This window comes from Lactuca virosa, chromosome 1, assembly GCF_052849685.1.
Source record: "Lactuca virosa cultivar CGN04683 chromosome 1, Lactuca_virosa_CGN04683_v6, whole genome shotgun sequence".
Lineage (NCBI taxonomy): Eukaryota > Viridiplantae > Streptophyta > Magnoliopsida > Asterales > Asteraceae > Lactuca > Lactuca virosa.
The window spans coordinates 100,590,247-100,662,335 of record NC_136426.1 but is presented as its reverse complement, the minus strand read 5'-3'; the positions used below and the strand labels follow the sequence as shown (position 1 = coordinate 100,662,335).

Here is a 72,089-nt window from a genome sequence, read left to right as displayed (position 1 = left end):
AACAACCTGCTAGAACACGCTCTAACCGAACTCAAGGAAAGCATACCCCTGGTCCTCATCTTGTACAGTCTCCATGGAAATAACTCTCTTTCCACATATGAAATTTCTCGAGGCGACTAAGCCACAAGAATCCTCTCATGCATTTCTACCTTTGTCGCGGATACTGCAACCATCCGGTTTCCCCCACTGGGTCGCCCTCGGATATCTGCAAAAATGGCTCGGTCTCTCCTCCCCTCAACATAGAAAACTAGAAGAACAAAATCCCCGTCATAGAAAATGACATCATAAGCCATCAGCCGATCACTCAATCTCAAGATTGCAATCCTCAAGTCGCTCATCCCAACCGCTCCATCATTGAGTCCTACAACTCAGACTAATACTACCTCAAGTAGGACCCCCGAAATCTCGAAATCAACTACTCATCTAGGTTTGCACCACTCAACCCCAACTGACATGGCCAATAAGGCCTAAAAAATCACCAGACCCGTCTTCTTCCCGGACAACCATAACCGAAGAGCTGATAAATACCAAAATGCTGCAACGGATTCATGGTACCAAACCATGTTCCTACCCTCAACCAACTCCTTAGAATTTCAGGGACTTTCCTTGATTCGAGTACAGATCCTATGCTTCCAATAACACGGACCCAATACTAAATTCCACACCTATATGTACTTTCATCATAATCATCCCAAATCCTCTAAGTCACTTCCTCATAATTATACCCTCCAAAATCTGCTAAACAGCGCATCACTTGCACTAAAAGCTTCCTAGGCTCTCCTAGGATTACCACCTCACCCCGCCATGAGCTGCTAAAGGACTTATATTAATGCCAGTTAACTACTTCATGAATACAATTACATGCAACAAATCTTAGATAATCCTTCGACTAAAAGACCCAACCCTACAACGGTTAGATTCAAACAACAGCTGCGTAATAAAGCCAAGTCAACCTTTCTAAGATTATTTAACCCTCACTGTATGTAACTTAACATATTCAAGAGATAGCTAACGTACATCAATATGAGTCATACAAAGCTCAAAGCAAGTAGCATTCGAGCATCTATAACTAAAAGCATCACATAAACATGAAGTCCTACCTCAGAAACTCCTGAAGATCTTTAATCACTAGCATACATCACTACCAGTTCACACAATAGGCATAAGGCATCTTTCCTAATCAGCCATCCTTTCATTCAACACATAGTAGATCCTTAGCCCTAATCTAGCATGCAATTTTTATATACTGATATCAAACATAAATCATAAAACACGTATGGATATTTTGGGAAATGCTTACTTGATCTCGGCAGATTACACGCATCGCACCCCTTTTATTTTAAAAACTTTCTGAGAAAATCATTTTCTTTTAGAAAATTTTACCAACTCCTCAGTTTGAGTTAAAGCACACCCGGGAGTATGCCTGAATCCCTCAAACCAAGGCTCTAATACCAACTTGTAACACCCCAAATTTCAACCCAAAATTTTCAATTAAAACTTTAAGTGTTTATTCAAATCACAAATACAAGATCTTAAAACATTTATCAGAGTATCATTAAAATTTGTCATGTGCATAAGTCCCCCATTGATGCGATGCAATCGAGCCGTGCCCCTCCTTTAATATAAGAAAACCTGAAACATGTAAACCACAAATCGTAAGCACAAAGCTTACTGAGTTCCCAAAAATACCACACACAACACAACACAAATAAACAGCTACAGGTTATCAACAACTCTGGAGACTACTCGAAGTCTCATGGGCAAACAGCATGCCCAGTGGGTTATCATCAACCTCAAAGACTAGCAGAAGTCTCAGTGGGCAAACAACACGGCCGGTAGGTTGTCAGAAACCCTGGAGACTACCCGAAGTCTCAGTACACTGTAACATATATCATAGTAACAACAAGCAAGACCCAGCTAGTCAGTACACACATATACACACGAGCACAGTGATAAGAGTCACCTCAATCGGAAGATAGCAAATCTTGCACCCAAGTCTGCTGCACAACGACTCCTATCACTGAACACAATCAATACCATCCCAACTTACATTCTTAAGGTCAAGCCCATAAATCATGCGGCCCAATAATGGCCCAAGCCCAAACTAGGCCTACTAATGGCCAAATCGCAAACAGAGTCCTAAGGCCTAATCTATATTCTGTCTTCCTAAAGGGTAAAAGACCATTTTACCCTTCCTATAACTGGTCCAACATCTCATAGCCCAAATCCCAAAATGACCCAGAATCAGCATCTTAGGAGTACGCCATGTATACTAAACTCGTACGCTCTATGTACTGCTCACCGATGCACAATGTACAAGAACATCCAAACACTAGTTTGACCCTTAAGAGGTGTCTTAAGTCATAAAGTTCCTAACTTTATGACTTTGCATGGCTTAATGAGGTCCAAACCATAATCTTGGCTCAAACCCACCAAATCTAAGCTTCCTAACCTTCATAAAAGGTCACCAATACTTGCATGAAGGGATAACACCCAAAAAGATCTAAACTTTATGACTTAATAAACTTAACATGGACCAAATATGAGGCTCAAAGGTTTTAGAGTAACTTCTACTCACAAGAACCAAAACCGTGGGACCAAAACATGATAAAATACCACCCAAAACTAGATCTATACAAGAAGCCACCAAGATTGAGACTTTATACCTCCAGAAGATGTAGAAAGGAAAACCAAGCCTGGATCTACAAGCTCCAAGAAATCCAGCTCTCTTTCAAGAAGCTCATTCTTTTTCAATAAGCACCAAAACACATGAAACCTCACCAAGAACTCAAGAATCACTAAAATGGGGGGCTAGGGTTTCATTTTTAGGGTTTAATGGGATAGAGGCTGAAGGTAAAAGGGTTTGGAGTTGAGGTAAGTCAATTAAATAAGGTACAAGACCCTAAATTAGGGTTTGCACTTAATTGAAGTTCGTCATACGTACTCCTGGTATGCCCATCGTACTCCAAAGAGCACCCACGATCCTCCTGCCTAGTACACCCAACGTACTCCTATGTACGCCCATCGTAGTAGGCTTAGCCGTAAAACCACCAAACTTCTGAAGACCATAACTTCTTCGTTTTAAGTCTGATTTCAACGATCCTTATATCCCCAGAAAGGTAATGAGAAGCTCTACACTTCTATGAACTCACTCTTGCCTTAAAACTTTTCGAACATAAATCCAAACTTTGCAAAAGGCCCAAACTATTACGGTTATACTCTTTGGCTCCAAAACACAAACGGATCTCTCGGATCAACTAATCTACATTAACCAAACCCAAAGGGGTCTAAATCTCTCCTTCCCCAAGGCCCATAGCCTTATGATAACTGATCTTCGGGTCACGACCCAAAATTTGAAAACGATTCGAAATAGGGTGTTACATAATGTTTGTTCTATTAGGTTGTGAATATGACCATAAAACTATCACTAAATTTGTTGTTAGTCCGACAATGGGCTGATGACAGTGCAACAGTGGTACGATGTCAAGTGGCAACTAGTTTTAAACTAGGGAATAGAAAAGTTTGTTTAATACAATATAAATGTTGGATTTGTCCAAAATAACCTTAATGAAAACATTTGAAAAATTGGTTCTTAGGTTCTTAACCTTTCCGAGTTCTCATTTGAACCACTCCATATATATATATATATATATATATATATATATATATATATATATATATATATATATATATATATATATATATATATATATATATATATATATATATATATATACAGTGCGTGTGTGTATGTGACAGTTCTCTCTTGTCTACAGCTTTATCTCAATCTCACGCCGCTTGGCGACCTCCTGTATCTCCAAAAAAAATCCTATCCCTGGGTGGAAACAAACTGCTTGATATCTGTCTTGATCATGCTCAAGTAACGCTTCATCTGAGTCTACTCCGAAGCAAACTCAGGGCAGAACATGGCCCTCTCTGTAAATATCCTGGTGATCTCCATCACCGACTCCGTCCCCTGCCTCAGGTCCAAAAACTCCTGGACCAACCTCTCGCGTTCAACCCATGGCACATATATAGTATATAACATCTCCAAGAACTGCTCCAATATATAACAGCTCTCTGCTCACCATAATACAATCCCATAACAAGTCTCCACCAATCCTTCGCTCCAGACCTCAAGAGGTTCAGAGCACACCTGGCCTTCTGGTCAGCTGGGTAAGAGCAGGTGAAAAAGCATCCCTCAACATCATAAATCCACCTCATGGCTATGATCAAGTCCTAAACTCCATCAAAAGTAGGGGGCTTTATATTTTCGAAGTCTCGATACTGAAAAACCCGCCCAATACCAATCGCTGCAGCCGCAACGGCTGCGGTGGCTACAGCAACAACAGCCTCAGACAAAGCAGCATAACGCTCATCAAATCACTCTATCATGGTGGTCTTAATAGAACCAAACATATATGGAAACTGAGCTCAGAAGTGAGCAACAACTTCCTCTTGCAGAATCTCCCTAATCCTGTCATCAGACGCAGCTGGCCCACCCTGACTGCCAGCTCCCGATCTTGATCCGGACCTAGCCTCAAATCATCTCGTCGTCACCATACTGAAAATAAACCAGGGAGATATCAGATAGCACGCATATCGTAACAGGGGAACTAACTCCTAACAAATCCATAAGGGTTGTGACTTCCTTGTTACTCGTATGGGTCCTATGCTTTCAATAGTACAAACCCATTCTACCTTCCACACATACCCATATTTGTCTCAAGGATCATCATAACAACCCTAACAATACATACTAGCATACACGCATATGAGATCCTCACATCCTAGAGGGAGACTACACATCTCGAGACTGGCCGACAGGCCCTAAACAACTCATCCTACCACTAACTGCCACACGACACTCCATTGGTGCCAGTTAACTATCGCATGAATACAATCACATGTCGCACAGCTTAAACAATCTTAGACTAAAAGACTTAATCCTACAATGATTGGACTTAGACAAGAGTTGCGTAGTAGGACCAAATCCCTTATCCTAAGATCATTTAAACCATGTAGCATATGACTTAGCTTATTCACTCAATAGCTAGTTCATATGCGAAAGAGTCATACAACAATACATCAAGGATTCTATAAGAGATAAGGCATGATAAATCAGACAATTCTATCATACAGTTCTTGAAGATCCTTATCCTATTACTAGTAAGTTGTTCTAACATATCAAAGCATAATCTCAAATAACTGCATGGTAATTTGAGTTGTACTTACTGGCTCTGGTTGACCGTACACATCGCATCCTCCTTGATTATTTTGAAAAGTATTTGAAAATTGTTTGAAAAATCTTCTTCCTTAGTTTGTTACTGGATTCACATGAGTGTTCCTCCAATTCACTCAAACCAAGGCTCTGATACCACTTGTAACATCCATAAAATTCATGAAAAATGTAAACTTTTAAAACCATCCCACAAATCATCATTGTTTACAATTTAGTTTTCAAAACATGTTTAATATAAGAGTTTTCCCAAAATCATAAATCAAAACACGAGGAGGTGCACGATCACGCCTTTGCCTTCCCGTGATCATCTGAGATACCTGAAACATAACCCAAAACTGTAAGCCCAAAGCTTAATGAGTTCCCCTAAAATACCAACACAACACATAATCATAACAAGAACAGTAAAAACATGCATACAGAGCCTTCAGTCTGACTGGAACTCCCCGCCGGCCTACAGTCTACTTGGTACGCTCACAGAACCTATAACATGACTAGTAGGCGAAACAGGGCCTTCAGCCTATCTGGAACGTTCTTCGAGCCTTCGGCATGACTGGTACGCCCCACGGCCCTTCAGTCTATCCGGGACACCTGGGTCTATTGGCCTTCAGCACAAAGCAGGAGCGCCTTAACACAACCACACACAAACCGTGTCGGCACGTATATCTAACAGACAAGCAAACAAATAACCAACCAATAATCAAACAGACAGATCTTATAGATCACTAAGCATAGCATCATCCTATCTACCAGGATACTGATCTCACATATCACTACAACACATAATCATATGATAAACTAGGAAACAATCCAAAGGGTCGGCCTTGTTGCCTTTGACCCAAAAGTACAATGAGGAAAACTCACCTCGCAGATCGACATAACTAATGAGGTCCGACTCTGAATCTCAGCTCTCTAACCGATACCTATTTCCACCAAATGACCAATTCCATAAAATTCCCAAAATACCCTCAAGGTCGAACTTGGTTAAAGTCAAAGGTCAAGGTCAATAGTCCATATTAACCCAACATGTCGTGTTCCCCTTGGCCACGCCGTGTTCAGCTAACATCCAAACAGTAGAGAAAACCTCAGCCAACATGTCGTGTTGACTTGCAAACATGTCGTGGTCACCTAAGTTCCAACAAACCTAATACATTCAGCTGCCTCTTCGACTCCAAGAGCTCCAAAGCTCAGATCTAGACCAAAATGTGATTAAGAAGGATAAAGTTTCGAACTTTATCCATTAGGACTACCAAAATGGTCCAAAACCCAAACCATAAAGCTTGATAATTCAAGGGCTTAACCAATACGCACTTAACCCTTAAGTTCTGAAGTCCATTCTTTCAAGAAGTGATTCTAACACCTAAACCATCCCAAAGGTTGGTACTTTTTAGACAGGCATGTCCAATGCATGTCTTGAACCCATATTAGGTCAAAATGAGGATTTATGACCTAATCTCTATGCATTGCATCAAAAACTGATTATAGACCAGATCCAAGACACTACTAGGTCTCCTTGACCTGGAGATTCATAAAGATGTAAACTTTATGAGATCTAACCATTTCAAAATTCAAGAACAAGAAGAAAAAGGGACAAAACTCAAGATCTTACAACTTTGAATGATAAAAATCGGGTCTTGGATACTTATAAAGGTCCAGAAGAGTGCCAAACTGAAGAATAGGGTTTGCTTGCTGGATCTTTGCTTCCTTCTTCCACCTTCTTCCTTCTTTAGCTTCAAAAACACCAAACTAGCTTAAAAATGAGAGGGGAAGATGATTAGGGTTTCTTTCATGGATTGAGGGGATGTTAGGGGCTGAGGGTGAACAAACCCTCAACTCCACATTCCTTTAAACATGGAGAAAAACCCGGAAGATTAGGGTTTCATTCCAGCCATCAACACGCCATGTCACCCAAAATGAAACTCGTGCCTCCTCATATCTGGACACGCCGTGTCCAATCCTCAAAAGGTGATTTATACCCAAGGGTTGTTACAACTTGACCAATTTGACATGAAATAGAATTATAGGGATGAACTTAGAAGTACCTGAACAATGGGATGTTACAACTGGCCTTCCTATTTAATCCTTACTCAAACAATATCTTATCTGCACCACCCGATTAGTCGTTCAAGGCCCCGCCCGCCAAACACTAGTCTACTTCACACTCAGAATCCTGCCCTATATTAGATTGTTCCCAACCTCAAGGAACCCTGATGCTCCCTCTAGATATGCAAATCCAAAACTCTAACATGTGAACAAATTCTAAAGTGGTTCACACTTGGAACAATCCCCGACAGCCTCAAGTGACCATCCCTCACTTGGATTCATCTACATTCCAATAACTTCATAATCACTGGATTACCTAGCCATCCCACAATCTTCCTACCTCATCACCACCGTACTGAGCTTACTAGACTAAGATCCCATGATCAAACGATATCGGGTTCTCGCACCCCAAACCAAATGAAGCACTTTACTACTCTCAACAAAGATTGACATATCCAAGGTACCTTCCCTTGATACAATTCTACATCCTTCTACAATTTCAACTGATGACAAGGAACCCAAAAGACCCACAACTGAATCAGATAGATAATTACTTCAATGTTCTACCTACTACCGAACAAACCCGAGTCTATTATAGACCATAATTCCATAATACAACAATTTAGGGCAACGTACCCAGAAGCCATGATATACCATATACAGAACATGATGATTGGTTGTCACGATCATTGACCTCTAACTATACACCTCAAAACCTTCAAGGCATCCCCACCCATTGATGATGAACGAAAGCAACCAGCGATCGAGAATGCACTGACAACAATCCGATAATCCAAAGTTTTCCACTTAACTAAACCCATGCAAAACTACATATACCCAACCCTGAAGTTGATTGACAGATCACCCACTTCTTATCTTAGACTATAAGTAGCACTTTATACATCAAGCTAACAAATCCTTCAACAACCAATGCTCAAACCGAGCGACCTAACCACCTATTGAATCGTTCATCGGCCTTCCCGAAAGGGACCACTAGGTACAACTAGCTCCTTGACCAATAGCTTCCTGTCGCAAAGAAAACCCATGTATTTCCGATCACATATATCTGATGGCAACTTGTTCTGCACCCTAGACTTGAACCAAAGTCTCGCATACCCGAACTGTCGATCCCTGCAACCCATTCCTCTAGAACCATGAACCCAAACAGACCGATGATCTTTCAAGTAGCATTCCCAGTTCTCCCCTACTTGGGTTCAAACTATCACCAACTGACGTTGCAGACAAACCACGCTTCAAACCGAATTAGCCATATACATACCATCCCTGAATCTTGGAATGTATAAAACAACACAAGATAACCTCCTAGATAAAGACCCAACAACTAAAAACCATTCAGAATCTCATATGGATACCTCAGAAACTCCCTAGTCATAACTGCCTCTATCACCAAGAATCCCATGCAAATGCACACGCAAAACTCTGATAGCCCATTCCTAGCACCGATTCTTAATCTAAGAACAATTGGACTACCATATACTTCGCCTCTAAATCTCTGACCTTCACTCCATCGTGAGACATAATCATAAAAACATGAGGCATCATCCTCATAGTCGAGATATAACATAGACAACGAAAATTTTCGTTCCCGGTTTACCTCTCCTAATTACCTGGAACAACCTGCTAGAACACGCTCTAACCGAACTCAAGGAAAGCATACCCCTGGTCCTCATCTTGTACAGTCTCCATGGAAATAACTCTCTTTCCACATATGAAATTTCTCGAGGCGACTAAGCCACAAGAATCCTCTCATGCATTTCTACCTTTGTCGCGGATACTGCAACCATCCGGTTTCCCCCACTGGGTCGCCCTCGGATATCTGCAAAAATGGCTCGGTCTCTCCTCCCCTCAACATAGAAAACTAGAAGAACAAAATCCCCGTCATAGAAAATGACATCATAAGCCATCAGCCGATCACTCAATCTCAAGATTGCAATCCTCAAGTCGCTCATCCCAACCGCTCCATCATTGAGTCCTACAACTCAGACTAATACTACCTCAAGTAGGACCCCCGAAATCTCGAAATCAACTACTCATCTAGGTTTGCACCACTCAACCCCAACTGACATGGCCAATAAGGCCTAAAAAATCACCAGACCCGTCTTCTTCCCGGACAACCATAACCGAAGAGCTGATAAATACCAAAATGCTGCAACGGATTCATGGTACCAAACCATGTTCCTACCCTCAACCAACTCCTTAGAATTTCAGGGACTTTCCTTGATTCGAGTACAGATCCTATGCTTCCAATAACACGGACCCAATACTAAATTCCACACCTATATGTACTTTCATCATAATCATCCCAAATCCTCTAAGTCACTTCCTCATAATTATACCCTCCAAAATCTGCTAAACAGCGCATCACTTGCACTAAAAGCTTCCTAGGCTCTCCTAGGATTACCACCTCACCCCGCCATGAGCTGCTAAAGGACTTATATTAATGCCAGTTAACTACTTCATGAATACAATTACATGCAACAAATCTTAGATAATCCTTCGACTAAAAGACCCAACCCTACAACGGTTAGATTCAAACAACAGCTGCGTAATAAAGCCAAGTCAACCTTTCTAAGATTATTTAACCCTCACTGTATGTAACTTAACATATTCAAGAGATAGCTAACGTACATCAATATGAGTCATACAAAGCTCAAAGCAAGTAGCATTCGAGCATCTATAACTAAAAGCATCACATAAACATGAAGTCCTACCTCAGAAACTCCTGAAGATCTTTAATCACTAGCATACATCACTACCAGTTCACACAATAGGCAAAAGGCATCTTTCCTAATCAGCCATCCTTTCATTCAACACATAGTAGATCCTTAGCCCTAATCTAGCATGCAATTTTTATATACTGATATCAAACATAAATCATAAAACACGTATGGATATTTTGGGAAATGCTTACTTGATCTCGACAGATTACACGCATCGCACCGCTTTTATTTTAAAAACTTTCAGAGAAAATCATTTTCTTTTAGAAAATTTTACCAACTCCTCAGTTTGAGTTAAAGCACACCCGGGAGTATGCCTGAATCCCTCAAACCAAGGCTCTAATACCAACTTGTAACACCCCAAATTTCAACCCAAAATTTTCAATTAAAACTTTAAGTGTTTATTCAAATCACAAATACAAGATCTTAAAACATTTATCAGAGTATCATTAAAATTTGTCATGTGCATAAGTCCCCCATTGATGCGATGCAATCGAGCCGTGCCCCTCCTTTAATATAAGAAAACCTGAAACATGTAAACCACAAATCGTAAGCACAAAGCTTAGTGAGTTCCCAAAAATACCACACACAACACAACACAAATAAATAGCTACAGGTTATCAACAACTCTGGAGACTACTCGAAGTCTCATGGGCAAACAGCATGCCCAGTGGGTTATCATCAACCTCAAAGACTAGCAGAAGTCTCAGTGGGCAAACAACACGGCCGGTGGGTTGTCAGAAACCCTGGAGACTACCTGAAGTCTCAGTACACTGTAACATATATCATAGTAACAACAAGCAAGACCCATCTAGTCAGTACACACATATACACACGAGCACAGTGATAAGAGTCACCTCAATCGGAAGATAGCAAATCTTGCACCCAAGTCTGCTGCACAACGACTCCTATCAATGAACACAATCAATACCATCCCAACTTACATTCTTAAGGTCAAGCCCATAAATCATGCGGCCCAATAATGGCCCAAGCCCAAACTAGGCCTACTAATGGCCAAATCGCAAACAGAGTCCTAAGGCCTAATCTATATTCTGTCTTCCTAAAGGGTAAAAGACCATTTTACCCTTCTTATAACTGGTCCAACATCTCATAGCCCAAATCCCAAAATGACCCAGAATCAGCATCTTGGGAGTACGCCATGTATACTAAACTCGTACGCTCTATGTACTGCTCACCGATGCACAATGTACAAGAACATCCAAACACTAGTTTGACCCTTAAGAGGTGTCTTAAGTCATAAAGTTCCTAACTTTATGACTTTGCATGGCTTAATGAGGTCCAAACCATAATCTTGGCTCAAACCCATCAAATCTAAGCTTCCTAACCTTCATAAAAGGTCACCAATAATTGCATGAAGGGATAACACCCCAAAAGATCTAAACTTTATGACTTAATAAACTTAACATGGACCAAATATGAGGCTCAAAGGTTTTAGAGTAACTTCTACTCACAAGAACCAAAACCGTGTGACCAAAACATGATAAAATACCACCCAAAACTAGATCTATACAAGAAGCCACCAAGATTGAGACTTTATACCTCCAGAAGATGTAGAAAGGAAAACCAAGCCTGGATCTACAAGCTCCAAGAAATCCAGCTCTCTTTCAAGAAGCTCATTCTTCTTCAATAAGCACCAAAACACATGAAACCTCACCAAGAACTCAAGAATCACTAAAATGGGGGGCTAGGGTTTCATATTTAGGGTTTAATGGGATAGAGGCTGAAGGTAAAAGGGTTTGGAGTTGAGGTAAGTCAATTAAATAAGGTACAAGACCCTAAATTAGGGTTTGCACTTAATTGAAGTTCGTCATACGTACTCCTGGTATGCCCATCGTACTCCAAAGAGCACCCACGATCCTCCTGCCTAGTACACCCAACGTACTCCTATGTACGCCCATCGTAGTAGGCTTAGCCGTAAAACCACCAAACTTCTGAAGACCATAACTTCTTCGTTTTAAGTCCGATTTCAACGATCCTTATATCCCCAGAAAGGTACTGAGAAGCTCTACACTTCTATGAACTCACTCTTGCCTTAAAACTTTTCGAACATAACTCCAAACTTTGCAAAAGGCCCAAACTATTACGGTTATACTCTTTGGCTCCAAAACACAAACGGATCTCTCGGATCAACTAATCTACATTAACCAAACCCAAAGGGGTCTAAATCTCTCCTTCCCCAAGGCCCATAGCCTTATGATAACTGATCTTCGGGTCACGACCCAGAATTTGAAAACGATTCGAAATAGGGTGTTACATAATGTTTGTTCTATTAGGTTGTGAATATGACCATAAAACTATCACTAAATTTGTTGTTAGTCCGACAATGGACTGATGACAGTGCAACAGTGGTACGATGTCAAGTGGCAACTAGTTTTAAACTAGGGAATAGAAAAGTTTGTTTAATACAATATAAATGTTGGATTTGTCCAAAATAACCTTAATGAAAACATTTGAAAAATTGGTTCTTAGGTTCTTAACCTTTCCGAGTTCTCATTTGAACCACTCCATATATATATATATATATATATATATATATATATATATATATATATATATATATATATACAGTGCGTGTGTGTATGTGACAGTTCTCTCTTGTCTACAGCTTTATCTCAATCTCACGCCGCTTGGCGACCTCCTGTATCTCCAAAAAAAATCCTATCCCTGGGTGGAAACAAACAGCTTGATATCCGTCTTGATCATGCTCAAGTAACGCTTCATCTGAGTCTACTCCGAAGCAAACTCAGGGCAGAACATGGCCCTCTCTGTAAATATCCTGGTGATCTCCATCACCGACTCCGTCCCCTGCCTCAGGTCCAAAAACTCCTGGACCAACCTCTTGCGTTCCACCCATGGCACATATATAGTATATAACATCTCCAAGAACTGCTCCAATATATAACAGCTCTCTGCTCACCATAATACAATTCCATAACAAGTCTCCACCAATCCTTCGCTCCAGACCTCAAGAGGTTCAGAGCACACCTGGCCTTCTGGTCAGCTGGGTAAGAGCAGGTGAAAAAGCATCCCTCAACATCATAAATCCACCTCATGGCTATGATCAAGTCCTAAACTCCATCAAAAGTAGGGGGCTTTATATTTTCGAAGTCTCGATACTGAAAAACCCGCCCAATACCAATCGCTGCAGCCGCAACGGCTGCGGTGGCTACAGCAACAACAGCCTCAGACAAAGCAGCATAACGCTCATCAAATCACTCTATTATGGTGGTCTTAATAGAACCAAACATATATGGAAACTGAGCTCAGAAGTGAGCAACAACTTCCTCTTGCAGAATCTCCCTAATCCTGTCATCAGACGCAGCTGGCCCACCCTGACTGCCAGCTCCCGATCTTGATCCGGACCTAGCCTCAAATCATCTCGTCGTCACCATACTGAAAATAAACCAGGGAGATATCAGATAGCACGCATATCGTAACAGGGGAACTAACTCCTAACAAATCCATAAGGGTTGTGACTTCCTTGTTACTCGTATGGGTCCTATGCTTTCAATAGTACAAACCCATTCTACCTTCCACACATACCCATATTTGTCTCAAGGATCATCATAACAACCCTAACAATACATACTAGCATACACGCATACGAGATCCTCACATCCTAGAGGGAGACTACATATCTCGAGACTGGCCGACAGGCCCTAAACAACTCATCCTACCACTAACTGCCACACGACACTCCATTGGTGCCAGTTAACTATCGCATGAATACAATCACATGTCGCACAGCTTAAACAATCTTAGACTAAAAGACTTAATCCTACAATGATTGGACTTAGACAAGAGTTGCGTAGTAGGACCAAATCCCTTATCCTAAGATCATTTAAACCATGTAGCATATGACTTAGCTTATTCACTCAATAGCTAGTTCATATGCGAAAGAGTCATACAACAATACATCAAGGATTCTATAAGAGATAAGGCATGATACATCAGACAATTCTATCATACAGTTCTTGAAGATCCGTATCCTATTACTAGTAAGTTGTTCTAACATATCAAAGCATAATCTCAAATAACTGCATGGTAATTTGAGTTGTACTTACTGGCTCTGGTTGACCGTACACATCGCATCCTCCTTGATTATTTTGAAAAGTATTTGAAAATTGTTTGAAAAATCTTCTTCCTTAGTTTGTTACTGGATTCACATGAGTGTTCCTCCAATTCACTCAAACCAAGGCTCTGATACCACTTGTAACATCCATAAAATTCATGAAAAATGTAAACTTTTAAAACCATCCCACAAATCATCATTGTTTACAATTTAGTTTTCAAAACATGTTTAATATAAGAGTTTTCCCAAAATCATAAATCAAAACACGAGGGGGTGCACGATCACGCCTTTGCCTTCCCGTGATCATCTGAGATACCTGAAACATAACCCAAAACTGTAAGCCCAAAGCTTAATGAGTTCCCCTAAAATACCAACACAACACATAATCATAACAAGAACAGTAAAAACATGCATACAGAGCCTTCAGTCTGACTGGAACTCCCCGCCGGCCTACAGTCTACTTGGTACGCTCACAGAACCTATAACATGACTAGTAGGCGAAACAGGGCCTTCAGCCTATCTGGAACGTTCTTCGAGCCTTCGGCATGACTGGTACGCCCCACGGCCCTTCAGTCTATCCGGGACACCTGGGTCTATTGGCCTTCAGCACAAAGCAGGAGCGCCTTAACACAACCACACACAAACCGTGTCGGCACGTATATCTAACAGACAAGCAAACAAATAACCAACCAATAATCAAACAGACAGATCTTATAGATCACTAAGCATAGCATCATCCTATCTACCAGGATACTGATCTCACAGATCACTACAACACATAATCATATGATAAACTAGGAAACAATCCAAAGGGTCGGCCTTGTTGCCTTTGACCCAAAAGTACAATGAGGAAAACTCACCTCGCAGATCGACATAACTAATGAGGTCCGACTCTGAATCTCAGCTCTCTAACCGATACCTATTTCCACCAAATGACCAATTCCATAAAATTCCCAAAATACCCTCAAGGTCCAACTTGGTTAAAGTCAAAGGTCAAGGTCAATAGTCCATATTAACCCAACATGTCGTGTTCCCCTTGGCCACGCCGTGTTCAGCTAACATCCAAACAGTAGAGAAAACCTCAGCCAACATGTCGTGTTGACTTGCAAACATGTCGTGGTCACCTAAGTTCCAACAAACCTAATACATTCAGCTGCCTCTTCGACTCCAAGAGCTCCAAAGCTCAGATCTAGACCAAAATGTGATTAAGAAGGATAAAGTTTCGAACTTTATCCATTAGGACTACCAAAATGGTCCAAAACCCAAACCATAAAGCTTGATAATTCAAGGGCTTAACCAATACGCACTTAACCCTTAAGTTCTGAAGTCCATTCTTTCAAGAAGTGATTCTAACACCTAAACCATCCCAAAGGTTGGTACTTTTTAGACAGGCATGTCCAATGCATGTCTTGAACCCATATTAGGTCAAAATGAGGATTTATGACCTAACCTCTATGCATTGCATCAAAAACTGATTATAGACCAGATCCAAGACACTACTAGGTCTCCTTGACCTGGAGATTCATAAAGATGTAAACTTTATGAGATCTAACCATTTCAAAATTCAAGAACAAGAAGAAAAAGGGACAAAACTCAAGATCTTACAACTTTGAATGATAAAAATCGGGTCTTGGATACTTATAAAGGTCCAGAAGAGTGCCAAACTGAAGAATAGGGTTTGCTTGCTGGATCTTTGCTTCCTTCTTCCACCTTCTTCCTTTTTTAGCTTCAAAAACACCAAACTAGCTTAAAAATGAGAGGGGAAGATGATTAGGGTTTCTTTCATGGATTGAGGGGATGTTAGGGGCTGAGGGTGAACAAACCCTCAACTCCACATTCCTTTAAACATGGAGAAAAACCCGGAAGATTAGGGTTTCATTCCAGCCATCAACACGCCGTGTCACCCAAAATGAAACTCGTGCCTCCTCATATCTGGACACGCCGTGTCCAATCCTCAAAAGGTGATTTATACCCAAGGGTTGTTACAACTTGACCAATTTGACATGAAATAGAATTATAGGGATGAACTTAGAAGTACCTGAACAATGGGATGTTACAACTGGCCTTCCTATTTAATCCTTACTCAAACAATATCTTATCTGCACCACCCGATTAGTCGTTCAAGGCCCCGCCCGCCAAACACTAGTCTACTTCACACTCAGAATCCTGCCCTATATTAGATTGTTCCCAACCTCAAGGAACCCTGATGCTCCCTCTAGATATGCAAATCCAAAACTCTAACATGTGAACAAATTCTAAAGTGGTTCACACTTGGAACAATCCCCGACAGCCTCAAGTGACCATCCCTCACTTGGATTCATCTACATTCCAATAACTTCATAATCACTGGATTACCTAGCCATCCCACAATCTTCCTACCTCATCACCACCGTACTGAGCTTACTAGACTAAGATCCCATGATCAAACGATATCGGGTTCTCGCACCCCAAACCAAATGAAGCACTTTACTACTCTCAACAAAGATTGACATATCCAAGGTACCTTCCCTTGATACAATTCTACATCCTTCTACAATTTCAACTGATGACAAGGAACCCAAAAGACCCACAACTGAATCAGATAGATAATTACTTCAATGTTCTACCTACTACCGAACAAACCCGAGTCTATTATAGACCATAATTCCATAATACAACAATTTAGGGCAACGTACCCAGAAGCCATGATATACCATATACAGAACATGATGATTGGTTGTCACGATCATTGACCTCTAACTATACACCTCAAAACCTTCAAGGCATCCCCACCCATTGATGATGAACGAAAGCAACCAGCGATCGAGAATGCACTGACAACAATCCGATAATCCAAAGTTTTCCATTTAACTAAACCCATGCAAAACTACATATACCCAACCCTGAAGTTGATTGACAGATCACCCACTTCTTATCTTAGACTATAAGTAGCACTTTATACATCAAGCTAACAAATCCTTCAACAACCAATGCTCAAACCGAGCGACCTAACCACCTATTGAATCGTTCATCGGCCTTCCCGAAAGGGACCACTAGGTACAACTAGCTCCTTGACCAATAGCTTCCTGTCGCAAAGAAAACCCATGTATTTCCGATCACATATATCTGATGGCAACTTGTTCTGCACCCTAGACTTGAACCAAAGTCTCGCATACCCGAACTGTCGATCCCTGCAACCCATTCCTCTAGAACCATGAACCCAAACAGACCGATGATCTTTCAAGTAGCATTCCCAGTTCTCCCCTACTTGGGTTCAAACTGTCACCAACTGACGTTGCAGACAAACCACGCTTCAAACCGAATTAGCCATATACATACCATCCCTGAATCTTGGAATGTATAAAACAACACAAGATAACCTCCTAGATAAAGACCCAACAACTAAAAACCATTCAGAATCTCATATGGATACCTCAGAAACTCCCTAGTCATAACTGCCTCTATCACCAAGAATCCCATGCAAATGCACACGCAAAACTCTGATAGCCCATTCCTAGCACCGATTCTTAATCTAAGAACAATTGGACTACCATATACTTCGCCTCTAAATCTCTGACCTTCACTCCATCGTGAGACATAATCATAAAAACATGAGGCATCATCCTCATAGTCGAGATATAACATAGACAACGAAAATTTTCGTTCCCGGTTTACCTCTCCTAATTACCTGGAACAACCTGCTAGAACACGCTCTAACCGAACTCAAGGAAAGCATACCCCTGGTCCTCATCTTGTACAGTCTCCACGGAAATAACTCTCTTTCCACATATGAAATTTCTCGAGGCGACTAAGCCACAAGAATCCTCTCATGCATTTCTACCTTTGTCGCGGATACTGCAACCATCCGGTTTCCCCCACTGGGTCGCCCTCGGATATCTGCAAAAATGGCTCGGTCTCTCCTCCCCTCAACATAGAAAACTAGAAGAACAAAATCCCCGTCATAGAAAATGACATCATAAGCCATCAGCCGATCACTCAATCTCAAGACTGCAATCCTCAAGTCGCTCATCCCAACCGCTCCATCATTGAGTCCTACAACTCAGACTAATGCTACCTCAAGTAGGACCCCCGAAATCTTGAAATCAACTACTCATCTAGGTTTGCACCACTCAACCCCAACTGACATGGCCAATAAGGCCTAAAAAATCACCAGACCCGTCTTCTTCCCGGACAACCATAACCGAAGAGCTGATAAATACCAAAATGCTGCAACGGATTCATGGTACCAAACCATGTTCCTACCCTCAACCAACTCCTTAGAATTTCAGGGACTTTCCTTGATTCGAGTACAGATCCTATGCTTCCAATAACACGGACCCAATACTAAATTCCACACCTATATGTACTTTCATCATAATCATCCCAAATCCTCTAAGTCACTTCCTCATAATTATACCCTCCAAAATCTGCTAAACAGCGCATCACTTGCACTAAAAGCTTCCTAGGCTCTCCTAGGATTACCACCTCACCCTGCCATGAGCTGCTAAAGGACTTATATTAATGCCAGTTAACTACTTCATGAATACAATTACATGCAACAAATCTTAGATAATCCTTCGACTAAAAGACCCAACCCTACAACGGTTAGATTCAAACAACAGCTGCGTAATAAAGCCAAGTCAACCTTTCTAAGATTATTTAACCCTCACTGTATGTAACTTAACATATTCAAGAGATAGCTAACGTACATCAATATGAGTCATACAAAGCTCAAAGCAAGTAGCATTCGAGCATCTATAACTAAAAGCATCACATAAACATGAAGTCCTACCTCAGAAACTCCTGAAGATCTTTAATCACTAGCATACATCACTACCAGTTCACACAATAGGCATAAGGCATCTTTCCTAATCAGCCATCCTTTCATTCAACACATAGTAGATCCTTAGCCCTAATCTAGCATGCAATTTTTATATACTGATATCAAACATAAATAAAAAACACGTATGGATATTTTGGGAAATGCTTACTTGATCTCGACAGATTACACGCATCGCACCGCTTTTATTTTAAAAACTTTCAGAGAAAATCATTTTCTTTTAGAAAATTTTACCAACTCCTCAGTTTGAGTTAAAGCACACCCGGGAGTATGCCTGAATCCCTCAAACCAAGGCTCTAATACCAACTTGTAACACCCCAAATTTCAACCCAAAATTTTCAATTAAAACTTTAAGTGTTTATTCAAATCACAAATACAAGATCTTAAAACATTTATCAGAGTATCATTAAAATTTGTCATGTGCATAAGTCCCCCATTGATGCGATGCAATCGAGCCGTGCCCCTCCTTTAATATAAGAAAACCTGAAACATGTAAACCACAAATCGTAAGCACAAAGCTTAGTGAGTTCCCAAAAATACCACACACAACACAACACAAATAAACAGCTACAGGTTATCAACAACTCTGGAGACTACTCGAAGTCTCATGGGCAAACAGCATGCCCAGTGGGTTATCATCAACCTCAAAGACTAGCAGAAGTCTCAGTGGGCAAACAACACGGCCGGTGGGTTGTCAGAAACCCTGGAGACTACCCGAAGTCTCAGTACACTGTAACATATATCATAGTAACAACAAGCAAGACCCAGCTAGTCAGTACACACATATACACACGAGCACAGTGATAAGAGTCACCTCAATCGGAAGATAGCAAATCTTGCACCCAAGTCTGCTGCACAACGACTCCTATCAATGAACACAATCAATACCATCCCAACTTACATTCTTAAGGTCAAGCCCATAAATCATGCGGCCCAATAATGGCCCAAGCCCAAACTAGGCCTACTAATGGCCAAATCGCAAACAGAGTCCTAAGGCCTAATCTATATTCTGTCTTCCTAAAGGGTAAAAGACCATTTTACCCTTCCTATAACTGGTCCAACATCTCATAGCCCAAATCCCAAAATGACCCAGAATCAGCATCTTGGGAGTACGCCATGTATACTAAACTCGTACGCTCTATGTACTGCTCACCGATGCACAATGTACAAGAACATCCAAACACTAGTTTGACCCTTAAGAGGTGTCTTAAGTTATAAAGTTCCTAACTTTATGACTTTGCATGGCTTAATGAGGTCCAAACCATAATCTTGGCTCAAACCCATCAAATCTAAGCTTCCTAACCTTCATAAAAGGTCACCAATAATTGCATGAAGGGATAACACCCCAAAAGATCTAAACTTTATGACTTAATAAACTTAACATGGACCAAATATGAGGCTCAAAGGTTTTAGAGTAACTTCTACTCACAAGAACCAAAACCGTGGGACCAAAACATGATAAAATACCACCCAAAACTAGATCTATACAAGAAGCCACCAAGATTGAGACTTTATACCTCCAGAAGATGTAGAAAGGAAAACCAAGCCTGGATCTACAAGCTCCAAGAAATCCAGCTCTCTTTCAAGAAGCTCATTCTTCTTCAATAAGCACCAAAACACATGAAACCTCACCAAGAACTTAAGAATCACTAAAATGGGGGGCTAGGGTTTCATATTTAGGGTTTAATGGGATAGAGGCTGAAGGTAAAAGGGTTTGGAGTTGAGGTAAGTCAATTAAATAAGGTACAAGACCCTAAATTAGGGTTTGCACTTAATTGAAGTTCGTCATACGTACTCCTGGTATGCCCATCGTACTCCAAAGAGCACCCACGATCCTCCTGCCTAGTACACCCAACGTACTCCTATGTACGCCCATCGTAGTAGGCTTAGCCGTAAAACCACCAAACTTCTGAAGACCATAACTTCTTCGTTTTAAGTCCGATTTCAACGATCCTTATATCCCCAGAAAGGTAATGAGAAGCTCTACACTTCTATGAACTCACTCTTGCCTTAAAACTTTTCGAACATAAATCCAAACTTTGCAAAAGGCCCAAACTATTACGGTTATACTCTTTGGCTCCAAAACACAAACGGATCTCTCGGATCAACTAATCTACATTAACCAAACCCAAAGGGGTCTAAATCTCTCCTTCCCCAAGGCCCATAGCCTTATGATAACTGATCTTCGGGTCACGACCCAGAATTTGAAAACGATTCGAAATAGGGTGTTACATAATGTTTGTTCTATTAGGTTGTGAATATGACCATAAAACTATCACTAAATTTGTTGTTAGTCCGACAATGGACTGATGACAGTGCAACAGTGGTACGATGTCAAGTGGCAACTAGTTTTAAACTAGGGAATAGAAAAGTTTGTTTAATACAATATAAATGTTGGATTTGTCCAAAATAACCTTAATGAAAACATTTGAAAAATTGGTTCTTAGGTTCTTAACCTTTCCGAGTTCTCATTTGAACCACTCCATATATATATATATATATATATATATATATATATATATATATATATATATATATATATATATATATATATATATATATATATACGACTGAGGTTGAATCTCAAGATGTCTATTTTTTTCGAAATTTCAACGGAACCTATATATATATATATATATATATATATATATATATATATATATATATATATATATATATATATATATATATATATATATATATATAGAGAGAGAGAGAGAGAGAGAGAGCCATAATTATTAGTTCTCCAAGGAACCAATTTTTTTTCAAGTTTTAGATCTTATTGTTTATCGAAAAAAAAAATCTAAATTAATAACTTCACATTGTGAATGCTAAAAATTAAATTATATATTTTTCGAGTTCACCGTGTGAATTCAGATTCACACTGTGTATTTGACGATTTTTTTTATCGAATTTGATATCATTGGAAAAAGGATAAAAAGTTATGAATATATATATATATATATATATATATATATATATATATATATATATATATATCATTATCTATCTATATCTATATCTATATCTATATCTATCTATCTATATCTATATATCTTATAAAGCTAGCCTTTTTCCTTTCACCACATTTATTTGAAACTCCCATGTATTTTTTCTTTCACTACATTCATTTGAAACTCTCATGACTTTTCAGTTTCTTCCTAATAATGGTTATAAGTTAGATAATAAGATTAAATAAATATCAAACATAAAATGTAATCATATAACAAACTAAATTTCAATATTAAAAGAATATCTTTACTTCTACTTATAAAGTTATGTTTTTTAACATTTAACATATTATACTTAATTTATTAGTTTTAATATATTGTTGGGTGTAAACCATTATCATTTTAAAACTACAACTTTTGAATAATTTGTATAAAATACTTAAATTATAAATTTAAATATAACATTACAGGACCAACTTCAATATAAATTTGAGTTTAACTTAAATAACCCAACTAATATTTTGTAAATAGTTAAAAGTGATAAATTGTAGTGTCTTTCTAATAATGATTATAAATTGGTTAATAAGGTTAAAAAAATATCAAACCTAAATTGTAATAATAAATAAACTAAATTTCAATATTAAAATAACATCTTTACTTCTACTTATAAAGTTATGTCTTTAATTTTTACCAGATTATACTTAATTTATTAGATTAAGACGACGTTGTATGTAAACAATTATCAATTTAAAGCTAAAACTTTTGAACAGTTTGGACAAAATACTTAAACTGTTAATTTAAATATAACATTACAATGTCAAATTAAATATAAATTTCATTTCCACTTAAAAAACCCAATGAATATTTTGTGAATAGTTAAAAGTGATAAATTGTAGTGCTAAATGCAAAAACTAAGTTATAATCTCAATTTAACTAAAATATTTCCTAAAGATATTTGTATAATCGTTAAAAGTTTTCAAATAAGTAGGTTAAAATAAGTTACAATAAAAATAGTTAAAAATAACTCTAGATAAATGATTATTTATTGTTACCTTTAAAATCATAAAACAATGTCTGATATTGTAAATAATTATAATTATAGAAATTAAAACGTTAAGAAAATAAATTTTAAAAAATTAATTAACAATAACAAAACCTATAAATAACATTAAGTCATATATTATATTTAATTTTATTCATGAATAACTCGCCGGTAGAAGTCATTCAAAGGGTTGTGATTATATAGGTGTTTCTGCGCAACGTGCGAGCATTCGCCTAGTATACTTATAAAGGAAGCATTTTTCCTTTCACCACATTCATTTGAAACTCTCATGACTTTTCAATTTCTTTCTAATAATACTTATAAGTTGGTTACTATGGTTAAATAAATATCAAACCTAAAGTGTAATCATATATAAACTACATTTCAATATTAAAAGTATATATTTTCTTCTACTTATAAAGTTATGTTTTTAACTTTTAACATATTATACTTAATTTATTAGGTCTAATATGTTGTTGTATGTAAACCATTATCATTTTAAAGCTACAACTTTTGAAAAATTTGTATAAAATACTTAAATTGTTAATCTGTCACACCCCCAAACCGAAACGGCGGAAACGTTTGTGGGTGGATGACGTCATCTGTAGTATCACAACAATTGCATCATAGTATTCATAGTAAACACAACCATTACATTGAATACATATATGAAAAGGTATTTACATCTGTTCGATTCATTGTTTGCATACATCAAAGTATAGCAAAATATAAAAGACGTATCCTTATATGCTTCGCCTTCTCAAAAAGCTACAGGAGTACCTGTCTACTGATTCCCTGAGAATACAAGCAGTTTTGAAAGAGTATCAGCATAAAGCTGGTGAGTTCATAAGCATGTTTTTGAAGAGAAAGCCTGTTGATGAATCTATGAAAATGTTCGTATGTTTCCAAGAAAATCCAATATTTTCTTTAGTTGAAGTATGATAAACCAGTTCCTTTTATGACTACTTAGTTCATACTAGTCACGTATAAACCAATATCGAACAGACAGTGGATTATGTGGATTTGCCCTAAGTCCACAACCAAACAAGGAATAGGAAATGAGGCGGAAATCACATATTCCATAGTCTATCGAATATTCTTCATATGTAACCCTGATGCATAAATTAAGGAGTTATAGAAGTAACTATGAATGTTTGTTACTGTATCTGTTCTGATTTAAAACCCTGGCTACCACCAGTATGTATAGTATGTTCTATTTGAAAACCCTAGCTACCACCAGTATGTATAATAGTTTTATTATTTAAAATAAAACCATGTAATGTATCCCTGGAATCTTCCAGTGTAATGTATGGTAGTTCTATTAATTAAAATAAAACTAATGAAGAATGAAATCCCGTAAACAAAGGTTAGTTTATACTATTGTGAGTCGTATAACCATGCTTGATATGACCTAGTGACCTCTACGACGTTCTTCAGGCGTCGGACGGTATGATATTTGTCACCCCAGGCATGCCTGCCTAACTGTAGCTAGCAGTTCAGGTGTGTGATTGTCAGTCCCGAATAGATCTATTCACAAATTAAACGCTCTCCCTCCAGGAGACTCTGGTTATACTATGATAGGATTTATTTCAGTACACCAAAGGGTACAATTTTGAAGATGTTGTCTCACAATCCTGTATTAACTAGTTTACAGGTAGTATTGTTCTCTTGTATTTGAATCTGTGTGTACACTGTATAGGTAATAATTATACTTAGATAATTATTAAATGTTGTACTCTTGTAGTAATGTATATCTCTGAATTCGTAAAACCCCAAACTATACCTATTATAGTTTGCATGAATGTTGTATACTTGGTTCGTGTATTGTTCTGAAAACTATGCAATTATGGTTGTACGTTGAAAAACGTCCCTTATGCTCCGCATGTTACAAAAGGGATAAAATATCTAAATATTTTATAAAATGTGGAAACCATTTAGTTGTATTAATTGCATAAGTTTTAACGTGTTTGTAAAGAATTCTTTATGTTTGGCTTGTATTCCCCCCTGAAAACATTTAAAACAATAAAAGCGTAGGGGTATGAACTCACTGTTAGTTGTGTGCAAGCGTCGAATCAACGAACCGAAATGGAGACCCTCGATTTGTAGTGTGGCACTTAACGGAATCCTAATAACAATTAAACACATATGTGTATCTAAATTAGCGATCTCGTTAGATAAAGTGTTAGGAAAACACTTGCTTTCGGTTAAGGAATGTTACCGGGACTTGATTGAATCGAGGAAAGTGGGTTTTCAGTCAAATGCACTACTTAGGAAGTGTGTACGGCCGCGAATGGGGTTTACGACCGTAAAGGGAATGTACGGCCGTGAACCGTGTACGACCGTAAACTGCCTCTTGAAGAGTGTACGGCCTTTGAAGGTGTACGACCGTAAACTGGTGTACGGTCAATGAAGATTTGCAGACTTAAAGGGAGTACGGCCGGATACTCAAGAACATGAGTGCTGAAATCGATGAAAAATGTGTTCTAGATGCTCCGGAATGACCCCCAATGGTGTTTTTCGATGTTTTCCGGAAGAGTAAAGGTGCTTTAGGGGTGTACGGTCACGAGTCTAGAGAGAGAAAGAGAGGGTGTTCGTCCAAAAAAGTGTAAATGAAGGGTAGGGGTCTCGTATTTATAGGGGTTGTCGTTGGTCGGTGGTGGGGTCCACCCGATATTGGTCGTAAACGAGTGTACGGCCGTACACGGGTGTACGGCCGTGAACTCAAGTCAGGCCGTGAACTCGGTCTTGTTTGAAGGGATTCCCGAAATTTCGCGTGGTTTTGGTTCCGACTCGAATATAGAACTCAAATATATAATTAAATGGTTTTTTTTTCAAACCGAAGGAAATTTGCGGAACCCAATAAAATAAAATTTTATTAACGGAAATTAATTATTAACGGAAACTAGAAAAAGTGTTCGGGTTGTCACATAATTTAAATATAACGTTACAAGATCAACTTAAATATAAATTTCAGTTCAACTTAAACAACCCAAAGAATATTTTGTAAATAGTTAAAAGTGATAAATTATAGTGTCTTTCTAATAATGATTATAATTTGGTTAATAAGATTAAATAAGTATCAAACCTAAAGTGTAATCATAAATAAACTAAATTTCAATATTATAATAATATTTTTACTTCTACTTATAAAGTTATGTCTTTAACTTTTAGCATATTATACTTAATTTATTAGATTTAATATGTTGTATATAACCATTATCAATTTAAAGCTAAAACTTTTGAACAATTTTAACAAAATACTTAAATTGTTAATTTAATTATAACATTACATGGTCAACTTCAATATAAATTTCAGTTCCACTTACAAAATCCAAAGAATATGTTATGAATAGTGAAAAGTGATAAATTGTAGTGCTAAATGCAAAAACTAAATTGTAATATCAATTTAACTAAAATATTTCCTAAAAATATTTTTATAATCGTTAAAAGTTTTCAAAAAAGTAGCTTAAAATAACTTACAATAAAAATAGTTAAAAATAACTCTATACAAATGATTATATTGTTACCATTAAAATAAAAAAAAAGTTGTTTGATGTTTTAAATAATTACACGGATAGAAATTAAAACGTTAAGCAAATAAATTTTAAAAAATTAATTAACAATAATAGTAACTATAAATAACATTAAACCATTTATTTTATTTAATTTTTTTCATGAGTAACCCGTGGGTAGAGGTCACTCAAAAGAATTGAGATTATGCAATTTTAATAGATGTATATATTATCATATAATTCAAAATAATCAATATATTATATCAACTTAGTATAGGAATTATTATATCAAGTTTAACAACATTATTGTTATATTAAAAAAAAAACTGTATATTTGTAAATATTTCAGCTATATAGATGTTTCTGCGCAACGCGCGGGCATTCGCCTACTATATATATATATATATATATATATATATATATATATATATATATATATATATATATATATAGGGAGGGGTTCAATAGAGAACCAATATGGGTGGAGGAACCAAGGAACCTATTAAGATGGTTGGATCAAAAAATTAACAGCCATTGGATTTGAGATGTAAAAGTATGAAAAACAATAGTGTGCAGCTGATTATAACCAAACATGTAACTTAAGGGGGGCATTTTCGTCAACCTAAAACTTATTAACTCTCACGATGAATTAACGACGTTAGTTCATCAGTTTCACATATCAGTGAAATCGATTTTACCCTCTCATTGAAAGCGATCTTTTACTTCACCGACGAACATTGATTTCAAACGCATCTCCGGTGACGATTCAGTCAATATCCACAGTCAATCATGCCGAAAAGTTCGTAAAAATGAATCTAGAAGGTATATTTGACTGCTACTCATTTCCGATTATCTCATTTAATGCATTTTAAACATTAAATTTTTCGATTGATAAATTTCAAAACGACAAATCTAAACTATCTGTTAGATTATGTATCGATGAATCTGTGAATACACTATTTTATTAACAAAATCGTTTTAGACTAATTTCAAACCCTTGGATGATGAACTTTTAATAATTTGTATACATAACGAAAACCTAATGATCTAAATTTCTTGAAATCAATACAGAAATCATAAATATCTATATTACAAACTGTAATTTCCTAAAACTTTGTGAATCTAACTCGAATATGAGTTTATTAAGTAAATCGAAACCCTAATTTCATGAACTTTTGTGAATTTGTATAATTACCAAAAACCTAATGATATAAATTTCATCAAATCGATACAGAATTCATGAATATCTAAATTACAAACCGTAATTTCCTAATACATTGTGAATCTAAGTGGTTTCTGAGTTTATTCATTAAACTGAAAAACTAATTTCACATTTTGAATTCACGGTGTGCTTTGTGATTTACATTTGATTATTTTGAAAGGATTCAACGTTTCTGAGTATTACATTATTTGACAATTCACAAAGTGAATCATGATTACATATCAATTTAACATATCATTTATTCAAATTGTGAATTCACAGGGTGCTTTATCATTTACATTTGATTTTTTCATCTTGTGCAAATTCACATTGTGCATCTATGTTTAATTGATATTGTATCTCTTATTGTGCTTCTCATTGTAAATTTATAAAGAGTTGCATTGGCAATGTTTTGATTCACACTGAATTCACAATGTGAATAAATATTATATTAAATTCATTTGTAATCCTGATTCACATTGTGAATTATATGAATAAATCATAATTTTCATACCATGAAATTGATGTTTGAATTAATTTGTTAATCAAAAACAGGAAATGAAGAAAAAATCAATGAAAAAAAGGATAACAAGAAAAGAATGAAATTGACAAGAAATCTAAAAGATGTTCTACCTTCAACTACAAGTGAAAAAATTGAAGATATTCAAGATAAAAAAAAAAAGGTTAGACCATTCGCATTCATATTAAAATAACTAATTATCTAATCATATACTACACACTTATTAAAAAAAACTAATTCACAATGTGAATCTTGGATGTATATCTCACATTCACATAGATTCACAATGTGAATCTCTTAAAAAAAAATTTGCAAGTTGATCAACACTTTTGTTTGTTTTCACTATGCACAAAATAATTGTAAAAATTCACCATGTGTATGTATACATCACTTGGTGAACCTCAAACTCTTTTGCTGTGAAATGCATAAATTCACAATGTGAATCTTGGATATATATCTCACATTCAAACAGATTCACAATGTGAATCTCTTAAAAAAATTGCAAGTTGATCAACACTTTTGTTTGTTTTCACTATGCACAAAATAATTGTAAAAATTCACCTTGTGTATGTGTACATCGCTTGGTGAACCTCAAACTATTTTGCTATGAAATGCATAAATTCACAACGTGAATCTTGGATGCGTATCTCACATTCACATTGATTCACAATGTGAATCTCTTAAATTTTTTTTTGAAAGTTGATCAACACTTTTGTTTGTTTTGACTATGCACAAAATAATTATAAAAATTCACCTTGTGTATGTGTACATCACTTGGTGAACCTCAAACTATTTTGATGTGAAATGCATAAATTCACAATGTGAATCTTGGATGTATATCTCACATTCACACAGATTCACAATGTGAATCTCTAAAAAAAAAAAATTTTGCAAGTTGATCAACACTTTTGTTTGTTTTCACTATGCACAAAATAATTGTAAAAATTCACCTTGTGTATGTGTACATCACTTGGTGAACCTCAAACTATTTTGCTGTGAAATGCATAAATTCACAATGTGAATCTTGGATGTATATCTCACATTCACACAGATTCACAATGTGAATCTCTTAAAAAAAATTTGCAAGTTGATCAACACTTTTGGTTGTTTTCACTATGCACAAAATAATTGTAAAACTTCACCTTGTGTATGTGTACATCACTTGGTGAACCTCAAACTATTTTGCTGTGAAACGCATAAATTCACAATGTGAATCTTGGATGTATATATCACATTCACATAGATTCACAATGTGAATCTCTTAAAAAAAATTTGCAAGTTGATCAACACTTTTGTTTGTTTTCACTATGCACAAAATAATTGTAAAAATTCACCATGTGTATGTGTACATCACTTGGTGAACCTCAAACTATTTTGCTGTGAAATGCATAAATTCACAATGTGAATCTTGGATGTATATCTCACATTCACACAGATTCACAATGTGAAGCTATTAATTTTTTTTTTTTTTTTGCAAATTGATCAACACTTTTGTTTGTTTTCACTATGCACAAAATAATTGCAAAAATTCACCATGTGTATGTGTACATCACTTGGTGAACCTCAAACTCTTTTGCTGTGAAATCCATAAATTCACAATGTGAATATCGTATATACCTCATAGCCTAACAGATTAGCAATGTGAATTTCTAAAAAGCTTTTGCAATTTGATCATCACATGTTGAATTTTATATTGTTTGGCATGTATTTCATAATACTACTTATATTTTTGACATTGATATTAAAAATTTCACATTGTGTAGTTGAAGGTTCAAAAAAATATACCCAAAACACAACAAGGAGAACCGTGGTGGAAATAGTTAATAAATTAAGAAAAAATAAAGATGAAAGGACTATTGATGAAAATGTTGAAAAAGAAAAAAGTTTAGAAGGTGATGAGATTCAAAAAAAGCAAACAAAAAAATTGATGAAGCAAGATGAATATGTTTTGAAGACACTTGAAAAGAAAACAACACAAGGTTAGTATTTATAAAATTATAATTTACTTTAATATATAAAATCAGTTATCATTAATTTTTTTTTTAAATGAACATAAATCAGATAGAGTCCAAGATTTCAAAAAACAAAAACGAAAAAGTCGATGAAGCAAGACAAATTTGTTTTCAAGACGACAAATTTGTTTTCAAGACACCTGAAAAGAAAACAACTCAAGGTTAGTATTTATAAAATTATAATTGAATTTAATATTATAAAATTAATTCTTATTAATTTTGTTAAAACATGAACAGAAATCAGACAGAGTCCAAGACTTAAAATGATTGTATACAAAAAATCTGTGACTCCTATTAAAGTTGATTATAGCCTTGTAAATAAAGAATCTGATGAAAAAGCAGCAGGTTTGTTTATTACTATTCACATGTTTAATTTACAAAGTTATAAACAAAGTCACATGTTTATTTTATGTATTATATTATATTTTGCAAAACAAATTCACATGTGAATTTGTTGTATTGTTAGTTATTTTATAGTATATATGTTATAGTATGAAAAGCTTATGAAAATTATTGACTAACAGGAAAATGAAAAAGAAAAACAAAGACTCTGGAAGTAGTCAAAGAAAAAAAAGGCAAAAGTGCCAATAAATCCAAATGACAGAGTATCTTTGAGAATAAGAATGAGCCCAAAGAAGTTTTATGATATTGTTAAATCTTTAAACAAAGAACAAAAAAAAAAGCTGTTAGAGAAATGGGATTGGGATCTTTGCTGAGAATTGCAACCAATGGAATTTCTAGAAAATTGGCATGTTTTGTTGTGAATTCATTCAATCAATCAGATATGAAAATGCATCTACCTATGCAAAGATAGACATAACACCAGAACTTGTTCATGATTTGCTTGGAATTCCTCTAGGTGGAAAAGATATATATATATATATATATATATATATATATATATATATATATATATATATATATATATATATATATATATATATATATATAACACTGATCAATGTGAAGGAAAATAATTAATGGATTGGAAGCAACAGTACAATTTCAAGGCTATGAGACCATCAGATGTTGAAGAGACAATTAAAGAATCATCAGATTCAGGGATTATTTTTAGAACAAACTTTCTATTACTGTTTGTTAATACCATCTGTGAACAGAATAAGCCTGGAACTTGTAAAATAACAGTATTGCCACATTTGTTAGGCAAAACACCTATAAGAGAAATTAACTGGTGTAGTTTTATAACCAATTGCTTGAAAATGTCAAAGACGACGTGGGATGAAACCAATAGAGGAAACTACTATTGTGGGCCACTTCTTGTATTATTGGTAAGGAAAATTCTTATAATTAACACTTTTATTTATATTATTATAAGAAAACTAATGAATTATAATTTTGTTTACATAAACAGCTAGCTTATTTGGAGTTTATGAGAAATGATAAGAATGAAAAAAGACAAATACATGCACTACATTTTTGGGATTATGACATGATGGTGAAAAGGGAAAAACTTAGTTAAAGAGTGGTGAGTTTGGAACTTTGGAATGAAATGATGATGTTATAGAGAATGATGAAGAATCTGACACCGATGAAAATCAAGATATGAAACTCGATGTAAGTTAATAATCTATATAATTAAAAAAATTGAAGTTATATTACAGATATATGTTATAAAATTATACTTAAGATGAAATTCATAAAGTGATTCACATTGTGAATATAAAAGTGTATTTTATTACTTTCTCTATAATAAATTCACATAGTGAATATGTAATTTAATAAAATGCATTAAAAGTGTGATACCTCATCAATGCATTCATATTCTGAAACTGTAATTTATTATACAAAAAAGTTTAAAAAATTCATTTTTATTGACATTTTTATCTCATTTCGCAGGAATTGGTATTCAAAGCGAAAAAAAATTACAAAAAACTAGTGAATGATAAAATGAAGTTTGGAAAGTTAATTGAGTTTTCAACAACAAAATTCACAGAAAACGATGAGTTGAAAGATATGAAGAAAGTCTTTGAACAAGAATTCATTTATAAAACTCAACATGAAGATGATGCAAAAAGTGACAGAAATTAAGATGAAGAAAAAAGCGATGAGAATTTGAATGAACATGAAATAAAGAATCAACCAATCATGGTAACACCAGGATATTTGTACAATGATCCAATAGTGCATGAGATTGCTGATTCTATTCAATGTATTTTAAATTTTGATGATTATGATGATTTTGAAAATGTAAAAAGTTTTAGAGAACAAAAAAATAAAAAAAACAATAATAGGTGATAAAAAAAGAAAAAAATACTAGAAAATCATCAATGCCTAGTTTTTCACTTGGACTTGCTCTTGGTCTAACACAAGAGTTTCAGGAAGGAGATGAAAGCAGTGAAGATGAACACATGAAGAAAGAAATAAAAGATGAAAAACATGATGAAGGAGAAAGTTATGATTCAGAAGAAACAGAATGTGACGATAATATCTTGGGCATTGAAGATGATGAAGACAAAAAAAGAGAAGTAGGAAAAAGATTAAAAAAACCATCATTGAAGCTATATTCTCCTTATAATAAAAAAGAGGTTTATGCATCAAAATTTTTAGATCCAGATGAAGTAAAAGTATCAGATAGAATTTTTTCCAGAATTAGTAATAGCAGGTAATAATTCATGTTATCTTTTATTTAAATACAATAGTATATAAATACAAATACAAATTAATTTTCTATTAACTGCTTTTTTGTTTTATTTGATTACAAATTAAGTGAGAAGGTATTTCAGACTAAGAGGGTTATGTGCTTGGAAGAGGAATGATTGAAACTGTAACACCCAAATTTTCAAAACAATTTTTCACTTTTTAAAACCATATAAATTCATCCACAATTGCTTTCAAAAACAATGTATCAATTTTATCTCACTACAATCCCAAGATCAAATCATAATAAACTCTGCGGGTGTGTGTACAGATCATGCCGGCGCCTTCCCGCGATCACCACTGGTACCTGAAACACATAACACATAACACCGTAAGCATAAAGCTTAGTGAGTTCCCCAAAATACCACTCTAACACATATTAGCCACTCGAGGCTATGACTCTGCTGACCCTCTGGTCAGTGTGTCTCAGTGGGACCCTCCAGTCCCAACTCTCTGTGGGCTCTCTAGCCCTAACTCTATGGACCCAAAGGTCCTAACTCTGATAACTCTGGATCATGCATATCACATATCACAATGAATCTCAACACATAAATAGCATACAAATACACTGGCACATAACTATAGAACATAACACACATTAGCCACTCGAGGCTATAACTCTGTGGGCCCTTGGGCCCTAACTCTGTGGACCCTCTGGTCCTAGCTCTTTGGACCTTCCGGTCCTAACTCTGGTATACACACACCATAAATCACATAGAAATAATGCCGTGCCACAAATCACATAGATAGCATACAATAACTCTGTCACATAACTCTGTTACCACTCTAGGTAAAGTATAGTGAGAAGACTCACCTCGGGTAACTCGGTAAAGCTCGAACTCTGTAAAATCTGGTCTAGCCCCCGCCTAATCATATGAAATATACACTCTAAATCAATACATCTCTCAAGGCTAGACTATTCCTCCTCTTAGTTCTCTCATAAGGGTAAAAGACCATTTTACCCCTCCCATGGCTCAAAGGCCCTAAACTTGACCAAACCCTAAAAGTCAACAAAAGTCAACCCTCCGGGTTACGCTGCGCGTACCAAACACGTACGCTGGGCGTACCCGGCGTCCTCACAGAAACGGGGTGCGCGACCCCTTACGCTGCGCGTACTGAGATTACGCCCCGCGTAACTCTCAGTTTCAGTCCCTTAGCTCTTGAGGTCTTAATCAGTTAAGACTCTCGTCCAACTTTTAGATCTGACCGTTTCTAAGCCTCTTAATCCATAAAGTCGATAACTTTAAGCCTTTGCATGGCTGAACAAGTCACTAACACCCAAAATATACCACTTCTAGCCCTAGAAAGCTCAAAACCCTAGCATGTCCTCATATCAACGACCAAGATAGAAACTTTATGGATCTAAAACATAAATATCACTGAAAGGGGACAGATCTTGGACCATGGAGCACCTTACACTCATAAAGTCTCCACCTTTGGGACTTTTAACCCTAGAAATGGCCCATGCAACAACAAACCAAAAGAAGAGGAAAGCTTTGAACTTTATACCTCTAAAAGCAGCTCCTTCCTCTGTAGATCTCAGATCCAAACTTGCACTTCAAGCTCTAGCCTCCACAAGCTCCTCTCCTTCTTCTTCACTAACACTCCAAGGCACTTTTAGCTCCAAAATCACACATACTCACTAAGGACGATGGGAAGTTCTCTCTTAGGGTTTTACTCACTGCTAGGGAGGCTTAGAAATGAGCCTTAGCATCCAATATATAGGGCACAAGTCAGAAATTAGGGTTTGCACCTGGACACATTACGCCCAGCGTAACCCTGAGTACGCCCATCATACTCAGGCGAGTCCGCGTCCAAAATAAGCGCATGAGTACGCGCAACGTACTCTTGAGTACGCCCAGCGTACTCATCTGCTACCAATTCCTCTTAAGGGCTTAACTTGACACTTTGAATAAAAGAAGGGCTAAATAGTTGTACCTGAATTTTGGGATGTTACAATTCTCCCCCACTAGAACTAGACTTCGCCCTCGAAGTCTCACTCAACAAATAACTCTGGATACTGCTCGCGCATCTCTAACTCCGGCTCCCAGGTCATTTCAGAACCCTTCCGATGTTGCCACTGGACTTGAACCAATGACACCTCCTTGTTTCTCAAAGTCTTGATCCTTCGATCCACAATCGCAACCGGTCTCTCAACATAATTCAGGCTCGCATCCACCTGAATGTCCTCTAACGGAACCACTGCCGACTCATCAGCGATACACTTCCTCAACTGAGACACGTGGAAGGTATCGTGAATCTGGCTCAACTCCGTAGGTAGCTCCAAACGATACGCTACCCTGCCCACCCTGGCAGTCACCCTGAAAGGACCAATATACCGAGGTCCCAACTTACCCCTCTTCCTGAATCGGATCACCCCCTTCCAAGGAGATACCTTCAGGAGTACTAAATTACCAACCTGGAACTCAAGCTCGGATCGTCGCCTATCCGCATAACTCTTCTGGCGACTCTGAGTGGTTCAACAACCTCTGTCTGACCCGCTGAATCTGCTCATTCGTCTGAAGTACTATCTCTGTACTACCCATCACACGCTGCCCGACCTCACCCCAACAAATGGGAGTCCGGCACCTCCTCCCATACAACAGCTCAAAGGGTGGCATACTGATGCTCAAATGATGGCTGTTGTTATAGGAAAACTCAACCAAGGGTAAATACGTGTCCCAACTTCCTCCGAAGTCCAATACACATGCCCGAAGCATGTCCTCGAGCGTCCGAATCGTCCGCCCGCTCTGCCCGTCTGTCTGTGGGTGGTAGGCGGTACTGAAATGCAACCTCGTACCCAACTGGAGATCGACTCAACCCCGACCTCTATCATCTGATACTCATCGTTGGACCCTTCGGTCCGGTCTATATCGTTGGACCCTTCGGTCCGGTCTGTACAACACATCACCAGGACTCAACTCAACTCAAGAGTTTGGTCCGCCCGTAGTTGGAATCGCTCGTTCTAATGACTCATTCAACTCATAGCTTGGGGACCCGCAACCCATGCGTACTTTACTTATCCAATCCCTTCGGATTGGATGTCCACACTTACTCAGAATGTAATGATTCCCAATCATTGAGGAGACCCCGGTCTCACCCCTGGTCCGACCACCAAGCTCCCAAAACTCATGCGTAGGGCTTTTCAAGCCTAAAACCCTCCTGTGTCATGCTCAAATCAAGAAGGCTTCCTCATAACAACCTCTCGCTAATTAGTGCGTATTACGGCTCCCCATAACATCACCACAACCTCCTACTGACTAGTGAGTACTACGGCTCCCCATAGTATCACAACAACCTCTCTCTGACTAGTGAGTACTACGGCTCCCCATAGTATCACAACAACCTCTCTCTGACTAGTGAGTACTACGGCTCCCCATAGTATCACAACAACCTCTCTCTGACTAGTGAGTACTACGGCTCCCCATAGTATCACAACAACCTCTCTCTGACTAGTGAGTACTACGGCTCCCCATAGTATCACAACAACCTCTCTCTGTCTAGTGAGTACTACGGCTCCCTATAGTATCACAACAACCTCTCTCTGACTAGTGAGTACTACGGCTCCCCATAGTATCACAACAACCTCTCTCTGACTAGTGAGTACTACGGCTCCCCATAGTATTACAACAACCTCTCTCCGACTAGTGAGTACTACGGCTCCCCATAGTATCACAACAACCTCTCTCTGACTAGTGAGTACTACGGCTCCCCATAGTATTACAACAACCTCTCTCCGACTAGTGAGTACTACGGCTCCCCATAGTATCACAACAACCTCTCTCTGACTAGTGAGTACTACGGCTCCCCATAGTATTACAACAACCTCTCTCTGACTAGTGAGTACTACGGCTTCCCGTAACATCACAACACCCTTCCCTAGTAGCTCCTGAAGCTGCGAGGATAACTACTGCGTCTCTGGCGGCGCAAGGCGATAAGGCGCCTTGGCGATAGGCGCTGCCCCCGGAACCAACTCGATGCGAAACTCTACTTGCCTCTCGGGAGGCACACCCGACAACTCCTCGGGAAAAACATCCAGGGACTCTCGCACTATCGGAACGTCATCCATCGAACTTAGCCTCCCAGCGGCCTCTCGTGTGTCCATCACATAGGACACATACCCGCTGCAGCCTTGCTGAAAACTCTGTCTCGCTCTGGCAGTTGAACAAAACGCCGACCCACATCGGTTACCCTCGTTGTACACCGTAAGTACTCCCCCACTGGGGTCTCGTATCGTCACCAACTGTCGCTTGCAGTCTATGACAGCCCCAAATCGGCTTAACCCAACCATGCCCACTATGACACACACGTCCCCCATCGATATCGGGACTAGATCTATCGGGGACTCAACACCGAAGATCTCGAGTACACATCCTCGACTCACATTCATAACATACTCCGCTCGCTCGTCCGCTATGGAAACTCGTAGAGGTCGACTCAACGCCTCTCGTCGGCTACTGATGTGCCGACCAAACGTTATTGACACAAATGATCGACTCGCTCCCGAGTCAATTATCACCAAAACAGGTACGGAACCCACAAAAAGTACCAGCCACAACATCGGGCGATGCGCGGAACTCCTTCGTTGTCAACTGTAAAGCTCTCCCGCGTGCCTTCGGTGCCTCGACCTTCGCTGGCCGAACCTCGGTAACTCTAGCAGCAGGTGCGGATTCCTCAATTCAAATACTTGGTTCTTCCCCGCTTAGGGTTCGAACCACCACCAATTGGTGCACCAACACTCTATCCCTCATGATGTCTCCACCAGTAACATCGCACCTAATTCCGCAAGGTGCTATGCAACGCTTGATGATTTCTCTGACAAGGATCAAACAACTCCAGATACCAAGGTCTCGTATGCAACCTTCAGAACTTACCATCGTGACTACCTCTAGTCATTCAGGACCTCACACTATACTCTCACCGGACCTCGCAACTGTCCAGTGTTATCACTAACCCTGGATCTGGAAATAATGAACCATCATACTCCTCATCCTTGACTCCTTGCCTAACGTTCCAACATGCCCCTTATCATAAGAGCAGAAACCACATTTCCACTCCTTATACCTCTCAAGAACAATAGGAGTCACTGCCCTGATATACCCCTCTTGATCACCCAACACTGCAGCTAACACCTGCCCTATTATACTCAAATAGGGTGTATCCTGATCCTTGACCGTTTCAGTCTCGACTGTTAGCCTGCTCAAGCTATACCATTCCATTGCGACAGACCCGCTGCCGGATACTCTGATTGAAAAGTCACCATCAGTGTGATTCCACAGGGTTCACCCCAACTCAGAAACCGAAATCTCAATACCCCTTACGTCTCCCACAAAACAGAAATAGCACCACTCGGGTCACGGGAAGTGACATATCTACTATCGGCCGGCTCTCCAGCTCAGACCGTATCCCTCCATAACGCACCATCCCTACTCTACTCTGATTCTTGCGACTCGAATGGCATATCACCAACAAATCCCTTAGAGCTAACTCGTTTCCCTATCAAGGGATGCTCCACTAAAACTCGTTCTCCCTGGCCTTCTGGGCCCATACTCCTTCACATCCGACCTTGGTCTAGATAATCGCTGCGGAATAACCGGCAAAACTAGAAGCACTCACCGCCACATTTCATGGTACTCGAACCATGTCCTCTCTTCTCAACCCGCCTCAAATCATGGTACTCGAACCACAAAATCACCCCTCGATCTGCCACCAATCATGGTACTCGAACCATGACATCACCTCTTGATCTGCTACCAATCATGGTACCCGAACCATGACATCACTTCTCGACCTGTCACCAATCATGGTACTCGAACCATGACATCACCTCTCGATCTGCTACTAATCATGGTACTCCAACCATGACATCACCTCTCGATCTGTCACCAATCATGGTACTCGAACCATGACATCACCTCTCGATCGGCTACTAATCATGGTACTCGAACCATGACATCACCTCTCATTTTGCCACCAATCATGGTACTCGAACCATGACATCACCTCTCGATCTGCTACTAATCATGGTACTCGAACCATGACATTACCCCTCGATCCGCTACTCACAATCCTCCGGATCGCCACGGTCATTTCGTCAAAATCATACTGCGAATCTCTTCATCGCTAATACCGCTGCCCTCCGGCGTGTGCGGTGTTCCAACCATGATGTCTCTGAAACACAATATGAAGATACCAGAGACTCGATCGAGTATACTCGCACTCGATAACTCAACCCTACTTGTTCCTGAGTACCCAATGGATTCTTACTTAGGGTGCGCGCTGCTCCGGTGTCGTCAGTAGTACGGGCCCTATACTACCGTCCACACCGCATCAGTATTCACTCTAAGTCCTCCTCCTTGGATCCCAAGTCCCAAGTACTCTACTCTCTTTAACCATATGCTACTCACTAGCAGCTCTCTCATAACTCCTCGCTGCTATCTAAACACTCTCAAGTATCCCTAGCAGCAAAACTCCTAGACTAAGGCATCACATATCAGGCCACTCTAGTCCTAAGAAGAATACCTAGTCTACTCTAGCATGCATAGCATAACTCATCGCATATCATACATAATATATCTCATAACACTAATTGCAAGGGTATTTTGGGGAATTCACCGTTCGGGCGCTGGTTGATCGTACACACGGCTCTTCTCTGTTTGTCTCAAAACTCTTTACTCTTGTGAAAAATTTTGCAAATTTTATTTTGAAAATCTCTCAATTCCTCAGTTTGAGTTCAGATACACTCGAAGATGTATCCGAATCCCTCAAACCAAGGCTCTGATACCAACTTGTAACACCCAAATTTTCAAAACAATTTTTCACTTTTTAAAACCATATAAATTCATCCACAATTGCTTTCAAAAACAATGTATCAATTTTATCTCACTACAATCCCAAGATCAAATCATAATAAACTCTGCGGGTGTGTGTACAGATCATGCCGGCGCCTTCCCGCGATCACCACTGGTACCTGAAACACATAACACATAACACCGTAAGCATAAAGCTTAGTGAGTTCCCCAAAATACCACTCTAACACATATTAGCCACTCGAGGCTATGACTCTGCTGACCCTCTGGTCAGTGTGTCTCAGTGGGACCCTCCAGTCCCAACTCTATGTGGGCTCTCTAGCCCTAACTCTATGGACCCAAAGGTCCTAACTCTGATAACTCTGGATCATGCATATCACATATCACAATGAATCTCAACACATAAATAGCATACAAATACACTGGCACATAACTATAGAACATAACACACATTAGCCACTCGAGGCTATAACTCTGTGGGCCCTTGGGCCCTAACTCTGTGGACCCTCTGGTCCTAGCTCTTTGGACCTTCCGGTCCTAACTCTGGTATACACACAGCATAAATCACATAGAAATAATGTCGTGCCACAAATCACATAGATAGCATACAATAACTCTGTCACATAACTCTGTTACCACTCTAGGTAAAGTATAGTGAGAAGACTCACCTCGGGTAACTCGGTAAAGCTCGAACTCTGTAAAATCTGGTCTAGCCCCCGCCTAATCATATGAAATATACACTCTAAATCAATACATCTCTCAAGGCTAGACTATTCCTCCTCTTAGTTCTCTCAGAAGGGTAAAAGACCATTTTACCCCTCCCATGGCTCAAAGGCCCTAAACTTGACCAAACCCTAAAAGTCAACAAAAGTCAACCCTCCGGGTTACGCTGCGCGTACCAAACACGTACGTTGGGCGTACCCGGCGTCCTCACAGAAACGGGGTGCGCGACCCCTTACGCTGCGCGTACTGAGATTACGCCCCACGTAACTCTCAGTTTCAGTCCCTTAGCTCTTGAGGTCTTAATCAGTTAAGACTCTCGTCCAACTTTTAGATCTGACCGTTTCTAAGCCTCTTAATCCATAAAGTCGATAACTTTAAGCCTTTGCATGGCTGAACAAGTCACTAACACCCAAAATATACCACTTCTAGCCCTAGAAAGCTCAAAACCCTAGCATGTCCTCATATCAACGACCAAGATAGAAACTTTATGGATCTAAAACATAAATATCACTGAAAGGGGACAGATCTTGGACCATGGAGCACCTTACACTCATAAAGTCTCCACCTTTGGGACTTTTAACCCTAGAAATGGCCCATGCAACAACAAACCAAAAGAAGAGGAAAGCTTTGAACTTTATACCTCTAAAAGCAGCTCCTTCCTCTGTAGATCTCAGATCCAAACTTGCACTTCAAGCTCTAGCCTCCACAAGCTCCTCTCCTTCTTCTTCACTAACACTCCAAGGCACTTTTAGCTCCAAAATCACACATACTCACTAAGGACGATGGGAAGTTCTCTCTTAGGGTTTTACTCACTGCTAGGGAGGCTGAGAAATGAGCCTTAGCATCCAATATATAGGGCACAAGTCAGAAATTAGGGTTTGCACATGGACACATTACGCCCAGCGTAACCCTGAGTACGCCCAGCGTACTCATCTGCTACCAATTCCTCTTAAGGGCTTAACTTGACACTTTGAATAAAAGAAGGGCTAAATAGTTGTACCTGAATTTCGGGATGTTACAGAAACAATGCAGGCAGGAGTATGGTTACATGCACATGTCATTGATGCTTGGACTGATATTTTGAACTATGAAGAAAAGCTTAACTCAAATTCTACAGTGAATCGGTATTTCTTTAATACATCAATGGTGGTAAGTTAATTAAAAAATATATATCATGATAATGTTGATAATATAATAAATAAAATTTTCTATAGTTCTAAATAAGTAATAAAATTCACACAGTGGATCCTATTATAATTCACAGTGTGAATAATTTTAAATTTTAAATTTATCTTATTGTGAATTTAACAATTTACTCTTTAAAGTTTGATGTATATTTAAATTTTTTTGCAGAGACAGTTCATATTTGACAAAAAAATCCCTTTCAATGAAAGATTTAATAAATTTGAGTCAAATATCAAAGATGCAATGAAAAAGGACAAAGAACTTCTGACATTTGAAAAAGTTCACTTGGTAATAAACTGTTCTTTTTATTGAATATATTACATATTTTAAACAAAGTTTAACAATTTAAATTATTAAACAGATGTTTTTCTCAGTTCATCAAAAAAATCACTTTTACATCATCTGCATAAACTTAGAGGAACCAACGGTTGATGTCATTGACAATACGAATTCAGTTGCAAACTTTTCTAGAGCTTATCGTGATGCACCTAATGAATTGCTAAGAATAGTAAATTTACATTATAAATATAAGTATTAATAGACTGATAATCTAAATAAAATAATAATTATAGAAAATGACAATTTCTTTTTTGCAGAAAATACTTTTTAGTAGGTACTTGATGAGGGTCAATCACAAATCAGCTTTAATTTTGGACGGTGTTTAACCAGAAAGGGTGAACATGAATTGGCGCATGAGGGATAATCATGTTGGCTGTGGAGTTTTTTGCATGCGTCATATGGAGACATATATGGGAGATAAAACAGTAAATTGGACATGTGGGTTGCCAAAAGAATCAAAACAACAACAAAGTGTGTTAAACGATTTACGCATTAAGTATTTGACAAAGATACTATTGAGTGACGCAAACACATACAAGTCAAAAATCATTGCACAAACAGCTAAGTTTGCAAAAAAGACTAATGAAGAAATAAAAGATTTGCTTAACAAGGGATGGGAAAAAATGGGAGAAAGGATATAGTACTTCAAAGATTGGAAAAAGAAGTGTAAAACTTAAAACTTAGTTTTCTATTCATAATTAGTATAAGTTTAGATGCACTTTAGTTTCTTTAAGAACATATACATGCTTGTTATGTTACAATTTGATGTGAGTTTCTATATCAAATATAATAAACTTTACTAATACGTAAAATATGTTTATATTTTCATGTGAATGTCTACATGTATGTTATACAATTACATGTTTTATTAAAAATATGCTATTGGTGTGTGGGTGGGTCGGTGGGGGGAGTGATTATATTTCTACTTTGAATAAAGAATTGAAAGTACATTGTCATTTCATACATTTACTTCATTTCTTTTGGTCTAAATGATTAAATGTTAATGTAATAACAATACAATATATGTAGAAAATTTACATTGTTTATATGTTAACCTTGTGAAATTTTATATGTCAGATTCACAATATGAATTACAGTACATATTATAACATGTATATTTTATATGTGAGGTTCACAATGTGAATTATGGTACATATAGATCATTAGAACAATTAATAGTTGAGATTCATAATGTGAATTAAATTACATTAAGACAATCTTTAACATGAAAAATTTATATATGAGATTAACAATGATAATTAATATACATAAATTAAATCATTAGCAAGAAATTTTTATTAGAAAAGATTCAAAAAACTAACAATAAAAAAATATCTTTAACCAAAAACAATAAATTTGAAAAAAATATAGTCTATTATTAGAAATAAAGTCTAAAACAATGAATATCAAAATTAACATCAATATTTCAACATTTCTATCCATTGAATGATCATTACAAAAATCAAATCTAATTTTAGAAGTCTTAAAAAGAAAAAATTAGAAACAATCAACCTTCTGTAACCTCAGATTCTAAATCAGACTTCTTTAACCTCAAAATGCAACTCCTAGCATTGTGATTTGGTTTATGACATAAACTGCACAACCTAGAACCCTTTTTAGATGTCTCAATCACTTTCTCTCTAGTGCTCTTGATTCTTTTACCACTGGACCATCCCTTGTTTCTGATCCCCTGTGGATTATGAATGTTGATAACATCAGGTACTGCAGCTCCAATAATTTTTTCAATGTGAACTGATCTACTCGAAGATGCCCTTGATGAGGTACATAAAGGAATACCACTATCAACCTCTTGAAGTTGCTTTATATATTTAGCCAACTCATACTCATTATTTGCTATCTTGTTAATGGACAAACGAAGAATAGCATATGCATCTTGAATCAAACATTCATTTTTACTGCCTTTATGAGGATATGCGTACTTTTTTCTCAACAATCCATCAGCTATGATATATTTTCCCCATCTCCTCAAAATGAAATTTGATGGAATTTCATCATACTCTTTCATATTTAATATGAAAAACATATAACGACATAACAATCCTTCCTGGACAAAAAGCATGCAGCTACAACTGATGCTAATGCTATCACCCCTTCTACTAAATACAACCTACAAAAGTATCATTAATAAACAAATTAATATGTGAATAAGAAATTCTATCTCATACCATTCGATAAAAATTATACAAATTAACATCGATTCACATTATTAATCAATAGGACATTAGAAATCATAATACTATAATATAAATATGTACTTCAAATCAAATTCACACAAAAAAATACATATTCCATACTAATCTAATGAAAAGTACAAACCAATTTATAACTCTATAAGAATTCACACTGTGAATTAGCAAAACATCCTACATTCACAGTGTGAATTTTTAAACTACATTTTATATTTAATAAATTGTATTAGGACAAAGACACATACCTTGTAACGAGTATTAGGACAATGAGAAGGAAGACTATTTCGATAAAAATCATCAGAATCTTCATCCTCATTCACATTTTTATCAATCAACTTTTTTTTCTTCTTATCTCTCTAAACATAAACTTCACTTTCATCTTCAATAACTACAAATTCTTGAACACAATAAAACACAGATTTATATAACTCTTTCTAAATGTCCTAGAAAATATTATGTGTATAAATTTCCGAAGCATGCTTTTCAATAGCCAAAGGAATCCTTAACTTGGGGGTAGTAGTTGTGGACTGATAATCTAATAAAGATTGATGATGTCTTTGCTTCTCCATTGCACTATCAAACGACATCATGAACTTCACCAAATTTGATTTATGATGCAAAAAATGCGAGAAAGCATAATTCAGACTCTCTGATCTTGAAGTAGTTCGCATCAAACCAGAAAGTTCAAGGTCTCTCATAAAAGCCGGAATCCATAAATCCCTTATTTTAAAAACAAACCTTAACCAGTCATTTTCTTTTAGATGGAACTTATCTAACATTGTTGACCACAAACTTTCAAAATCTTGTGGAGAACATTGAAGATTCCATATAATATCAAAAAATGTCTTCTGGAAGTCCGGATGGTTATAAACATCAATAGGAATCTAAAAAAAACACATAAGAATCATTACATATGTTGAATATTTGATGTAATTCATAGTAACATAACATTTGTTTCACATTATGAATTCACAGTGTGATTTATGATTTAGATTTGTTCCTTTCATCATATGCGAATTTACATTGTGAATTCACATTGTGCTTTATGATCTATATGGTTATAAACATATATAGGAATCAATAAACAAAGAATATACCTTCTCCTCAAGTTTTTGAGTGATGTGCCACATGCATAGTCTATGCTTCGATTCAGGAAAAACAAAATTAACAGCTTTCTTCATTGATGAATCCTGATCTGGTACAATCATCATGGGTGGCTTGACAAATGCTTTACGAAACACTTCAAGCAACCACACATATGCATCTGATGTCTCACGAGCTAGTAAACCAGCAGCAAAAGTAACACAACGCTTGTGGTAGTCAACTCCAGTAAAAAGAACAAATATCGTAGAATACCTGAATTTTTTTGATAAGTATTATTAAAAAGAACAAATACCATAAAAAGAACAAATAAGGATTAGGAATTACTTGTTTGTTTGATAAGTAGCATCAAAAGATGGTACATCTCCAAATTCCTTATAGTTGGCTTTCGAAGTATCATCAGCCCAAAAAAAGTCTAGTAAGATGATCATCAACATCTTTTGGGACCTCAAATGAAAAATTAGAGAAACACAATTTTCTGTTTGTCAATATATCCACAACCATTTGGGAATCTTTGACACCAATTTTAGAATTCAAATCTCTATGAAAATTTTTAAAGTCAACTGCAGTCCCTCCCCTATAATCAAAGCCACCCTTCATACTACTCACCAAGTTATAAGCTTTTGAAGCACCAATGTTACAAGTACCAACCTTATGTATAAAGGATTCATCAAGAAACACATAAATGTAGAACATTAAAGAACATCGGAGATTCTTGAACTTTGAAACAGCAGGGAATCCGTTCTTCTTAGAAGAAGTTCTCCTTCTCTTAACATCTGAAAATTTCACATTAATATTTTCATTCTTAAACGACTCCGTGAAACCAGATCTACTACATGTCGAATATCTAATACGAATTGTGCCATCATTGTATCTTTTTTGACTTGACATATTCACATCAAAACTAGATTCTTGACCATAAGTCTTGTAAAAGTCAAGACCAATGTCCAATGAATCAAACATCAATCCTTTGAAAGGCTTCTTATGTATCAACTTATCATAAGGAACAAGCTTAAAAGATTCGGTATTGTAGAGCTCAAAATCAAAACTATAACGAGAATTACTGCTATTTGAATGATTAATATTCATACTTGGAGATGATTGATCATGAACTGCAAAACAAAAAAAAAACATTTATTTTATTACATTATATAGAAAATGTGAAATTTATATTAAGAAAAAAAAACTTACGTGATTGTTCATTAATAGTTGAATGCAAATCTGAACAAGAATTACTGCTATTTGAATGATCAATATTCATACTTGAAGATGATTGATCATGAACTGCAAAACCAAAAAAAAAACATCTATTTTATTACATTATATAGAAAATGTGAAATTTATATTAAGAAAAAAAAATTACGTGATTGTTCATTAATAGTTGAATGCAAATCTGAACAAGAATTCAGAGAACTCATAATGAATCGGTAACCTGGAGTTTATATACAGATTAGAAATTTAGAATTGATAACTATACAAAAAATGAAACAAATAAACAAGATAATCACAAAACTTTAAAATATATGCACAAGATAAGATAAGATTCTCAAAATCACTAAAAGTTTGGAAAAAACTTAAATGTCAGAAGATGCACAAGATATAATTGATTATCTAAATGGCGAATATGCATTACAGGCGAAGGATTACAAAAACGACCGAATGAAAAACAGTAACATCAAACGGATATTCAACATACGAGATCAAATTAGCAAATTAACAATAAAAACATAACAATTTGAAGATTAAACGGTAAAATCAAGAGAATTTGACAATCAGACGATTACAATAACAATAAAAATACGTTGATAAACAATGCATCGGAAGAAAAACGGTAAAATCAAAGTCTATAATTGACCAATTAATCATAAATGAAAGATGAATAGATGTTAAAAATACCTGATTATTAGCTGAAATCTGAAGAAACTATTAATAAATTGGATGAAAAATGTTGAGATTTCGAAGAACAGACGAGATTTTGGATCGATGAGTGTTGAAGGTGTTGAAGATGAAGGACAGTAACAGAAGACGCTAACGGAGACAAACAAAAATATTAAATGAGACGCTAAAATTACCAAAATGCCCCTCCGTGTTTTTTTTGGTTAATTAAGGGTTAATGGCCAAGATTAAAAGAAAATAGATGGTTAAGATGGGTTCCTTGGTTCTTTGATCCATATTGGTTCTTCATTGAACTTTTCTATATATATATATATATATATATATATATATATATATATATATATATATATATATATATATATATATATATATATATATATATATATATATGGTTAGGTTCATGTGAGACGGCCTAATTTTATGAGACCTTGAGACGCAATCCTAGTCATTCATTTGGTAGATAAAACAAAAAACATTTTTAAAATGCAAAATAATTGAAAATTTTCGAAAAAAAAAATTTCAAATATTATTTTCGGAATTTATATTTTCCAAAAAAAAAACCAAAAAAAATAAAAAAAAATACTTTTTTTATATATTCTAATAGAATGATAGAATATTCTACATATCTGAGAAATCTAAGTATAATATTCTAACATTCTAAAAATCACATTAGAATATTTATAGTGTAATATTCTATTAGAATATTTCACGTATTTTTCAAAAAAACGGTAATTTTTTTTTATTTATTTTTATTTTTTTAGGTAACTAAAGTTCTGAAAATAATAATTAAAAAAAGAATTTTTGAATTTTTTATTTTATTTTGCATTTTAAAATTATTTTTAGATTTGGTCTCACGGTCTCACAAAATTAGCATGGTCTCAAATGAACCTTAACATATATATATATATATATATATATATATATATATATATATATATATATATATATATATTATTTACTTTGTTTTTGACATTAGAATTGTTAGGTGTACCTAAATTTGAGAATGCCATATGTTTTCACAAATGGATTACATTCGCCTTTTGAAATCCAGGAAGCCTCACCACACACTTTGTACTGTCGGCTGAAGAAGAAAAATAAATATAAATATTTACAACGTTTTGAAAAACGTGGTCTATTGAAGATTCAATAATCTGGTCCACTGGCAACACTGCGTCTACAGTTCTACTGGACCATCTGAAAAACTGAAGGATGATGAGTTGATGACCTACTTTTGTGGCGTAAGAAATCTCGCGTCATTAGACTAGACACTATTTATACTCCAGTCACTTTTTTTTTAAATCGTAGAAAATTGTCATATTTTATTTCCTTCAGTGAATTTTTCTTTTTTAAATAAAATAAAAATATTATGATTTATTAAATATATAAAATTAATAAAAAAATATCTTAATAAATACAAAATTAACAAAATTGGAAAACTTTTCATACTCTTCGGTGTATTTAAATCTTTACATGAACGAATCGTATATATTCTTAAAGACTTGCACGCAAATAAAATAAAATTATATGATTAAAATCGAAACAAACATAAAACATAACACTACTTGAAATAATACATCACAATAAACTAAAATATAACATTAATTAAAATTCTACATCCCGCCGAATTGTTTTGTGAATTGTTGTTGGAATCCTTGACGATCAATTCTCAATCTTTATTTGTATATCTTCTTAAAAATCTTCGCCGATAGGATATTCATTGGCTCTGTAAATATATTTCACTAAATCAGTGCAAAGTTTGTGATGCATATCATTGTTATGTATGTGCCTTCTGTTTGCCTTGTATTGTTGCGTACCATATGTGTTGTGGCGTGCTCATATAAGACTCCTGGTAGAAACTGCATTACATGACAGGGGAGTCAATATTCCCTCTGTCATCTATCGTATATGTAGTGTTTGACAAGAAACTGTAGATCATGTCTTCATTGAATGCACACTAGCCTTTGTAGCTCATGAATGGGTGTTTAGATGGTGTCAAATCCCCAACCAATCATTCTCAAGTGCATCACAATTTCTTAACTTCGTAGCATGTTGGGGAAATTTCCCTAGGAAAACAAATGTCCTTGACACCATCGTCTACTGTCTTGTATGGTGCATCTTGATAGCAAGGAGCAATACAGTGTTTAAAAAGCTACCTCAATCTCCTACTATGGTGGTTAATACGGTTGTCTTATTGTGCTACAATTGGTATAAACATAGAGGTGGTAAGGAACCAATTAATTGATGGGTTTTGAGCAAAACATCAATCCTATGGTGTGCATGCAAACCATAAAGCTTTGGATCTAGTTTGTCCAATGAACATACAATAATCATCCAAAGCTCATAAACCCTAGATCTAGCATACAATAAACGAATTAACATATGAATTAGGGTTTAGATCTTACCTTGATTGTTATGTAGCAATAACAATCTCAATTCCTCTTGATCTTGACTCTTGAAAGCTTAGTGCCTCAAATGTTGCACCTCTAATGGAGTCACAAACACCATGAGCAACAAGATGACTTAGGAGAGAGGGAGAAGGCACCAAAAATGTCCTAGAACCCTTAGGGATTACTTCACCATGTTTTTGGGGCCTTAGGGGTTCCTTATATAGGTAAGCTATTAGGCAGGGGCGGAACACAAATAGTATGATTAGGGGGGCCGGAATCAAAATTTCAAAACGTAATAATATAGACAAGAAAAAAAAATTGTTCAAAATTATGACAATAAACAAGAAAACTAGTAGAAAAAATATTGTCATATTGTTGATGAAAATGAAATCTATCCACTTTTTTTTAAGTCTTGGAAAATTGTTTTTAAACTAATCTTTTAGACTAAGTTTTCAATCACAATGCAAAACCACAAATTATTCAAAAATTCGTCTTCTATTTTATTAGACTACCATACTTTATAATCATATCACCATATAAATAAATATTCTATATTTTAATACTCTTTACTTTTACTTTATACTAATAAACAGATAGATAATTTGAATGTTTTAGTTTTTATTTCATTTTTTACGGTAACAACAATATTTAATTTATAATCAAACAATTAATAAATAAATAATAATTCCAACTAATGGATAATACTTGTCCTAGCCTTCTAGCCTTCTGACTACACCATAGTTGTATTCATAGTTCACACTTTACAAAGTCCTGCAATGTCTATAATAGTTTCTACAATAGTTTTGGTGGGAGAAGAAAAAGGAGAACTAGAAAAAGAGATAGAAAAAAAAAATACCGTGTTTACTCTCATGTGGAAAGGAGACCGAAGAGGGAGGTGGAGGCCACTAATCGGTAGAACACGACGGAAATCACGGATCAACAGTCTGGCGACGTATTTCTGACGGCCGGAGACCAGTGGAGATCGGAGAAGATGCAGTTGTGTGGCATCGTTATTTCCAGCGGCCAGAGTAAATTTTAGGTTTTCTTAAACTCTTTGAGATAAAATAAGAATTATGTATTATTAGTATAATTTTTATTAATGTTATAGGGTTTTACCGCTTTTACGTTTTAATTTCCCAATACTCTTTTTCCAAACAATATCTCTTTTAAATTCTTGGAGTGATTTTCGGATGTTTCATTGTTAATTGGTTTAGATTTTTGTTAATATTTAAATTGTTTTAACGATTGAAACAGAGGGTGAGAGGGGCCTAATTACTCAATGACTCAATGTATTGGCTGTTGGATAATTTTTTATAAGTAATTTATACATATGGGTATTAGGAAGCACAAAACCGGGGGGGGGGGGGGGGGGGGGGGGCCATGGCCTCCCCCAGCCCCTGTTACGGTCTGCCACTGCTATTAGGGTTTTCAACCAGGAAACCCTAATCTGACTGCTTAGGCCCTAAGCAGCCCATGGACTCCCTCCTTAGAATCCTTGGACGAATTTTAATGGGTTTCCCCATAGATTTCGTCCACTCCAACTTCTATGGAGTCCATTAGCCCATTTATGCAACTATCTTATAATTACAATATCAGTCCCCTTTATTTAATTAATCTCTTTTAGCCACAAAATTAATTCTTATCAATTCTTGACTAATATTAATAATATGATTTCTCTTTTAATATATTAATCATATAATATATTAATAAATCATAATTAATCATTTTTCTCCTTAGTTCATCCTATCAGTTGCTATGGTGAAGGCAACCCAAAAGGACCATGCTCACAATCGGGTCAAGTACATACCAAAATAGTTATGGGCTTAGACACCTAATCCAACAGTCTCCCACTTGGATAAGTCTAATAACTATATTGCGTATGACTTCGGAACTTGATCAGCAATCGTCGCTTTCAAAAGCCACTGTCGAACTCTGATCATATCAGAAATGTGTCCTTTAGATAAGGGATCATATATTCCTACATTCTAGATATCGTATAGACATGAGACATGAATTATAATCATTCTCTCAGTCTATCTATTGTTTCCCGATTTCCGATTTATGAAGACTGACAACAGCCTATAATTGAACACATCAACTTAGCCCCGGCTTGGCCAAGCGCATAGGGTGTCATCACTAAATCATCGAGGGGCCAACATATATCGCTTTCATCCCACTTTGGGTAAAAGGAACGGATAAACTTTGACTCAATGCTCGCTTGTACCTACTCATCAAATCACACACAACAATATGCTTTATAACACCAAATTACTGGTGCGTTTACATATTATCAATGTGCAACCAACTTGCAGAATACAACTCACATGTCTCGGTTTCAAGAATATAAGATATTATCGTCTCACCAATCACTCGTGATAAAATCCATGAAGCGATCCAAGTGAGCGTGGGTTTAATCCAATGCTCAAATCATATTCATAAGCACTCATGAACGTTGCAGCAAACATTTGCTATGTCTAATACACTTTAGACAATCTACAAGCCAATTCATGACAATCTTTTTTCATACCTACTCCCAAAGTATGAGCGACTGTGGAACGTTCGAATAATCTTATTATTCAGGAAGTCAAAACATGCAAAGTGAAACACAAGAATAATCGAATCCAATATGACCCCAAACTTTTGAGTATAAATAAAACTCCTTTTATTTGGTCACCATATTGATTACACATTATTCATTGTATAATGTTTCAGATAATCAACTTATTACTTGAATTATAACAGCAGCTGTGCCATGCACCAAGCATGCACACTCTGTTTACCTATGGTCCATACTTTGTGAAATAGATCAATTGAAAACATTTCCAATGATGCTCGTTTCACAATCCCTAATCCTTATCGTTAGTGTAAGAACACAAAATTCTCGCCACTACTAGAACATGTTAGATTCTAACATTTTATGCAATGATCCTTTTGTAATCTTATTTCACAAAAGTCACCAAGACTTTGCCAATGAAATTACAAAGTTTTCTATTGGTGATTGTTACAAGACAATTCCATAGATGTGAAGTCTCACATTCAAAGTACATTCCTATGAACATCCTTCTTACATAAAAGTTTCTAATCTAGACATAGATTCTCGATATCCAACTCCCAATATGGAAACATTTCCATATTTGTCATACGACAACTCATTATTAATAGAATCATATCTAATCATAATAATGCCATTATGGTCCATTCATTACTATACTTCCAACTGCCCACAAGCGACCAATCCTTAGCGAACCTTAGATTGTCGTTGACAGCTGTTTAATTATTTTAGTCAAACCGGTTCTAGTCCCTTTTCCCTCTTAATGCCCTAGGCATTTGGAAAATTTTAGAACGGTCGAATATTACAGCATATGCAATCGATCCTATACCCGAAGCGTATGGGACACGATTCATAATGAAAAACGTGATACTTTACCAGTTCCTTGCTATAATATTGCCATATATAGAATCCTTTTAAGTTGAATCTTTTCAACATAACGTCCATATATGTCTTTTGACTAAATTTGATTAAAATTTCTCGATCCAAGCTTTTAGATTTCAAAACGAAGTATAGTATTCTCTCCCTTAATTATAGCAAAACAACTTTTCAACCCCTGCAACTTTGCAAAGTGAAACTTTTGTTTTCTATAATTAATATTGCTAACATGCAACACATAAAATAATAATCATGCTCCCACTAACATGATAATTATATCCATACCAGCATAACATTTATGCTCCCACTAGCTTTGACACGTATTCAGAAAACATTTGGACTTCTAGAAAGCAATACTTATTGACTTCCAAAGTTCATATTTCGAATATGATATGCTTCGATAAGCCTTTATCTAAGCTTCTCAAACTCATACACCTTTCCTTAGATAGCTCATATATGTGTCTAAACAATTTCATCACTTATAGCAATAAATCTTAAATGTTTAAACTAATTGCCAAATCTCACAATTCGAACTATGAAGAGGGATGCCGTAATCATAATCGAATTTGAGAATGTAATTTACACAATCACTATCTCCTTAACATCTCTCTTAGTGAAAGCGTTTCCTCACAATTATTTTCATGAAGGAGAGAAACCTTAGACACTTAGGTGCTGTTTGTTTTTTCGAAGAGAAAATGCGTGAAGTCTGCGGACCACATCAGCAATCCTCTATAGCAGAAGAGGTGGAACAAACGGCTGCAGTATATAATAAAAAGTATGTTTGTTCTTTAACGTCTGCAGTAAGTTAAACTAAGGTGTGAAGAGGTTTAAAGCAGTTGGTTTAGTGTTGCGCCACGCAGCACACGCGCAACAGTTTTTAAGTTAGAAGTCTTCTGAAAAACAAACAACTGCGAAGGGCCAAGTGTTGTGCGTGTGCTGCGCGGCGCAACAATAAGTGGTCTGAAGTGGTTTTTTTAAAAAAGAAACAACACCTTAGATTTTATGGTGTATGTGTTCCTATCCATGTGAATTTTGTCATAACCATATTCGTAAGATAATGTTTGTGACAAATCCAGACTCTTATGGACAAAACTTGTTCATTCTTAATTTCTTGCCATCAAGGGTCCCACCATTGCTTCCAAGTTATTTAGCAGCTCACCTATACTAGTCAATGTACTTTCATTGAACAAGGTGTTTGTCCTTATGCAGTCAATTGAGAACTCGTAGAACTCATATGCATAAGTAACTTTACTGGAATGGCATAAATTTTTGTCAACACAATAGGTTACAACCTCAAGTCGTGCGCTAGTGTCCAATAGGTTTACTCTTGATTAGTTCTTGGTCCTTTTTCAAGATCATTTAGACTCTCACTGACCTCTTTACATATAAGATTCTCTTATCAAGAAACATTTCTTGACAAACAAATATTCAAGAGTTAGTGTGGATTCTTATCAAGACAAACCACTACACACAATTGGTCTTAGTTGGTCTTTGTCTTATCCAAGACATCACAACTTACCAATTTCAAATGTGCAAGAGTAAGAAAAACATTTTCTACTCTACATTTGATGAGTGTGTTAAAACTTCTTAAGATATGTCACTCAAGTCACAATCTTGGAGTATGACTCTAAGACTTGATTTTGGAACGAAGTATGATTCACATATTGATTTAACCATTTCAACAATTTCCGATTCCTCTTCTTAAGCATACTAGTGCACTAAGATTTACTTAGAGGATCAATTGTGATATGGTTTCACAATTAATAAGACAATCATAAAACATGACACAAAAGTACTCTCCCATCTTTTCAGATTAGAGACACTTTTATCTTTCTGCCTTATTGATTCTTCTTATTCGTTCTGCCATTCATTGAAACATTTCAATGATTCAGAATCATACTTAATCTTGTAAGCATAACCACATTTACTAGACTTTTAGTAAATTATGACGAATAATCTTATTGTTATTTGTGGTGGACTTGACCAATGCACAACATTATGTAGCAGTTCTCTTAGTCCTTCACTTGACTCTTTGTCAATGAATAAGTCTTAATTTTCCAAATATGAAGGTTCTCATTCATCATATAATACAAGTTGTATGATTCCAAGTTTCTGTCCAATTTAAACTCGGGCGACAAGAATCTTTCCTTATTTGGTAAATTCTCGACATTACCAAAAATAACATAACTAAGAATCACATCCATTTCAATATTGCTAAAAATAGAAATACACAAACATCAATTTTCATACATGCCATTGCAAGGAATTATAAATAAGACAAAAACCAAAATTTATTTTATTTATAAAAGGTGCGGAAAAACTTGTTCTTACAATGCAAATTCAAATGAAAACTATGTTATTTCATATTCCTAAACAATCTATCATAACTCTAAAAGTAGCAGCTCCAAAAATCCGATCATCGAATCATGCGATCGAAATCCATTTCTTCGCGATCAGACTCAGCTCACTTCTTCCTTTAAGCTTCCTCTCTTTTCTTCGATCCTACAACACATCAAAATGCAATCTTATCACATCATGTATTAAGAATCTCCAAATAGGAACTTAATAGAGTTAGATAGTGGATTTTACCTGAAGCAGAGTCATACATCTTGACTCTCCCATCTCTTATATCTCTCAGGTAGTCATGGCAGCTTCGTAACCAATGCCCCCTCTTTTGGCAGTAGAAACATATGGATTCTTCTGGAATGGTACACGGGACTATCTTAGACTTAGCTTTTCTCTTGCGTAGTGAAAACTTTTCTGGACTTCCAATGTTTCCATTTCCCATAGAAGGATGGGATATTGATTTACCAGACAAATTTTCTTGACCAGTGCGCCAAATCATCACTGATTCAGCAGCAATAAGCAAATAAGTCAGATCAATGAGGGTTACATCGTGGTCCATCATATAGTACTCTCTAATGAACTCACTATATGATTCGGGAAGTGACTGAAGAGCCAAGTCAACAACCAACTTCCTTGATACATCGACGCCCAACATTCCCAATCTATCAATATGCAACTTCATATCCAAGACATGAGCGCATACCGACTTTCCATCTTCGTGTCTTTTCGCCAATAGGGCTTGAGTGACCTTGAACTTTTCAAGTCTTCGAACACGTGGGTCAGGGAGAATTATCGGAGGAGGTGGAGTAAGTGAAGCATGATTTCCATTTCCACAATCCAATCGTGGAACATCATCTTCACGTGGAAAAGTTTTTCCAACGGATTCAGGAAGACCATAGTTGTCAGACTTTGACATCTACAAAACGGGAGAAATTCAAGTTAGTTGATTGGAATCCTTGATATAACACCCAAATGAAATATCAAGGCTAGGATCCAACACAATATCCTACAATATGGAAGAGGGATGTCGTAATCCAAATTGCAGAACATTTGAAGGTAGGTAAATGACGATTTACCAATTTCCACCATGAAAAACGAAAATTGAAAATTAAGTTTTAAATGAATTGAAACTCCTAGATCTTTTGAGATTCATTGATCTTTTCAATGGCATGTTTAAATCTCGAGTGTGCCCTTCGTTTGTGACTGGGATGTCGAGGATCACAAACAAGTTGTGGATAACCATGCAAATATACATGGTGCCCCCAATGTTGCAGTCACCTAATCGACGTGCCGGTTAACCACACACGCTCCATCGATCTATGACAAAAATCGAGTCACCCTTTGCCACCTTTGCTTAGAGTTCAATTAGTATGCTGGTTAACCACACACGTTCCACTAACGTCTTAGCAAGGGTACAAAGTGTAATTTCATGGAATAGCACCAACTCCACATTTTTCCTAAAGTAACTAAGATTTGGGAATTTATAAAACATTTAGTTACTTTGTATTTCATTATACTTATAATGGAAGGTTGTGTCCTATCCTACCCGTTCGGATAACGACCCTTTACTAGTCAAGAGTGCGGTGGGTAAGAGTGGATACCTAATGGCCGTCATTTTACATGTCGCTTCCTTAAACACCCCTTATAGACCAGCTTCGTGAATGAGGCCTACTAACGGTAAGATTGACTCTTTACTTATACATATATAATATTAGACTTTTAATTTTATATATACTATAAGGGTGTATTTTACACTTTTAAAATACTAAGTGGTGTAATTTAACAAAATTATACTTTTAATTTAATTAAATACAAACCATGTCATTATGGATTTATTAACTCTCTTTTAATTATACATTTAATTAACTTAATAAAACCATAAGGTGTAATTTGAACTTTTCAAACAACTAGGGTTTTAGAATTTAATATTTCAAAATTAAACTTTTTAATTAAATTTTAAATTCCAAAACTTGAGGGCAAATTTTGAAACTTTTCACAATATCTTTTAGATCAAATTTGAAAAATAATTAAATATTATATAATTAATAATTATCACATAATTTGACTTAATCTATTTTCTTATGAGATAATTCAAATCAATTTACAAATAATCAATCTTTATCTTATAAAACAAGTAATTATCTTAAATTGACAATTATCCATTAATTTGATTAGGATATCAATTACCATAATATAAAAATCTGATTTTAATTTGAAAAAACAATTTAAGGTAATTATCCAAAGCAAATTAAGGCAAAAATCTCGAAATTGTGCTGTCAGACTGACTTCACGAGGTGAACACACTGTGTTCACGACATGAGTCTGGTTTAATTCGAAAATCTGTTGTCAGACTGAATTCACGAGGTGAACACACTGTGTTCACGACGTGAATCAGGTCAGATTCAAAATTCGCAATTTTTCAGCTTTGAAAACTTAATTTTGCATCAAATACAATAGACGAACACCCTAGGCTCAGATGCCACTAATGGTTTTTGAGCAAAACATCAATCCTATGGTGTGCATGCAAACCCTAAAGCTTTGGATCTAGTTTGTCTAATGAACATGCAATAATCATCCAAAGCTCATAAACCCTAGATCTAGCATACAATAAACGAATTAACATATGAATTAGGGTTTAGATCTTACCTTGATTGTTATGTAGCAATAACAATCTCAATTCCTCTTGATCTTGACTCTTGAAAGCTTGGTGTCTCAAATGTTGCACCTCTAATTGTAACACCCGGTTCCAGGTATGCTTTTAACTTAAGTCAATCTTATAATTTCACTCTTGGACTCGACGAGTTAATGGCCTGACTCGTCGAGTCAGATCGAATCTGGATCGGGGAAATAAGTAACCTACTCGACGAGTCGGAAGACCGACTCGACGAGTAGGTGCTGTCTGATGAGAACCCTAATTTCAAGGGTTTGTTCCCCTATTTAAGGAACATAAGGCCCCTTTGGCCTCCCTTGTCACTCCTTCAATACCCAGAAAACCCTAAATCGCCACCTTTGAGTATTGTGAGTATTTGAGTGCCATTTCTTGAGATATATTTTGTGTTGAAGTTTGGGTGAAGAAGAGGAAGAGGGAAGACTTCAAGAAAAGAGTTCAGATCCAGAATTAGCATCACCTTCCCCTCACTTTCTGGTAATAAAACTTCCCTCTTGACTTGTGATTTCCTAGATATTCTTATGGTTATTTTGGGCTAAGAAGCTTGACTCTTGGGATTTGGACGTCCCAAGTCGATTCACCTTCAGATCTAGGACCTTGAAGGGTCCTCATGGCATAAAGGTGCCATTTTTAGGGCCATGAGAACCCCATGCATGCTAAAACCTCCATTTTCGGCCTTTTAAGCACCATTGATACATGCATGCACGTAAAGTTCATAACTTTACGTGTTAGATAGACCTTAGAAGCCCAGATCTACCTTTTAGATGAGAGTTGTACATCAGAAAACGAGTTATAGACTTGGACAATTGGCGACTCGACGAGTTGTTCTTGGAGCTCGGCGAGTCCGGGGCTTGAGTCCCCAATCTGTTGTGGTTCAAAGGAGCCCAGTTGAGTGAAAGCAGGGACTTAGACAAGTCCAGAGGAGTGACTCGACGTATTAAGACATAGCCATAACCTGGAAGCCATGGGACTCGACGAGTGTAAGAACACACTCGGCGAGTCCAAGGCAATCTTCTTACCCACAAGAACAGACTCGACGAGTTGTTCATACAACTCGTAGACTGGACGTATTCATGACTGAGGTGGACTCGACGAGTTGTTCAGACAACTCGGCGAGTCGGATGAAGATTGACTCGATGTTATTAAAGAAGGAGAACTCGTCGAGTCTTTGCTAAACTCGGCGAGTAGAATCGGGTAGGGAGCAGAAGAGAGGATAGGGACTCAGCGAGTTGGCGGCCCAACTCGGCGAGTCAGGTCAACTGGAAGTTGACTTTGACCAAGGGTAAAATAGTCGCTTTACTCTAAGATTAGTTATCAGTTCTGACTAAGTGCCTTTGTGGAAATTGTAGTCGGGGAGTTGCCGGAGCAGCAGTCAGACATTTCCCGCTCAGTTTTTCAGCAGTCAGCTTCACGAGGTGAGTTTCCTTCCAGTAGGAATGGGTCTACGGCCACAATGCCGGCCCGTTTAGATAGCAGTAGTTCCGGACTGCGGTCCGATGCCGGGGTGGTCCCAAGAAGTCGTTCAGTATGCTTGATGTCTTGGTGATTCATGCATGTCTATGTATTATGTGTCCCGGACTGCGGTCCGATGCAGTATGCAGTATATGTGTTATTGTTATATGTTATGATTATGTTATGCTATGTTCAGTCAGTTCCGGACTTCGGTCCGACGTAGAGGGCAAGGCCCTAGTTAGTTCCGGACTTCGGTCCGATGCAGTGGGCAAAACCTTAGTCAGTTCCGGACTTCGGTCCGATGCAGAGGGCAAGGCCCTAGTTAGTTCCGGACTTCGGCCCGATGTAGAGGGCAAGGCCCTAGTTAGTTTCGGACTTCGGTCCGATGTAGTGGGCAAGGCCCTAGTCAGTTCCGGACTTCGGTCTGATGCAGTGGGCAAGGCCCAATATGTGCTTTATATGTTATTGTATGGTATGTGGTAGTTTGGGGAGCTCACTAAGCTTCGTGCTTACAGTTTCAGTTTTGGTTTCAGGTACATCCGCCAGCAAAGGGAAGGGCTCGAGTTGATGGCATGGCACACACCACAACTTTCTGCCTGGGATTTGTTGACTCTGATATTTTCTTATTCAGTTTTTGAAACAGTGTTTGACATGATGTTTTGAGACACACGACACTTGTTTTCATTTTAATTATGGATGATTATGTTTTGGTAATGCTTTTCAAACAAAAAATTTTGGGTTGTATTTTGGGATGTTTCACTAATGGAGTCACAAACACCATGAGCAACAAGATGACTTAGGAGAGAGGAAGGAGGCACCAAAACGTCCTAGAACCCTTAGGGATTACTTTACCACGTTTTTGAGGCCTTAGGGGTTCCTTATATAGGTAGGCTATTAGGATTTTCAATCATGAAACCCTAATCTGACTGCTTAGGCCCTAAGCAGCCCATTGACTCCCTCCTTAGAAGCCTTGGACGAATTCTAATGGGTTTCCCCATAGATTTCGTCCACTCCAACTTCTATGGAGTCCATTAGCCCATTTATGCAACTATCTTATAATTACAATATCAGTCCCCTTTATTTAATTAATCTCTTTTAGCCACAAAATTAATTCTTATCAATTCTTGACTAATATTAATAACATGATTTCTATTTTAATATATTAATCATATAATATATTAATAAATCATAATTAATCCTCTTTCTCCTTAGTTCATCCTATCAATTGCTATGGTGAAGGCAACCCAAAAGGACCATGCTCACAATCGGGTCAAGTACATACCAAAATAGTTATGAGCTTAGACACCTAATCCAACATTGATTAGGTAGGTTGGAACGTTGCTCCTCCTATTTGATGTAATTGTGTGTAACCGGGTAGTTTGTAGTTTTACTCCATCATTTTGATGTAATTTGCTATACTCTTTTGGTTCCTTTACTTAGCTCCATGCTAGGTGTGGTTTTTTAATCTATTTGTCGTTTCCAAAAAAAGATAATTATTGAAATCGTATAAGTTTTTCTAGCATAAATACAGCCTCGTATGTTATGTATAATATAATAAGAAATAGCAAAAGAAAAACCAAGTTCTTGGTTTCAACATGCTCTTCGTTTTCTGTTGCACGTTGATGCGGAACACATAGATGATCTGACAGAAGCTTTTATGGGCAAGTGGGAGAAAGACAAACGGGGACAAAAGAGGCCCAATTAGAAACATGCTTAACTTTTGATATGTAAGGAATTTGGAGGCATGCGACATATTGACAGAAAGGTATCGACGAACCATGGGGGGGCGTTGGGGGGGGGGGGGGGATTGTGAGCAGCCGCACAGGGCCTAATTTTGTTTATTATATATTTTTATTTAACATTAACAACTTATAACAACGATAAGGTCCATTTTTTTTTTGTTCGTCCTAAGCTTTTGAAGATATTTAATTCCTCAGGACCGGCCCACAGACCGAAGCTTTTAACAAGTAGATGAAGTCAATGCGCCCTATAGTTGACCCTTAACTTCAACTGTTTAGGCCCCCAAATAAAATTACCTATCTGGAGTACACGAAGCAATTTGGATGGTAAATATAGAATTACCTATTTTTTCCTATGTAGATCGTGTGTCATAATAGCTAGACAACTTTTTCTACCTTATATCTCTTATATTCAAATCGGCTATAGGTTTAATTGGATTCTTTTATTATTCATGGTTCCAGATAATTTAAAAAATCCAGCATTAAGTGGGAAATTTATTTCTAGTAATGATTAACAAGAACAAATGAAAATATTTTCTTGAACAATATTCCCGAAAAATTTTATTTTGTTCGAAATGTATCACCAAAATGTCTTTTCCTACATATTTTCGACCAATCTTGTTGTTAGAAAACATCCATGTTTCTAGTAGTGTTATAATTAATGACATTATGTTTATCATATGATATATGACAAACATGAATATATTGTTGTTATGTAAGTACAATTATATATAGAGTGGTTTACTTTTGGAGAACTTCCAACTACAAAGGAGATAAAAAGTTCTGTAAAGTAAAAGAGAAAAAGGTTGCCGATTGATACGAAGTAGTTTTAATTAATAGAAATTCAACACTTTTTTTCTTCTTAATTTTAGTTTTTGATTTTCTAATAAAGTTTAATGAAATTAATTTTAATAGAAATTCATCACTTTTTTTTCTTAATTTTAGGTTTGATTGTCTAATAAAAATTACTGAATTAATTTCCTTATCTTTAGGTTATGAGTTTCATACTTTCATTCATTTTGAGCAACTGAAATTTTCATCTTTTTCAGGATATGAATCTAAGGGTGAGCAAAAACCGCAACGCAACTAAAATTAACCGCAAAAACCACAACTGCAATAAAAACCGATGGTGAGGTTTTTTGTTTTTCAAAAACCGCAAATTTGCGGTGCGGTGCGGATACACGATCTCAAAAACCGCAAAAAAAAAACCGCACCGCACCGCATATATTATATGCAATTTTTTTATTAATTATTAATATATTAAATACTAAAAATAAGAAAAGATGAATAAATGAAAGATGAATAAAATACTAGAAGACAAAAATATGGTTTTTTGTTATGTTTAATTTTAAAAAATGATAAAATTAGACAATTTTAAGAAATTTATTGTTAATTACAACTGATTTGACATTTTTAAGATATTAATTGTTTGTGATTTAAGTTAATTGTCTTATACATTATGGTTTTTTTATTATTACAAGTAATATGTTTGAACTCTTAAAACCGTTTGAGCTCTAAAATGTGGTTAAAAACCACACAAAATAACCGCACCAAATTCATGCGGTTAATAACCGCAGCATAGAAAAAACAAAACCGCACCGTAAAAATAACCGTCTAACCGCACCGCAAAAATAACCGCACCAAGCGGTTTTGAAAATGGATTAGCCGCATTTGCGGTTAGTGGTGAGGTTTTGGCTAATAACCACACCGAACCGCACCGCGCTCACCCCCTAAATTGAACACTATTGAATCTGTGTAATTTATTACCTCAATTAAGTTTCACATTTATAATAAAATGAAGACGTTAATTGGGTTTGCGACATTTAGAAATTAAAAGATGGTATTTAGTTATAAAATTGGGTCCATGTCGTTTATTCTGATATTGCCTCTCGCTTTTCAATTTGCCGTAGTAAAAGATGTTATATTATAAAAAATAAATATTTAAACAAAACTGGGTAGATCTTTAATATGTTTTTTTGATGTATCATCCAATTTAATTTGCCACCTTCGGTGTTATATCTTCATCATGGAATTATAGTTTTGATTTATGCATCATCGATCATGTGCTTGTATTGCATCGTGACGTATTCAATAGAAAATTAAACAAAAGCTTGCACAAGTTTTAAACAACGATATGGAGATGGAAATACTTATGGTTCAAGAAAACAAAAAAACCGTGAGGAGATTGATCTGAATTAATTAAGTATAAAACTGCGTAGTTGGTTATATAACTCACATTATGTACATACGATACACATACTCTAGCCCCATCACATATACATATTAATTTGAATAATTAAGAGTTGAAAATTTAGTCGATGAAAGTTAGAAAAGTTGTTCGTTTCTTAAAATTACAAATTAAAGTAGACATTATTGGGTTTATTTGAACAAGCTTCCATACCCATTTATAGATGAAACAAAAATCAAGTTAACGAACGTCGCAAAGAAAAAATAATTCTCAAAAAATATTGAAATGACTCATAGCATTAAATAACAAGCAAAACCTAGCATTAAATATGACAACGTTTACCCACCAAAGAATAATTTCAAAAAAGTGACAAAAAAAATTAGTATAAATAGAGGGTGCCCTTGCAACCCTAAAATCACACCACCAAGAGCGAGCAGTGAGGAGTGAGAAGGAAACATAAAAAGAAAACATGTTGAATTCTCAGATCAACCAATTTCACTCTTTCCATAACTTAGTCACACTCCAAAAGCCCTTCTTAGCCAGAGCTGTTGACGCCACCCACCACTCCTCCTCCTCCGCTTACTCCCATACCACTCTCCTGCCCACGACCACAAAGAAATCCAATGCCACACGCACTCGACGTAGCTCAGCTGGAAAAATAAAATCCAGGTGGTTAACTCCTTATCTTGCTAATGTCACCAAAGTCACTGGTGTCATCCACACCAAATCAACATATCTATCCAGTCTAACACCTAGCCGCCTTCTTGACGACGTTGCTAGTTTGGTTTATACTTCCGTGAAGCTCGAGTTCGTTTCTCAGGACCTTGATTGTACGTATACCTACTTTTCACAGTCACGTAATGCTGTGTAATTTCGAATTCAAAATAACTATATACTGAGCTTTAATCAAATACTCTCTCTCTCTCTCTCTCTCTCTCTCTCTCTCTATATATATATATATATATATATATATATATATATATATATATATATATACACGCGCATAATATGGTATAAAAATTGGAGTTTGATTTTGATACAGCCCAAGGTAAGCCGAAGAGGAAGACAGTGAAAGCACCCTATGATCACTTAGGTGGGCAATACACCTTCGAGTTTGACGTCGATGATGATTTTGGGGAGATCGGAGCTGTGCTGGTTGAGAATGACTACCGCAACAAGATATATATACAGAAAATTGAAGTCGACAAACCTAAAAAAGTTACCTTCACATGTAATTCATGGGTTCATTCCAGTTATGATAACGACCAGAGGAGGATCTTCTTCGCTGACAAGGTTTAATTTACATATATAACATGTTTCTGTTTACTAGTAGATCGCAATGGTGTATATATGGCAGCCATTAATATCCCTTAATCTATTTGTAATTTGTACAGTGTTACCTGCCATCGAAAACGCCAAGTGCCCTCAGGTCGCTGAGAAAGAAAGATTTGGAGTTCATTCGAGGCGATGGCCAAGGAGAGCGTAAAGATTTCGAGAGGATTTACGATTATGATGTATACAACGACCTTGGAGATCCCGACAATAAGAGCTCAGATCTTGCACGGCCGGTGCTCGGTGGCAAGAAATTTCCTTACCCTAGGCGCTGCCGTACTGGTCGGAAAATGTCCTCTAAAGGTACGTACATATAACTAACAAACCCATTAAATGATATATCTAAGATGGTTGTTTACAATTCAAACATGTTGAATAACAGATCCGCTGACGGAGACAAGATCTTCAGACCCGTTTTATGTACCAATCGATGAAGATTTTTCAGAGATAAAGTCGGTATCATTTGGAGCGAGGACTTTGTATAACTTGCTCATTGGTGTTATACCCCGTCTAGGCACCGCTTTTACAGGAGAAGACGAAGACTTTCGTTTATTCCAGGATATAGAGTCGCTTTTTGACGAAGGAGTTGTTATTAATGGTACTGATAAACATGTTGCAAGTGTTTTGCCTAGAATTATCCATGAGGTTGTTGACACCGTGGATGACCTTATCAAGTTTGATCCACCTGAAACTATCCAGAGTAAGCTCGCATATAAACATGCATTATACTTACTCTTTTTAATTAAGTTGTTTGTGATCAGCTTCTTACAAAGGTTTTCTATACATTGCAGGGGACACGTTCTTTTGGCTCCGTGATGATGAATTCAGTCGACAAATGCTTGCTGGTGTCAATCCTTGCAGCATACAGTTGGTTACGGTATAAATATATAACACAACAAATTAAGAGTCTTTTCCAACACATAGTTATATAATTAATGAAAAATCATAAGGTGACTGTGTGTGTGTGTGCAGGAATGGCCATTGATGAGTAAATTGGACCCTAAAGTTTACGGGCCACCTGAATCAGCAATCACCAAGGAGATTGTTGAGCGAGTGATTGGAGGTTTCATGACTTTCGAGGAGGTAATGAAAAACAGAAGGCCGATAATTACTTTATGGAAACTTCATATCTTTTTAATACACCAAATACTACGTACACCATTAATTATGATATATAATTGTCATGTTATAGACTAGAGATGCTATTACGATTGTGAAGTTGTAGTAAAGTTGAAAATCAATCATGTTTTTTCAGGCTTTGGAACAAAAGAAATTGTTCGTGTTGGATTACCATGATCTACTATTGCCATACGTAAATAGAACAAGAGATATTGATGGGATAACTCTATATGGTTCAAGGACTTTAATGTTCCTTACTCCTGCTGGAACGTTGACCCCAGTTGCCATAGAGTTGACTCGACCGTCTTCAGAATGGCAACCACAGTGGAAGCATGTGTACACACCTTCTTTGGGTGCCACTGGTTCTTGGCTATGGAAGATAGCTAAAGCTCATGTCCTTTCTCATGATTCCGGTATTCACCAGCTTGTTAGCCATTGGTAATGTATCGGTTCCTGTTTACTCATAATACTTTAATTACACACGTTTGTGTGTTTTTCCCTAGATCTCATTAATTCATAGGTGAGCTTATCATGATTTGATTTGGCGATGCAGGCTAAGAACTCACTGTGCAACTGAGCCTTACATCATTGCCTCCCACCGTAATCTTAGCACAATGCATCCTATTGCACGACTACTCCACCCTCATTTTCGTTACACCCTGAAGATCAACGCCCTAGCTCGACAATCTCTCATTAATGCCGGTGGTGTTATAGAGTCGACATTCTCTCCTGGAAAATATTGTATGCAACTTTCCTCTGACGTCTATGATCAGTTGTGGCGTTTTGATCACGAGGCACTTCCAGCTGACTTGATAAGCAGGTGCCCTTAATTTATGCAACTTTGCAATTTGACGACTATGGTTTTCCACTTTTTGTATGGCACGCATCTCTATATATAGCTGGTTAATTATTTTATATATTTTGTATCTTACAGGGGTATGGCTGTTAAAGATCCTACTGAACCACATGGTTTGAAACTAACAATCGAGGACTATCCATTTGCAAACGACGGTCTACTCCTTTGGGATGCCATCAAACAGTGGGTTACGTCTTTTGTCAACAACTACTACCCACAAGCAAGTCTCGTAGCATCTGATGAAGAGCTTCAAGCATGGTGGCATGAGATTCGAACAGTTGGGCATGGCGATAAGAAAGATGAACCATGGTGGCCACAACTCAAAACCCATGATGATTTGATTGGAATCGTGTCAACTATCATATGGGTTACTTCTGGCCAACATTCAGCTGTGAACTTCGGACAATACGATTATGCTGGTTATTTCCCTAACCGGCCAACCATCGCTAGAACCAAGATGCCTAACGATGACCCAACAGATAAAGACTGGCAGATATTCCTAGACCGGCCTGAGGCTGCGTTGTTGAAATGCTTCCCTTCCAAATCGCAAGCTACCACAGTCATGGCAGTTCTAAACGTTTTATCGACTCATGCCACTGATGAGGAGTACATCGGTAAAACTGCAGAGGGTCCATTTGAGGCGGAGCCAGCTATAAAGGTCGCATATGAAGAGTTTCGTGAAAGGATTAATGAGATGGAACGCACCATAGAGAAAAATAATGCCAATCGCAATTTAAGAAACCGAAGTGGTGCAAGGTTGGTTCCATACAAGCTTCTCAAGCCTTCTTCGGCACCTGGTCCTACCGGAGAAGGTGTTCCAAACAGCATCTCCATCTAGTTCACTCATTTCATGCAATAAAGCTTTTCGAGATGACCGATGCTACATTAATAAGATTACTAAGTATGTTGTTGTGTTTGTTTGTCTTGTCCCTAGTGTTGTTGTTAACAACACGAGTAGTTGCAATGTACGAAATTTGAAATAAAAGAATCTTGGTTCTAAGAATAATCCACTTTGTCTTGATTAATGATTCGTTAACGAGGCTTAGGCCAAGGGGAATGGTGTATCAAACCCATTCAAAAAGTGTTGTTACATAGGTCTACTACATACTCATTACCAAACCGCTAGCCCTTGGAAATGGATACCACTCCACGTTATTTATTTATTTATTTTTTTACATTATTAGATTGAATTAAAAAAATAATTCGTATAAAAACAAACATTAAATTAAAACACATTACATTAATTTTAAAACACACAAATTTAAATACTAAAATACTTTATATATATATATATATATATATATATATATATATATATATATATATATATATATATATATATATATCCTAAATTACTTAAAAAAACATAAAACATACCAAGTAAAAAATAAATATTAGAACCTACTTTCCATATTTATCGCGGACTTGTTGTTGGATTTTGAGAAATATCGTTAGATTTTCCGTGTCGAGATTCGATTGGGGCTTTGTGTTTATGATTTGAAGATCGGTAAGGCTTGAGGGAGTGGGAGGTGCTAAGCCTCGCCACCTCCCTTGCTAGTAAAGTCTTACCCACTCCTTATCATTTGCTAGCAAACTCGCCAGAAGTGTCTCGCCAAAGAGGTGGCGAGAAGAGAGAGGAAAGAGAAAATAGTTATGTGAATTATGATTTGTTGTTTCCTTTTTATCTATTCTTTTTTTAAGTTTTTTTTCAAACTAAACTTTATTAAAATAACACACCACCACTCCCTATCAAATGCTAAATATTAGATGCTAAGAGAAAAACTTGACGTGGCATTGAAAAAGCTGATATGGCAAGATGCTAGGAGTGTTACCACTCCCTTTAGCCTAAGAGTGATTTTTTGGCAACGATCTTCCTCCGTTGATGGATTCCACAAGCCCGTCGTCGCTAGTTGCGATTGCTTTTCCGCTTGAAGACGCCGCCCGTTTTGCTTTGTCCCTTCCCGGTGGTCGACGAAGTTGGACTTCCTGAACCCTCTGCATCGGCAACATCGAATCCATCATTGAGGTCTAACCCAAAACCTGCATCCGAATCGGAAGTTCTTGGTCTTTTGTTGGAGCCGGTGGTCGAGTCGGAATGCGACATCTCCAGATTAAGGACCCATTTTGTGCCGTACCGCGTCGTACGAACGATCCGTTTGCCTTCCAAGTAGCGTGTGAAAGTGATCCAAAACACGATTCAAAAACTTTCTTCGGATTGCGCATTGCCTCTTCTCGAGTCACACGATATGAAAATCCAAGCTTTCGCTAAATCTTTTTCCTCTTTTTTGTTCCAAGCCACTGTTTTCTTTTTCCCTTTTGCCTTTGGTTGCCTTCTTCGAGATGGTTGTGGTTTTTCTTGGACCCCGTTCATCATCGTTGCCGAGGTTCATAGTTGGGGATTGAGATAATAGGACTTGAGATGATTGTGTTTGGAAGTGTTGAGAAGTTTGTTGTTGAAAACCTTGGAATTGGGGTTGAGTGAAGTAGGGTCGAATGAATTGTTGTTGTGGTCATTGTTGTTGGAAGAATTATGGGCTGTATGGAAGGTTAGTGAATAAAGGTTGTTGGTGGAGTGGAGTGTTCAACAATTGCATGTATGTTTAATAATCATTTGGAGTGTTTGGAGTGGGTGGGGTATTTTGGTTTGGGTCCATTTTTTGAAGAAAATATAAAGAAAGTAGAAGAAATTTTTTTATAGAAGTGTAAAATGAAGATAAAGTGTTATATATATATATATATATATATATATATATATATATATATATATATATATATATATATATATATATATATATATATATATAGGGCTTAGGGAATATGTGGGTATTATGTACCTAAGCTTATAAGTAGAACCTTACAAAATATGTAGTTTTGATCTATATATGACAAACTAATCATGATATCTCACTTACTATTATTCCTTAATCACGTGACTTGCTACATTACCGATCAAATTTATGTTTTTTTTTTCATTATGTCTAAGAACTTAAAACACTAAAAATAATGACCATTTAATCAACCATACTAAATTTTAAATTAAAACTAATAGAACAAAAGATAAAAGAATAACATGCAATAACTCAATCAAGGTTTTCACAAATCATTGGATATAGTTTTTCAATTGAATGACAAAATGTTTGAGTTATATTCATTAAAAAATATTGGTTTTTTACTTTTCCTATAAACTTCAATGATTTTTTTTGCAAAAAAAAAAGATACATATATGATCTTTTTCATTCCATAATTTAACTCAATTCAATGGTATTATATTACTACAAAATTAAGAGAAAATGAAATTGGATTTGTTTTGTTTAAAACTAAGTCGTTTAAAAGGTTCTATACCTAAGTTTAGGTACATAACAGCCACATATTAATTTTTCCCATATATATATATATATATATATATATATATATATATATATATATATGTGTGTATGTGTGTGTGTGTGTGTGTGAGAGATTGATTGTCGACGGTGAGTAGAATGTACGTTTTAATGTTCATAATTTTATATGAATTTTCAGGCCCGGTTAAAGAGGAGGGCAAGCTGGGCCACTGCCCAGGGCCCATATCAACTTGAGGGCCCCAAATTTATATGAGTAGGTATTTTATAATATTAAATTCTGTCTGCTTATAATGTGAAATTGACTCTAGCTGACTTGGTAAGATCATCTTTTCATTTGATTAGGCACGCGTATTCGATTCCTTGGAGTAGCAGCCTTTTTAGTTTTTACCACTTACTTAATCCTTTTTTTTAATATGTTCGGTTATCCTTTTTCTCAATTGCTTCTGTTTTTTCTTCCTATTTTTTACTTTGATTTCATTTATAATTTATATTAAAGTTATATCCAATAAACAATAAAAAAAATAATAACACATAGTAGGCTAGATGGTTTATATGTTTGATTTTATTTGAATGTTACGTAATAGTATTGATTTTGACATTTTTCTAATTATTTTCTTTAAAATTCATTTGAAGTTATTTACATATAATTTTGTATATTAACAATCTTTTGTAATAAATCACTAAATATTTTTATTTATGATCATTAGTTTGTCTATTACCAAGATTCTTCGAAAAAAATTAACTTAGATTTAATTATTATATAAATTTTGGTAATTTGAAGGGGGCCTTTTGTTTTTGTTTTGCCCCGGACATCAAATATCATAGGACGAGTCGTGGTTAAAAGGAAGAGATAGATAATTTAGCGAAGGATTGCCTCTAAAAACATGCAAAGATCATCCTCTCGTTAACAGGCAACATATAGTAAACTTATATACAAACTTTGGGCCGAATTATATATGTGGGCCGAGAATACAAAGCATAAAAATACACAATATAATTCACTAACATCATGCACTTAAATTTCCGAAATCCATAACAAATGTCCTACACTTAATAGGTCCATTACAACTCACTTTTTGTGATGAGGGCTTATGAAATAAAAATTATGTGCTTTTAGCATTACTGCATCAAATTTATAAATATAACATGGTAACTATGTCAATGTCACCATAAAATATTTATGAGAAAAAACGTAAAGTCGCTTTTTTTAATCTTACTCTAATAAATAATTTTTTTTGTCACATGTCACATTCTCATTGATTTGGCCACATGTAATAATGTGTTTATTTTCAATTAAATTTTTTTCACATGGCATTTTGTGGTTTTTCCTATTTTATTAAACTCTACATAATATTTAAATATAATAATTCCAATAAATGTAATAATAAATGCATATCAATTTCAATAATTGATTTTCCTTCTAATTTTAACATTTTTAAACTAAAAGTTCATTAGTTTCCTTTGTTTATTTATCTAAATTATTTATTTAAATTTAAAAGAGAAAAAAACACTTTAATTTAATAATTCAATATTTTTCTAATTTTTCTTATAAATTCAAACTTTTTCAAATGTTTAGAATTTTCATATTTTTTTAAATGAACAATATACTAAGCTTTAATCAAATACTGTATACCTTATCTTATGTGTGTGTGTGTGTGTGTGTATATATATATATATATATATATATATATATATATATATATATATATATAGGGGATAGGGAATATACATTACAACCCCACCTAAGCTTAGGTATTAAACTTCTAAAATATGTCGTTTTAACATGCTAAATATACCCGGTTTGGTTTCACTTGGTAAATATATCATCCTCCACAACATTTCATTATTTCATTATCGTTTTACCATATCTGTTTTCTTTCCTCAATTATCGTTTATTACTTCACCCAAGTGAACATTACTAAACCCTAAACCTAAACCCTAAACCCTAAATTTAAACCCTAAACCCTAAACCTAAACCCTAAACCCTAAATCTAAACCCTAAACCCTAAACCAAAACACTAAACCCTAAATCTAAACCCTAAACCCTAAACCCTAAACCCTAAACCCTAAACCCTAAATCTAAACCCTAAACCCTAAACCCTATTGTGTCGATCTTGAATTTACATCTTGAAGTATTAAT

General features: G+C 36.3%; 2 protein-coding genes across 2 annotated transcripts; one reads left to right on the top strand and one right to left on the bottom strand.

Annotated features, from left to right (window-relative positions):
• Positions 1 to 43,391: 43,391 nt before the first annotated feature.
• Positions 43,392 to 46,613, bottom strand: LOC145118145 (protein FAR1-RELATED SEQUENCE 12-like). Its single transcript, XM_079054180.1, has 8 exons — positions 46,559 to 46,613; positions 46,387 to 46,479; positions 45,805 to 46,307; positions 45,523 to 45,632; positions 45,192 to 45,450; positions 44,586 to 44,978; positions 44,340 to 44,450; positions 43,392 to 44,012 (listed from the first exon to the last, which is right to left on the bottom strand). Exons 1-8 carry the CDS (start codon positions 46,611 to 46,613, stop codon positions 43,392 to 43,394), a joined length of 2,145 nt encoding a protein of 714 aa, XP_078910306.1.
• Positions 46,614 to 63,721: 17,108 nt separating this feature from the next.
• LOC145153438 (lipoxygenase 2, chloroplastic-like) lies at positions 63,722 to 67,611 on the top strand. The gene is made up of 9 exons (XM_079075471.1): positions 63,722 to 64,128; positions 64,341 to 64,591; positions 64,693 to 64,933; positions 65,013 to 65,330; positions 65,422 to 65,507; positions 65,603 to 65,713; positions 65,886 to 66,187; positions 66,303 to 66,569; positions 66,684 to 67,611. The coding sequence occupies exons 1-9, from the start codon at positions 63,768 to 63,770 to the stop codon at positions 67,441 to 67,443; spliced, it is 2,697 nt and encodes an 898-aa protein (XP_078931597.1). The 5' UTR covers positions 63,722 to 63,767; the 3' UTR covers positions 67,444 to 67,611.
• Positions 67,612 to 72,089: the final 4,478 nt, after the last annotated feature.

Excerpts from the sequence above, each read along its gene's own strand:
- LOC145118145 (XM_079054180.1), bottom strand. The coding sequence starts at position 46,613 with ATGAGTTCTCTGAATTCTTGTTCAGATTTGCATTCAACTATTAATGAA. Across the intron at positions 46,308-46,386 it reads AACTATTAATGAACAATCAC|TTCATGATCAATCATCTCCA; the intron begins GTAAGTTTTTTT and ends TTTGTTTTGCAG. Across the intron at positions 44,979-45,191 it reads CTCAAAAACTTGAGGAGAAG|ATTCCTATTGATGTTTATAA; the intron begins GTATATTCTTTG and ends TGTTTTTTTTAG.
- LOC145153438 (XM_079075471.1), top strand. The coding sequence starts at position 63,768 with ATGTTGAATTCTCAGATCAACCAATTTCACTCTTTCCATAACTTAGTC. Across the intron at positions 64,129-64,340 it reads CGTTTCTCAGGACCTTGATT|CCCAAGGTAAGCCGAAGAGG; the intron begins GTACGTATACCT and ends ATTTTGATACAG. Across the intron at positions 64,934-65,012 it reads TCGGAAAATGTCCTCTAAAG|ATCCGCTGACGGAGACAAGA; the intron begins GTACGTACATAT and ends GTTGAATAACAG.